This window comes from Choristoneura fumiferana, chromosome 12 (assembly GCF_025370935.1).
Source record: "Choristoneura fumiferana chromosome 12, NRCan_CFum_1, whole genome shotgun sequence".
In the NCBI taxonomy this organism is placed as follows: domain Eukaryota; kingdom Metazoa; phylum Arthropoda; class Insecta; order Lepidoptera; family Tortricidae; genus Choristoneura; species Choristoneura fumiferana.
Genome location: NC_133483.1, coordinates 21738972 through 21811060, shown reverse-complemented (window position 1 = coordinate 21811060; position 72089 = coordinate 21738972). Strand labels below are relative to the sequence as shown.

Genomic DNA, 72089 nt, shown 5'->3' with positions numbered 1-72089 from the left:
TAGGTATGTGTCATACAAGATTTTTTTGCATCTCGTGTATCTGAATGCCTCGCTGCACTCAGGATTTTAACCTAGAATCACTTGCTACGGTAGGACATAGGATTGTATTTATCCCGGGAAATTTCACAGTTCCCGCGGGATAGCGATAAACGAATTCTACGCGGACGGAGTCGCGGGTAACAGGCTAGCAGAGAATAATTTTTGTATTTCAATCATTTCAACAGCGGAGCTTAAAAAAAATCAAAGCTACTTAATGTTTAAGTGCCATCTCTTGTCATTTTACGATACTAGACTGTTACTAGGTACAGCTAAACGGTGTCATCTGTCGGTGTTTGAGGAAACTACTCTTACACCAAAACATCGCCGCTTCAGCTCCAGTGGAAACGAGATGGTTTTATTTCACGATCATAGATGTCGCTGACGTCGCAATTGATAAAGAATTTCTGTGGCCAAGGAAGTAAGATAATAGTGGGCACCAAGTAGGCACTATGATTTTTTTACTATGTTACTAACTATAAAAAAAAAACCCAAACCAATTTAATAATAAAAATATTTTTTTATGGTTGCGTCAAAAGTGATTACGAAAATTTCATTTTTTGCATGGCGAAAAAAATCTGCTTGTCTGTCCAACTGTCTGTATCACTCATGTCGATCAAGCCACTGAATCGATTTAAATGAATTTTAGGACGGAAATAGTAAGACCCTGAAGGGACATAATTAATGTAATTATGATAATGATATCTAAATAATATGTGTAACCTTATTATAGCATCCCAGCCTTTATAACGTCCCGCTGTTGGGCACAAGTCTCTCAGAATGAAAGAGCTTGTACTGTAGATCTCATGCGGGCCAGCGCAGTGCTAACTTGACAGACACCATTGAATTGCTTCGCAGATTTGTGCAGGTTCACTCACGATGTTTTCCGTTACCGTAACACTATGATAGTGGTGAATTTGAAATGTAACATTTGATGATACATTACAATTCAATAATTATAATTCCTCAAAATTGTACTTTCACGCGGAGGAGCAGACGGAATTCCGAAAGCAGCTAATCCTACTAGTATTATAATTGCAAGTTTGTGAGTGAGTGAGTATGTTTGTTACTTCTTCACGCTAAAACACCTTGACGGATTTGGATGAAATTTATCAAAAAGTTAGTTTATATTCTGGATTAAAACAAAGGATACTTTTTATCCCAATATTCCCAAGGGATAGGGATAAAATCTCGAAATAACAACCGCTGGGCTTAGACTCATGAAATTTGGTATTAGGTAGCTGTATCTCTGGACTAACACATAGGCTACTTTTATCTCGATATTCCCACGGGAATATATATATATTAAAGCTTTCGCAAGTTGCAAAGTTTTACTTGGTACTTGATAATAATTCGTATATAACAACTAGCCAAGTCAGACCTTAGGCTTCAATATAATATTATTATCCTAAGTTATAAGAAGAAATGATGTCTTAAGTTGTTATAAAATATTTTATATTTTAAATAAATTGTAGGACTGCATAATGAATTTGGCACCCATTTAGATTTTACTTCTTTTGCCGTTAAAGTCAAGAATCAAGACATATATCATAATATTTAATTTGGCATATTTTCTCATTTATATTTTGATGGGATTTATAGTTCCTAGTAATGATGAATGAGGCCGAAGTTTGTGAGTTTCGTACGTTTATGTCACTTTTTAAACGCTAACGGTTCGTGATTCAAACTTCTTTTGCCGACTGTACTTTTTGTTGACTGTACTTGTATTATCATTCAAATGATATAGGTATCTAAAATTTGAAGAGAAATCCGACCACCAGAAATATATTGAAATTTACTTGCAAGATTTAAAGCTGAAAATAGTATACGAAGTTATAAATATTTAATTTTTAAATGTAAATTGTATGGGTTTAAAAAAAAATCCTAAATAAAGAAATTTATTAGCATTATTATTATTATAAAAGATTTTAATGAAAAAATTGCTTCTTGAGTCTTGTCAGACAGCCAATTTTTGATAAAATATTAAAAATTCTCTGCAAAAAATTCGTTATGAAATCCGCAAAAATAAACAGATACGGATACTTAGCACATCACTGTTATAAATATCGTTATGAAAACGAATTTAAGTACTATTTTACAAATATTCCCCTTCGGCGTTGTTTACTTTTGAAAGAGTAATTGGGTTTTGGTGTAATTTCTTATTCATTGGGAATCTTGAAGCTCCCGTACAGAATGCTTAACAATGGGAATAAAGGTTAAAAGATGGTTTTACTCAATAGATAATTCAAGAACAAGAGGAAATTTGGAGTTTGTTTTGGAGTAATTAGAGATTATAATGTTAGTTGTATTGGGCATAGCATAGAACGGGCGTGGGCTGGATTAGGTGTCCTTATTCCTCTGTTCTATACATACATTATGGTGGGTTAGTAATTTCAATATATTTTGATTATTTATGAAACGAAAAGTACAAATTACTACAGCTCTTGAGCCAAAGGAAGATTCAAGGATATAGAAGATCGGAGTGTACAGAACGATTTTATTTTCCAGGCAACAATATCAAAGATAAAATTAGCCCTCATAAATGGCCGATCGCCGATAGAAGATGGCACTGTAAGAAAAGTAAGAAGACCTGATAGAAAAGTAGTCTCCGTCGTAGAAAAGTAGACAGCACTTCTGACTTACTGAGGTATAAGAATGTGCTAAAGAGGCACATAAAAAGCTGCAACATCGTGCCGTCTCAGTGGGAGAATGAGGTCGCTAATCGTCAGGAGTGGAGAGCTTAGGTGAAGGCCAAAGTCAACGAATTGAACTGAGACGGCTCTGTGATACGAAATGCGATAATCTGAAAACCCGATCAACTGCAGCAATCTCTTATAATTATGTCAATGGTGTGCTCACATGCCAGCATTGTGGAAGAACCTTCTCTAAGAAGATTGGTTACGTGACCCACTTGCGACCGCATGATCGACACTGACGGAGTTCAAGCTGTTGCCATGAATGACCAAAATCGGAATCATCATCATCAGTGCCATGCGGAAGTGATTGAGTAAAAAATTGGATTTTCTCAAAAATATCCGTAAAAGTTGACTTTATTATTTACAAAAATACATACATACATACATAAAATCACGCCTCTTTCCCAACGGGGTAGGCAGAAGCTACATCCTTCCACTTGCTACGATTCTGGCATACAACTCTCGCTTCCTCTACGTTCATCAATCTTTTCATGCATGCAGGTCGGTTTAGAGTACTCCTGACCCGACCTTTCTTCAGAACGTCCCCGATTTGATCGTGGTATGTTCGTCTAGGCCTTCCTCTCCAACGTTACCATTCACGCTCGTCTTATAGATCTGCTTAGTCAATCTGTTTTCATTCATTCTCTCAACATGCCAAACCATCCAAGCATCCCTTCTCAATCCGTGTGACTATACCTTCATTTACACCACAGCGTTCTCTTATCGCACTATTTCTAATTCTGTCACTCAGTTTCACACCTAACATACTACTTAACGCTCTCATTTCTACCGTAAAAAAAATACTTTTGAATAATTAAAAAGCTCAATAACCTAACCATAAAAATTACATTTTTAATACAAGCTTTTTTGCTCACTGTACTTTTTGTTGACTGTAATTGCATTGTCACTCAAACTACATTTGCATACCAAATTTTAAGTCGATGCTATTAACCGTTGAAGAGTTCCGCCCTACGGAGACAATCCTGGCTGGACTACCAGGATGTCAGTACTAGATTATTGTATTGTCACGTGGTTTACATAAAAGTATACCAAATTTCAAGTTAATCCGACTGCTGAAAGTTGGTCGAATTTAACATGCAAGATTTGACTACAGACAGACAGACAGACAGACAGACAACGGGACAGGTGAAACTAAATAAAAGCTTGTAATGCAGGATTGCTACACTCGACAACTTCGATAATTTAAGACCTTTACAACAATAGCATACAAATTCCGTTATTGTAGAGTTTACAAACATTAATGGCCTTTCGATTCACGTGTTTGTCAATAATTGTTTCAAAATAAGAACCATCTCGATCAAATCAGTGCTATCAAACAAAAAACCTTCAATATCGGCACATCCGATTTAAAGTCAGGCAGCTCATTAGAGCCACCTGGCACCCAACCCGCACACCAACTCCGTAGCGTCACCGGATTGCCTCGCTCGTGAAGTTCCCACACGCGGGCGGCGAGTGGACCACTCCAGTGGGGGCACACTTAAAACGTCACCTTTTCACGTACACGCCAGCGCCTCTGGCGACAAAATGATAGCACTAAATTGACAAATGTGTCAAACGTGGACTTGAAAAATTCAGTCTGACCGCCATCGTTCCGCTGTATGTTGGCTGTCTGGCTTTCGCGGATGATTTTTAAGTTTATCTGATTTTTTGCTGTTTTCTTAAAGTTGTAGGTATTACATTGCTCCGCTTGGGTGACCAAGTGAAGTGACCACCATAAACTAGTTTGCTTTCCGGCCTCGCGATGTAATGCAACTTGCGCAATTTTCTTACAGGCTTGTTGTGTGTTATGTCAGATTAAGTTCTTCAGCTAGCTACCAGATAGCGCTTGTTACCATACATGAAAATTTGACCATAGAGTTGCCACTCTTTTTCTATATTGGTACTAATACTCTTTGGACCACTCGGTGATAGCTCGCTGCCCGCACGCTTGCGATGCGGCGCTCTCCACCCACCCGTTATAGTATTACCAGGCGCGGCGCACTCCGCGGTATAGGTGCGATTCTGTAAGTATCAAAATACTCCACGCCGACGTGGCGTAACCCAAGCAAGGGGTAATGCATTGATTTATTCATAATCCAATCAAGAGTTTGTATTTTAATGCTGTTAATTTTCCGACAAACACGTTTAATTTAGACTGGGAAATAAGAATTTGAATCTGTTTAATTAAAAGTTAAGCGGGCCAAGGAGCGCTGAATGCTTTTCTCAAAAGAGGATTAAAGTTAAGGATAATCTTGTTATTGTTGGTAACAAATAAATAAATAAAAACGGCCAAGAGCGTGTCGGACACGCCCAAGATAGGGTTCCGTAGCCATTACGAAAAAAAAAAAAATAATATTATGTGCGTTTTAACACAATTAAAAACCTAACTACTCGTAGGTACAATCCTAAAATCTATTACCAGAAAAAGAGCTTATCGTCACGGCACACACATCCTTTTGTTGGGAAGCGCAGTTTTTCGGCAATAACTCAAAAACGGTATGTCCGATCATGTTGAAATCAATTTTCGTTGAAAGTATTTATTAAGCGTTACCTTTCCATATTTTATGGACTAACGGTTTACAAGATAGAGGGGGGGGGGCACAATTTTTGCAACTTTGGGAGCGATTATTTACAGAAATCTTCACTTAATCAAAAAAGTTTTTGAGAAACCTTACTATCTTTTCAAAAAAGCTGTCGAACTATGTATCACACGTTGTTCCGAGTTACAATTTTTTTTTTCAATTTCTGTTACATGTATGGAGTGCCCCGCGACGCGACTCGGCGGTTGCTATACGTGGGCTTCGTGGATACATCATAAGGATTAAAGCTAGTTTAATTTAAAGTACCTAAATAAATTATGTAGTTAAAAAAACTTATTAGTGTGAACACTCACTTAACAGACATAAAAAAACGTAGAAGTTATATCAGTAAGCGCTCCAATATTATTTATTTTATGAAAGAAATACGCCAAGAGCGTGTCGAACACGCCCAAAATAAGGTTCCGTAGCGATTATGAAAAAATTAAGTAATATTTTTGTAAGGATTTCGTATTTTATGCGGAATCTTCCAAGTTTAGGTATATTTTATACCTTAGGCTGCTATTCAAGAGTAAAACTACTAATAATTCTCAAGCACGGCTACGTTATAGTTTTACTTGAAAGTTTGATATCATTACGACCATCCTGAATTTTCAAATTTTTCCACCCACTGGTTAAGATTTTAGAGGGGGGGGGACGCTTGATATTAATTAAAATTTGCACTTTAAAGTTGAATATTTCGCAAAAACATCAATGAATCGAAAGATCGTCTTAGCAAATGCCTAATGGTTTTAAAAGACCTATCCAACAATATCCCACATTATAGGGTTAGGTGAGAAAAAAAAACACCCCACTTTACGTCTATGGGAGGTACCCTAAAAAAATTTTATTTTATTTTTTACTGTACCATTTTTTCGGCATAGTTTACATGTATTATTATATATATCCGTGCACAATTACAGCTTTCTTTCATTGATAGCCCCTGAGCAAAGCCGCGGACGGACGGACAGACAGACAGATAGACATGACGAAACTATAAGGGTTCCGTTTTTGCCATTTTGGCTCCGGAACCCTAAAAAGCTGTTTCAAAACACGTCATTAAGAATGATAATATTTACTCAATTTTCGCGCATCGGGCTCGGAGGACCAGCTGTTACGCAAACTCATTTTCAGATTCACTTTCAGATCTGTTTACCATTAAAATAATACGTACCTATTTTTTTTTTTTCTTGATATTTCCATTAATTTCGACATGGAGTAAATATGGCTTCGATATACTATAGAAACTACCTTGGTGATTAAACTTTTGGCCAATCAAAAAAAAAAAGTCAAATGTAAACTCCACAAACCTGAGTGATACATAGAGACAGAAAAAACTTTTTTTTTTCTAGTTTTTTTGATAAATAATTTGTAAATTAAAAACACTTGTTTTATGCATTAAAAAACGTCACATATTGAGGATCTTTACAATGTTTTATCCGCATAATTAATTATTTTAATGCTTGATTATCTTCTAAATAGTAAACTTTAAGCCACTATCGCCATCGTAACGGAAATCAGAAATAACACGGTGTATAAGTGGTAATTTTTGAGTTTTTCTATAGAAATTAGGTTCATAGACATCATTATATTATTAGGGTCGTCTACATTATTTACGTGACGTACATAAGTTACGACAAATATGGTGAATGTTTACCTACACTAAGGTAAGTTTGAGTGTTATATCCTAAGTCATAACTACCTCCTAACTTATGGCCCTTCAAATGATGGAGTCATGAATGACTTTATCTACACCCATATAGTAAATCCTCCATTATGCGTTCAAAAACCATAAATAATGACCAGCATTACGATATTGGATTCTATTATGAACACGGTTGTATCATAATGATCATTACGATACAGATATCTGACATTGACATTATCTGAGATTTCATACATCATTACAGATGATTACAGCACCGGGCACAGGCCTCCTCTCGGAATGAGAGGGCTTAGGCCGTAGTTCCCACGCGGGTCCAGTATACAGCGGGTAGCGGGCAGTGGGACGTATATAGGCTGGGATGATGATGATGATGATGACAGCACCGGAGCGCGCTGCGCCGCGCGCACGAGCAGCAGCAGGTCGTCACGGGCGCAGCTCGTGGGGCAGACATACCTACCTAGTTAGAGTTAATGCAGGTTCTCAATGGTTCTTGACCACATGATAGAGGATTTAATATATGGATGTAGATAAAAATATTGTATGCAATTGTACGTAATTAGGCCTAGTGACCCTATTGTTTCACTCGTGCTTACGATACAGTTGCATAAATAGCTATAGTTTAACTAACATCGACCAACTTCATAGAGGTTAGGTGTAAGTACTTTCATGCAGCCGATCATTGTATAGTCGCGGAATGAAAGGGTTGACCACCTTAAGGTCTGTTTTGACTTGCTAAGTATAAGTAACTGCTTTATCGGCTGAGTATAACATATTCCGTCGTAATGTCATTCAAAAAGGTAACATGTGGTTGCATTTATTTGAAAACCGGCCAACCCCTTCATTCTGCCACTGTACTTTAAACTAAGTCATTAATGAGCCCGCTCTGCTCGCGAAGGAAACCAGGCCTTAGTCTTCGGGTTGCCTAATTAAAATGTGTTATTTAAAGTGAGCTAAAATTTACTGGAATTTGTTTACATAGTTATTGGAGAAGTAATTTAAAATGTAAGCAATGTTTTCTTTAAAAAAAAAGAGTTCTAAATGCATGCTGCAGTCCTGTATTGTCGTGTATAGTCCTGTATTCAAAAATTGGATCATCTTACTAATCGCAAGGTAGCAAAATGTGACAAAAGTTTTTCATTAGGCACTTGTCCCACCGCCGACGATGAGCGAGAAGCGAGTAGAGCGAGTAACTAGAAACGAGTGGGCGAGCAGCGAGAAGCGAGTGTAGTTTTGTCGCTCGGCTGTAAGCGAGTGTTCGCGTGCGACGGGCGATTACTCGCTCCACTCGACTCGCTCGTGCGGGGCGGCCGCCAAGCTGACATCGCTGAGCGAGTATCTATAGCTCAGCGAGTTTTATAGCTCTTGTCGCTGCGACAAAAGATGTAAGAGCGAGTTCTCGCCGACAGTGTGAACAGCCAGCGATCAACTATTAATATATGTGTCTCTTTTACTCACACAGGATTCTTGAGCGAGAAAATAGTCGATAGCCAATCGTTTTCTCGCTGGCGGTGAGACAAGTGCCTTACACACTCGTAGTTCGTCGCTCTGAAGCGATAAGGCCGCCTATTGCTTATCTTAGAAAATCTCTATGTATATACTAAGGTATATACCTGTGTTTTCTGTACGCCTTACTGTGTTGGTGTGCAACAAAGAGTTATTGTATTGTATTGTAGTTTTAGGTCATAAACTGAAATCGTCTTAGCTATTTTCTTTACTATACCGCAAGTTAACAACTTGTTTTCTATGCTAAAATTTGTAAATAAAATTAGTATAAATTATAAATAAATAAATTATATTAAATTCCTCGTCCACAAATTCTGGTCGCTAAAACTCGTCACATTTTGTTTTACCCTTGAACATTAATTCACAAATTTGTAACCTCCGTTGTTTTGGTTCGTTGAAACATCCTTTGAGATGACAAAAGCGGCTTTTGTTTTTGGCTTTGTTTTCGTTTTCCTGGTGAAATCGCGGAGAGCCGTGAAAAGTAGGTCAAATATGAACCATATAACTTCTATTATGCTGATTATTGAGCCTCCCAAACAAAGGCCGAATATGCCGCCGAGATTCGCTGTAAGCAAAAAATCAAACAACACATTTAATAAAATTCTATAAGTCTTCTTTACACTTCGTCAAGTAGCAATACAAACATCAAGGTAGAAAAACAAATAATCATTGGAATGGAAATCCTGCGCGCATTTTTAAAAATCAAATGACAAAATAAATTAACACAAACATTTGTATTCTTGTCTTCATGAGCCTCAGAAATAAGTGTTTGCATCCACACATATTAATAACCCTTTGTTTCATATGTTTAGGTATCAATAATTATTGTTTCGAAGTAAGAATCATCGCTATCAAACAAAAAAACCTTCAAAATCGGCACAGCTGCTCAAGAGCCTACGCTTGCTGAGACAGTTTGCATGGAGCGGGTAAATAAATAAATAAATAATAATAAACAGCACCTATTGAACACCCATTGAAAAATAGTATGAGCAGCCGCGACGGATTTTACCTACACCGCTCCCATAAGTCGCGTATCCAATACAGGCAGCCTCGGGTCAAGCTGCCTCAACCAGTACCACTACCATGAGTTTACAGTGACCGTACTCGATAGCGACGGCGTAAATTATTTGTATGGAGAATTGTACAGCGCTTCTACAAATAATTTACGCCGTCGCTATCGAGTAGGTACGGTCACTGTAAACTCATGGTAGTGGTACACTGAGGCGTGCCGTGACACGAGGCAAATTCGTCGCCACGAGCCGAGCCATATTTTGTCGGTTTTTTTGCCGTGCTCAAGGGAGCCTCAGTTCAAACCGTGCATTTGATGGAGACGGTTTAAACTGGCTCGCACGTTGCGGATCAGGATGAGGCCTATCGCCTCAGCTTAATCCGCCCATGCCTCAGAGCGAGCAGCCTCAAACTGAGGCTGTTTGCTTCAAGTCGAAGCAGCTCGGCCTGAGGCTGCTCTAATGGATACGCGGCTATAGGCGTACGCCCGTGAAGTGCACCCGCGGCGCCAGCTAGCATAGGCCCCAAGAGCTACGATATCACATATATGAAAAGCAAAAAAAAATGCACGAAAAGATTGATGAATGTAGAGGAAGCGGGAGTTGTAAGCCAGAATCGTAGCAAGTGGAACGATGTAGTCTCTGCCTACCCCGTTGGGAAAGAGGCGTGATTTTATGTATGTATGTCTGTATGAAAAGCAAAGCAAATGTGACATGTATTTAGAATTGCTGAACTCGTGTCAACCCAGCGTAAGGCAGTTGTTTCACCGCTGGCGAGGAAGCGATGAGCTAACGACTATTTTTCCGCTCAAGAAACGAACAAAAGATATAGATCCTGTGTGATTAAAAGAGACATATATTAATAGTTGATTGCTGGCTGTTTACACTGCCGGCGAGAACTCTTTCTTCACTCTTTTGTCGCAGCGACAAGAGCTATAAAACTCACTGAGCTATAAAACTAGATCAGCGATACACGCTCAGCTATATCAGCTTGGCGGCCGCCTCGCTCGAGCGAGTGGTGCGAGTAATCGCCCGTCACACTCGATCACTCGCTTACAGCCGAGCGACAAAACTACACTCGTTTCTCGCTGCTCGCCCACTCGTTTCTAGTTACTAGCTCCAATCGCTTCTTGCTCATCGGCGATGAGACAAGTGCCTAAAGATACACAAAACGATAAAGACTTCACCAAGTTCGGATGCGTGTTGCAAGGACAGACAGAATTAATAACATACGATGGTGCGCAAGGAAAATACACTAACAACAAAAATACACCAGGGTTTTATTAAAAAAATAAATTTTTAATACAATATTTTTTACTGACTGTACTTTTTGATTAAATTGTAATCCAACTTACATATACTTACCTATACCAAACAACACAATCTGACCACTAAAAGTGGGTCAAAATGAACTAGCACGATTTGACTCAAACAAAAACAAAATGAAAGTTAAATAAAAAACAAAATACGTACACAAACTATACTCGAGTCCAGAATTAGGCGAACCAACTTGAAAGTTCATTACACACAAATTTTGCCACAGTTACACCAGTGCTGCTGTAATATCGATATTAAAAAAAACTTAATATCGATGTTAGAAAAAAACTCAATATCGATGTTAGAAAAAAACTCAATACGAAATACGAGAATAAAAGAAATCTTTTATTTGAAAGATTTCGAAAAAAACGTTGAACATCGAGAAGGACGCCATCCGCCATTTTGTTTTGTTGCCATTTCATATATGTCATTTGACTTAACTACCATCTGTTGCTTGTAACTATGTCCGTTATTGTGAAATGTTCGTTATTGTGAAATGTACGTTATTACTTGTTGTTATCCTTTGTGTCGTTTTTAGGCCTAAAGCTATGAAAATAAAGGCCAAAAGTGCCAAACATTTTAATTCCACGTCTACACAAGGTAATATCGACAAATTTGTATCGACATATTCCTATGCCTATTTTTTTGCTATGTCTGTTAACATTTTCAGTTGTCAATCTAGTTCGCCTAATTTTGGACTCGAATATATACAGCACATTTACCTAACATCTGGTCCCAGGTGTAAAGAACCTCCCTTCTGTATTTGATGCAGGTGCTGCTGCTGTAATGAATAGTAACTCTCGTGTTCCCATTCAGGCGGCTGGAAAAAATAGTTACGGAACTCAAACAGAGAGGGCGTTAGTGTCACACTGATAGTACGGGGTGCATTGAGGGTAGCCCGGGAACCCTCGGGCAGTTATTTTTATGAAAAATAACAATGTTTGTACTGGCTCTTGAGTGTTTAAAATGTATTTAAATATGTATTAGTTTATTGATCCGTTGCCTAGTACCCGTAACTCGATCTTTGCTTATTTTAGACCTATTTAGGTCATTTGGTGGCATGTCAAGTGCGCCGTAGTATTTATTATTATTATTATTTATTCGATTTGTAGCTTTCAAATATGGCGGATGTAGACGATATCTAATTTTGGTATTTCTGCTTCTTTGGCTAGTTGAAGTATAATTTTGATAGTGTTTTATGCGGCGATTAACCTTAACAGTGAACAGTTATCACAAAATTCTATATTGCTCTAGTGTCTGATATTTTTTAATGCGCAAGTGGTCTCCGCGTATTTTCTGGAATTTTGCTATCAAGTTGCAAAAACCACAATCACCGTACAACGTGAATAAGAAGAATATATTTATCTTTAATTTAACTGACATTGGCCAAAGCCTTATGGCCGCCATTAAGAGGAATAAATAAATAAATTATTTATTAATGTGACAGAGGGATGATTTTGTTTGTATTTCTTATTGTAAGTATTATTTGATTGGATTTTAAATTCTAAATTTATTTCGAGATGATGGTTAAGGTTTTTCTTGATCAAAGGAAGCAGTTACTTAAAACAGTATAATTGGATTGCGTCATCTTAAAAGAACTCTCCGGCTCACGGTAAAGAGGAAATTAAATACGAGATAGCTACAGTTTATTAAGATTTGCAATTTTTCGGGTCGGTTTGAACCCAATCAAGGAGTGTTTCATCATTATTCCAGCCTATATACGTCCCAATGCTGGACACAGGTCTCGTAGAAAAAGCGCTGGGGCTGTGTCGTTCCCACGCGGGCCCAATTCAAATCGGGAGCTTGACGTACACCATGGAATTGTAGTCAAAATACCACGCACAGGACTTATCACGCTAACACACACGAGTAATATTTACCTCGACGTTTCGGCAACATTACATGTGATGGGGTGAGAAATAAAAATAACTATGAGTGAAAATCACGAAAGTTTAAGACATCATACCATGGAATTGCTTCGCAGATTTACCTGACTAAAGGCTGACCAGGAATATAAAAAAACCTGGCGCGAGGGCAGCACTTCTACGTTTTGTATTGTAACATTCTTAACACTTACTATACGGTACCTACCAGTCATATTGACAACGGTGTCGGTGATGTTATAAAGGAATATTTTCTAATACTTCAGACTTTTTCTATGTCAAATACATTACATTGTGAATTATTTTTCTTCCAATTTAAGGTTATGGATAATTTTCGTCATTTTAACGCATAAAAACAAAGTGTTATTTTAATTTTAAAATATGGCTATTCTGTCCTAATTAATAGGACAATTTCGCCAGTGTCAAGGTAAACTCTCTTTGAGAGGGACGTTGTACGGTGGTTGTAGTTTTTGCAACTTGATAGTAAAATTCCAGAAACCACGCGGAGACAACTTGCGCATTAAAAAATGTCACACGAGAGTAATATAGAATTTTGGGATCACTGTTCACAGTTAAGGTTAATCGCCGTATAAAACACTATCAAAATTATACTTCAACTAGCCAAAGAAACAGAAATAGCAAAATTAGATATTGTCTACATCCGCCATGTTCGAATGCTATGCTGATTATAAAATTGTTCTAACACGTGTTATTGTTGAGTTGTGCTGTTATATATCATTTCCTTTCTTTTCTTCTTTCTTTACTTAACCTAACTTAACTGCTTAAAAAAACTTTACCTCTCTGTCTGTCTCGCTGCTCTGATAAAGTCCACTTCAGTTTCATATTCCACATAGTCACATTTTTGATAACATTGGTAGGTATGTATGAGAGTGTTCATATCTGCATGGGTTTTTTCTGCAATCCAATAACAAGGTTTTGTTTAAAAAAATATACTATACAAACACGTATGTACTCGTATGTTATATGTATAGTAGTCGAGCGAGATTCGAGCCTACATCTTGTGGCTATATGCGATTCGTAATGATGGTTTTCCGATAAGTAAATATCGCTAGATCGCGTTAGTATCGCAATATAAGTAATAGGCAGTATTTCGACTTCATACAAGCGCCCGAATCGACGCACGCACACAGCCAAGCGTCATTTACATGGCCGCTAACCAATATTCGCAAGACGAAACTACGCAGTGCCACGCCGCGCGACGCGCAGTCCGGTCGCTGGTCGAGTGCTGTGCCGCGCCGCCCGCTCTATTCGCCCCCTTTTCGATTCCGTAACGTGGCTATAGCGCTCGGTACTAACTCTTCTTATAATTAGTAAATAAATAATACTAAAATTAACATTAATATTAATTAATTATTATTAAATTAATTCTTTTTTAAAATTTCGGTTCTTTTACCTTTTCATTGTACTTGTAGTGTCTACTCTTGTGTCTGATATCCTGTCAATCGTTCAAAGGTTAACTGGAAGAGATCCCTTCAAGGGATAAGTTCACCTTTGTACATCTTATTATCCTGTGTAATGTTATTTTCATGTGTTTTTATGTACCATAAAGAGTTTTACAATACAATAAAATACAATTAACATATGTTTTATCCCTCCCTTAAAAATACACAAATACACTAACCCCCTTATTCGTAAAACTTAACAAGCCTATGTAACTAACAAATGCTTTGTCCCTTTCTAACAAATACAAATGTCGAAGTGACCGATAAAGACGAACGAATTTTAGCGGCATTTTAACTAAAATAGGTTTGATTGTCGTTTATGAATAAGGGGGTTAAATCTACACACGTCTGTTTTACTTTATGTAGACGCCAACCCTAGCGCTCCGCCCAGCTGTAGATATAAATTTCAAGAATACGGCTGAGTCAAACTACTGCCTATTGCTTGTATTGTGTTAATATCGTGAGGTTCGTTTGACGTTTGCGTCATGTTTGTGATTGATGAAATAACTAAATGAGCCAATGAGGGCTATCGCGAATGAATTCGCCGCTAGAGGCGCTAGTGTAGCGTGAGGTCTCCGAAATGTCATATCTCATAGTTTTTGGGTGAGCTACGCGGGTTTATTTATAATTAGAATAATTTTGTGAATATTTTGCAATATCTGAAATTAATTATGGCAAATATGCGTTCCGGGGCAATGAATGTCTGTGTTTTGAGACAGTTTTGTCTTTCGGAAACCTTTGTCCTCTGTTTTTTCCGAACAAAACGGGGACTATGCAACACTGTGGTATGCTCGATATTTTTATGGTACGGTTTTAAGGTGTATTAAATATGATTTTAATCTAAAATTTGTTTTTACGCCCGAAATAACAGACTTTGAAAGCCATACTTAAAAACCTCACGCAACAGTGCGCCATCTAGTGAGACAAAAAACGATAGCCCTCATTGCAAGCAAGACTGAAAAGTCAAACGAACCTAACGATACTAACGCCATCTAGCGGATTTCGCCTGTCGAAGAACACTCATTTTGATCTCTTGCATGCACCAATAGCACAGAATATCTATAGTAAGTATCATAAATCAGGAGCCACGTGCAGTATTTTGTATTTTGCAGGTGGTAGGACCTAGTGCAAGGTCCGCCCGGATTGCTACCACCATCTTGCTCGCTAATCCTGCCGTGAAACAGCAGTGCTTTCACTGTTGTGTTTCGGCGTGGAGAGTAAGATAGCCGGTGAAATTACTGGCACTTGAGGTATCCCATCTTAGGCCTCTAGTTTGGCAACGTTTCTGCAATACCCCTGGTGTAGCAGATGTTTATGGGCGGTGGTGATCTCTTACCATCAGGAGAACCACTTGCTCGTTTACCATACAGTCGAATAAAAAAAAAAAAAGTATTGCTAGCACACTTGGCGCGTATATCCACGCGCGCGTTGCGGTCTCAAATCCTGTCTGTCACCTTAACTTTTTCGTAGGTTCTTATAAAATCTTAGATTTCACTGAGACTGATCTCACTAATAAAAAACATTGTGACATACCTAAAATTTCGTAAATACACAAATATCTTTCCCATGTGCAGTCTTGATAGTCCGCAAGAGAGAGTTCATCCGCTGAAAATTAAATAAAATAAGTTTATGTGAATTGTTTTTACTTGGATGGATATATTTTTTATAAGTTGAATTGGCAACATTCAGGTCTCATTGACCGAAGAGCAAATAATCGTTAATTATAATGCACTAGTCATTTGCAAATAAGGCTACTAGAAACACAGGGAAGCTTAAAGTTCCATCTTACAGACTAGCTAAAACCAGAAAGTCGTTTCTGGGAAGTTGCATACGTTTTTATAATAAAATTCCAAAAAATATTACAAACTAGCTTTTACCCGCGGCTTCGCACGCGTAAACTATTCGGTCTGGTAGTTGCAATTGAAATTGTGGGGATTTTCCCCTGGAAATTTCCAAAATTTATATCGTGGTCTTCATTGAGGTTGTGTTGTGAATAACTGTATACCCAGAGCTGAAATTTCAAAATGTTTCCCTATCCAAATTCAAATCATTTATTCAGTACCTAAATAGGCTTCGCACGCACCATTGAATCGCTTCGCAGGTTTGTGCACCATGTATAAATATCATTTAATAATATTGTAAATCTGTTTTAAAAAAAATATCTCGTTGAGTTTCTTGCCGGATTCTTCGCAACAGATGCTTTCCCGAACCGGTGGTAGATTTTTTTTTGACATTCATAAGTGCTTGTTTTTAGCCTAAATTGAATAAAGATATTCTGACTTTGACTTTGCACCCATAAGAATACAAAAAATAAAGGCATGTTCCAAAGCATGTTCCTCAAGCATTACCTGAACGATCCCACGGTGGAAGATAGAGGGGGTACATTTTGAAACGACAATGTACTTATGTTATGTCTAATTTAAAAACACCGACATTATTTGCGAGAGGCATGGCCTTAGGCATACACTTTGAAATGGCCCTCTTTCATGCCATTTCTCAAACCAATTAGACCGCCTTACACTTCAAAGGAATCTCTCCCAGATAACGGAATAACAAGACTTGTCAATTCATTACTGTTGCCGTTGTAATAGTGTAAATCCAGTAAGTAATGTTCAAACTACTCCAAATCTGGCATCAAACCACATAGACAACTACTACTAAGAAGTCATAATACATTAATGATTGGGATATCCATTGGAACCATGACCTAACCAACAAAAAGTTGGAACACCGTCGGGTGTCACTTCAAAGTTCAATATCTCAAAAACGTCTAATTCTCAAAAGCCGAAATTACATAGTTCCGTAGATGGAGTCGCGGGCAATAGCAAGTATAATAATATTGATATTCTTCTCTCTTCTTCTTCTTCAGCGAGTTTTCGCCCACCGTTGGGCATACGCCTCTCCAGCCTTTCTCCACCCGGATCGACTGTCCGTCTCTCTCTTCCAGACCGGTCCTGCTGTCTCCACAATGTCATCGGACCATCGATCAGGCGGTCTGCCCACATTTCTTTTGCCTAGCCGGGGTCTCCACTCCAGAACGCGCTTGCTCCACCGTTCGTCGTGTCGTCGGCACACTTGGCCGGCCCAGGCCCATTTCAGCTTCGCTACTCTATGTCCCGTATCGACCACTTTCGTGCGTTTTCTGATAAGCTCGTTCCGGACTCGATCGCGTAGCGTTATGCCGAGCATGACTCGCTTTATGTTACGCTGCGTCACTATTGATAATGAAATGACAATATTGATATTATTCCTCAGCAATCCGTGCTGCGTGCCCCTACACCACCACTGGACAGGAGTCTAGACACAAATTTCTCCCATGCAGCACACGTTTCAGCCTGCTTTTTTCTTAGTCACTTAAGCAGCGACACTGGGTGATTTCCAGCGCTGGTCTCTTTTTCTGTGCATCCATGCTTCACTTTGTATTTTCGTTGGATTTCACGGGATGACCGTAAAAGTAACAAATTTGGAATTGAAATAAAAAATAGAAAAAGACTCCTAAAGCCAATCTTGACATCGTGAGAGTTGCGGGCAACCGATGCAAGTGGCGACTCGTCATTAGTTCAGCAATGGACGTTTTCCGGCTGAAAATTAAACTGTAAAAATGGCGATTATTATTACCTGTATACTCAAAAGGCAGACATTTGCAGTAATCAGCCACTATACGCAGCATGTGCGTAGATATACATTTTTGATAATAGGCAGCACTGATTCCTCGGTCCTTAAAAAAACAATGTCCAGTTTTACTCTTAACATTGGCAAGTACTATGACTACGCCACAGGTGGCGCATTGTGCGTTTTCCTGTACAGTGTTTTGACGGCCACCCCAGTGGTTAGAGAACCTGACTACAAAGCTTAAGGTCCCGGGTTCAATCACCCGGGGATCCCCGATCCGGTCGGGTAGATGTTTGTATTTGTAACTATGGAAAAACCGGCCAAAAGTGTGTCGGACACGCCCAAAATAGGGTATCGTATTTTATACGGAATTTTCCAAGTTTAGGTATATTTTATACCTTAGGCTGCTATTTAAGAGTAAAACTACTAATAATTCTCGAGCAAACTTACCCGTTATAGTTTTCCTGGAAAGTTTGATATACACTATCATCCTGAATTATTTCAAATTTTCCCACCCACCAGCTTAGATTTTAGAGGGGAGGGAGACGCTCGATTTTAATGAAAATGTTCACTTTAAAAAGTTGAATATTTCGCAAAAAAAATCAATGAATCGAAAAATCGTCTTAGCAAACCCCTAATGGTTTTGAAAGACCTATCCAACGATACCCCACACTATAGGGCTGGATGATAAAAAAATCACCCCCACTTTAATTTAAATCTAAACCGGTTTCCACATTTAAAAAAATTCAGGATGATAGTGTATATCAAACTTTCCAGGAAAACTATAACGGTTAAGTTTGCTTGAGAATTATTAGTAGTTTAAGAGTAAATAGCAGCCTAAGGTATAAAATATACCTAAACTATGGAAGATTCCGTATAAACCCTTAACGAAATCCTTAGATAAATATTACTTAATTTTTTCGTAATGGCTACAGAAAACCCTATTTCGGGCGTGTCCGACACGCTCTTGGCCGGTTTTTTTATGAAAAGTTTAAAAAAATATATCTACAAACTTTTATCTTACCGAAGGCAATACACATTTTCTGCTTTTCAAAGAAAGCGCCTTTACATCCTGCGAGGAGTCGATAGCCCAAATAGCCAGGTCGACGTCAAAGTAGCTACTTGATGACAGCGATATGGAACTGTCAATCAATGTCAAAGAATTTGCGGCGTCAAAGATGTATAACTGGAAAAGAAATAATATTTATTAAAATATTTTTTTTTGTCTAAGATACAGGCTACTTTAGGCATTTAAGTTATTTATGAATTAGCATGATATTGTATTATGTTTAGGTTTAGGTACTCAGGTTCTAGTTAGATATACACATTTTTATTTACATTGAGTCAAAAGTGTACCTAGTATATTGGTTTATTGTTTACAAAAACCTAGACGTAATTTCAGCGCTTACTAACTTCTTTATGTGTAAACAAAAATGTTCATAAACATGCTGCTAGTTCATCTTTTCATTTTACTGGTTGCTCTAAGCTACAGATCACGGGGAAGGTGAAACTAAATTAAAGCTTGTAAAAATTGATTTATTTTCAATGTATGACAACCAGATAAATTATTTATTTATTTATTTATTTATTAAAATTACATTTGTACCCTTACAGCTAAAGCCAAACCGGCACAAACTTTAAACACTTAAGATAATATCTAGGTGAGTTACGCTATAGAGCTCGCAGGCATCTGATCTTCCGCCACTCTCTTGCACTCGAAATAAAAAAAATAAAAAAAATAGATAGATAAATAGTCTCAAAGAAAGACAGCGCCGTTCGGTTCGCAAGACTTGAAGCGCAAAATTCAAACTTGCCATCCCGCTGGCGCTAATATTAATAGTGAGAGGGATGGAAGATACGAACTTCGATTTTAAAATTTCGTAGTAGCCCCCCTGTGTTGGGACCATTTCGTGACATGCACATACATATTTTTTTAACCCCCGACGCAAATCTGTGGCACTGTAGTTCTTAAACGGGTGGTCTTAGAATGCGGTTTTTTATTTGAAATCAGGTTTTCAAGCGATAGTTCTTAGACACGTTTCATCAAAATCGGTTTAGCCGTTTCTGAGATATTGAATTTTGAAGTGACAAAGTCGGGGGTTTTACAAGTTTTTGTTGGTTAGGTTATCTTAATTACAATGTAGTCACAAATAAAATAATGTTTCCTTTGTTTCTTCTATATGTCGGCGGCCGATCGTAAAATCCGCCAGATCACAAAATTCCTAGGCATATCATGAAATGCCGCCATTTCATGAATTGGCTAAGGGACATCCGCCATATCGTTCAAAACTCACCGTTTAACGATTTTCCTAGTGACGTTTAGGCAGATCATGAAATTCCTAGGCATATCATGAAACGCCGCCATGTCATGATTTGGCCAATTTAGGCAGATCATGAAATTCCTAGGCTTATCATGAAACGCCGCCATATCGGTTCTGGCACTTCGCCGGCCGCTGCCGCGGCACGCTCGCTTTGCTCGCTCGGCTCGTGCGTCGTAATCACAATTAACACTAACCACTCCTCGCTTCGCTCGTCGTACCTATTTTTTTTCTTCTTTTCGGCATATCACGATGGAATGAAGCTGAAGAATGGAGCTGATGTTAAAAAAGCTTCTTTTGCACTTCTATTTTGAATTCAATCACTATTTTCGGTTCAAAGATCATTTTCACGCGGTAAACAAACACGGCCGGTCAGCTGGTCACGGCCGCCATTGCATACGCAGCGCCACCAGTGGCCAAAAAAGAAACTATTTTACGATGTGCCCGGTAAAGAGCTAGGAATATCGACGAATGCGTTGCTCTAATCGATCTGCCGTATTATTTCTCAGGAACATCGTGATATGCCTGGCCAACATTTAGGCATATATCATGAAATGGCGGCGTTTCATGATATGCCTAGGAATTTTGTGATTTGGCGGATTTTACGATCGGCCGCCGACATATATACCGCCTGTTCTAATTCAATTTTCTGTGATGTTAGCCGTGACCCGACACTTCCACTTTTCTCATTACGTCCCGTAAATTAGGAGACAGCCCGTAATTAAGATGAGGACAATAATGAGTCTCTTCCAGACTTTTTTAATAAGCCCTGTTTTTCTAAGCATTTCGACGAGAAGAAATAAACAAAATGTGTATTATGTAATAAGTTTTCGGTAAAATTACATTTTTAATAGAAGCTTTTTTCGCTGACCTACCTGTAGTACCTGGGCGACGGAGCTTTGCTCGGGCTAAAACTCGTTAATAGGCGTTTTCCCAGAGATAAGACCAATCTAGATCGATTTATCATCCCCGAAAACCCCTATATACCAAATGTCATCGAAATCGTTGAAACCATTTCCGAGATTCTAATTATCTCTATATTTTTATATATATACAAGAATACGGTATTTGACAACTCCTGATTTTGCCATATCTTAATATTATTATGAAAATAATACAGATAGTGTATAGCGAAGAGAAAATTTAAAACGGTTGAAAATTGGATTTATAGTGATTTTTTGAAAAATCTACATTCCTGTCTCTTTCTCAAACGCTTTTCTCTATGCAGCCAGTATGGCGGTGCTGGCGTGTGAAGTCACATGCCAGTATGTCTTTCTCTGTCTAATCTTGAATTTCAAACCATTATAACTTTGTTATTTGTAAAGGTAGCTTAAAAATTGTTTTTCTATATGATAACAGGCATTGTGTAGTTTTAATTTATAAAACATATACAAAATAGTCAAATACCGTATTGCTCGTTTAAAGGTATTAGATATATACGTGGATAGATAGGGCCGGTCATATTGTCTGCCGCATGCACCCACAAAGATGGTCAGCCACAGTCACATGGTGGGTACCGCATGGCGGCCACCGACGGCAAGGCGGAGATACCTATAACCTAGCTCTGGATAGAGAGAGATGTGGAGGCCAAGACGGGAGGACTTTGCCCAGCAGTGATATATTCCACCGCATTAGCACGCTGAAGTGGCAATGGGCCGGCCATAGAACCCGAAGAACCGATAACCGTTGGGGTAGACGAGTTCTTGGGTGGAGACCACGGATCGGCAAACGTAGCGTAGGGCGTCCTCAGACTCGGTGGAGCGATGATCTTCGCAGGGCGGCTGGCAAGAGCTGGATGAGAGTGGCCGAGGATCGTGCCCATGTCCAGCAGTGGACGAACATAGGCTGATGATGATGATGTGATATATTCATTTTCAAATTAGCATACCTGGTGTTAATTGCTCAAAAAAAAAAATAATAAACCAGAAAAAGAGACCAGCACTGGGAATCAAACCCAGGTCCTCAGCAATCCGTGCTGCGTGCTATAACCCCTACACCACTGCTGGACAGGAATCTGGACACGAATTTTTCCTATGCATACATATCTCAGGTTCTCTACTATGCTACTTAAGCAGCAGCACTAGCGACATCTATGTTTCGTCGAGAGACGTTACATTCTTTCGGAACTAACCGCTCACCCAGACAAGAGATGTGTAGCGACATCTCTTGTCTGGGTGAGCGGTTCGATTCCCAGTGCTGGTCTCTTTTTCTGGTTTTTCTGTGCATCCATGTCTCAGTTTGTATTTTCGATATGGTTTCACGGATACCCGTAAAAGTAACAAATTTGGAGTTGAAATAAAAAATACAAAAAGACTCCAAAAAAACAATCATAACACGGTTTTTTTATTATTTGAAGGCAGGTTTTCTAGCGATGGTTCTTAGACATGTTTTTTATCAAAATCGGTTCAGCTGTTTTTGAGATATTGAATTTTGAAGTGACAATGTCGGAGGTTTTCCAATTTTTTGTTGGTTAGGTTATAAATTTATAAAACCATGTCAGTGTCCTCTATTTCATAAAAGCTCTCAGGTTTTCGCTACTAAAGCTTAGAATACTCGTATTGTTAAACAAAGTTCACGAGCCTTTTTATATCACCAAGCAACATAGTTCATCCACCCTAAAGTTCCTTGTTCGTTTGTTTGTCAATCATTTTAATTACAAGGGACACCCAATCTACTGTCCTTTGAACCGATATCATCTCGATACTGCTTCAGAAATAGCGATCAGAATTATTGAAATTTATGGAAAAAATTGCCAGTGTTAAATACAAAATCAAAACGTTTATTCTGTTACTAAGCTGCAAAAGGCTTCTAACATATCTCTATTTAGGGTTTGTATTTAGGGTTTGTTTAAGGAAAAATAAGTGGGGAGAGTGAATAGATCTTGTGCGGGTTACTTGGACTCGTTTACTGATCTCTCGAACTACCACTGAACAGAACTCCCTCATTACTCACTACATTACGAACGTACATGCTAACTTATATACTAGAATATCTCTAAGGTACTGAGATGGTGGCGTGGTTTATCTGGATCGATCGCGCGTGAGATAGATATCACTGCATTTCAAATTAATCGACACGATCCAAATAAGTCATGTGCCAGCCATAGCACAGTTTATATTTAGGGGTTGGGGTGTAGGGGAGTGTTCTGGTTGTATTAACCTCCATAATCTCTTCTTTAGTGGCTCCAAGAAGTTGTAGTCACAGCGGCCACACCCCGGTAAACCACGACAGTGAGCTAAACCCAAAGAAGGGGACTACATCTGCGAACATCTGTGGTAGATTTTTTTTGACATTCATAAGTGCTTGTTATAGCCTAAATTGAATAAAGATATTTTGACTTTGACTTTGACTTTAACACCAACAGAGTAGTTAATGGATGATGCTCCGTAAATATATAAGTCTATATTGATATGACCCGTTTTTGGCGATATAGCAGGGTAATGCGAGAAACCTTAAGAGCGTCTTTCAGAATCCATATAGTGGCCTGCTTCTCGCCGCATTTCAACCTCTGCTGATCGTACCGGTTTGCCGGTCCATTGGGTTACAGAGGTAGGGACGAGTGAAGTGGACTTGTGCCTGCGCAACCGCTTGTTCACTATAAATGTGCCGGCCTCCTATTGGGCCTTTTCTTTACATATAATTTAATATTAAGTTTTAAGTATGTGGGTTTTAGTTCATTTTCAAGTTTTAGGCGCGGAGGCTGGCACTGCCAAGAGCGTGGTCAGCGGTATCGGCAATTTTTGAAAAAAATATTAGTTTTTCTTTTACAAATAGACAATTTTACTTTTAACATTGTTTGTCGCTCGGGCGGTACTAGAATTACGAACATCAACTCATTAAAGCCCTCAGTCTTCGACTTCGGGCTTGTAATAGACTCTTGTTCGTAATTCCTTATTTACCGCCCTTAAGACACAATGTACTATTAATAAATTATGTCATTAAATGAAAATAATAAAACAGTAAAATATTCAGCAGATTCCAAATTAAAAGAGCCTCTTGGGATCATGAAGTGCATTATATAAGAAAAATTATCATTAATCCACTTTCCAAACGTAACGTAAGTTAACTAGGTATAAAAACAATAAAATCTAGTTAATGTACTTACCAAAAGCGACCCCTCCGTAGTATTGGTTCCATTAACAAACATTTGCTGACCGTTTAAAGTTATATCCAGACCTTCCGTAGCTACTTTTCCCGGAATAAACGTCGTATTTCTTGGTGCATTTTTACTGAAAAAAAAAAACTATTTATCCAAAGTGACTTTTATTAAATGATGATAATGCTAAAGGAAATAAATAAAAATCAATAAACCCGATACACTTTTACGTCAACCCATGAACTAACGCTATTATTTTCCTCCTACAGAAATAAAATTATTTAAATGAATTAGTTACTACACATTTGGTCCTCCGAGCCGGATCAATCCGTTTCTGCGGAGACGATCCTGGCCGGACCAGAATCTCATTAGCAAATTATTGTCTTGTCACCAAACCATGCCAAATTACGATTAAAAGAAAGAAAGAAAGAAAGAAAATACATTTATTTAACGCCATAAAACAAACATAGAACCAACAGATAAAGACATACATGACGCTAAATAGGTCCCCACTCAGCATAATATAATAAAATATGTCAAGATTGGTTTTTTGGAGTCTTTTTGTATTTTTTATTTCAACTCCAAATTTTGTTACTTTTACGTACTATTACTTATTCTGTGCTTTTACGGTCGTCCCGTAAAAATAATAAATAATAAGTCTTCAACGTAATCGAATAAACTTATCCAAAAGAAATAGCTTGGGAACTTTGAAACCAGAAATACCTAACATGCTTACATTCATACGAACGTTGCATGCTAAGGGGATCCCATGCATCAAAGACCTTCGATCTGAATTCCTTAGTTTTGTAATGATTTTTTTGCTTATTACATTAACAACAACGGCTTTAAGCGATATATTATCCCATATTTACTGCAAAGTTTATTGTTTTCGAGATATTTGGCATTACAGTTGAACAATTTTAGGCTAAAAAACTGGTTTTCTGGCCATAACTTTTGTGTTAATTAGTTTCAAATGAAAACTCTCGACCAGTATTTAAATTAGAGACGTCAAAGACGAACCCAAATAATGTAGATTTCGTATTATGTTGGATCTTTCACGTGAATAGAAATACGAAAGAAGTGTTTTATCAGACAATGTTTAAAAAAATCATACAAAATTAAGTATTCATTTTTTGGAGAGCCGATAACCGTTTGACTTATAATTCTATCTGTAGTGCAAAAGTAGGAGGTACGATTAAAAACTTGTCAAAATAAAATCGATGAAAACCTCCCCTTAATTAATACTTATGTATTTTTTAAAGAATACGCGAAAAGAAATTACTAGATAATGAGATGAATGATTAAATAATTACCAACGGCCTCGCTTTTCCTTGAAATTTGGGTCAGTTAAAAACAAAAGGTAAACGTTTAATCGAAGGGTATCAGAGGTGGATATCGTCGCAAATTTAACATCATCGTAAATTTAAGATTGTTTTTTCTGGAATCTTTTTGTATTTTTTTATTTCAATTCCAAATATTTTGTTACTTTTACGGTCATCCCGTAAACCCATATCAAAAATACAAACTGAAATATAGGTGCATAGAAAAACCAGAAAAATAAGACCAGCGCTGGGAATCGAACCCAGGCCCTCGGCATTCCGTGCCACGTGCTATACCACTACACCACCACTGGACACGTACAGACACGAATTTCTCCTATGCACCACATATCTCAACTTGTGTGTTTTTCTTATTTAGTCACTTTAGCAGCGACACTAGCGACATCTATGCTGTAGCCCTCATCGAGAAACTTTCAGCACCCCATTGGAACTGACCGCTCACCCGGACAAGAGATGTCGTTATTAAGCAATCAAATTAAGATGGCTTTTTTGGAATCTTTTTGTATTTTTTTATTTCAATTCCAAATTTCGTGTCTCTATCACTGAAAGCAAAGAAGCTGTGGTGGCCTAGTGGTTTGACCTATCGCCTCTCAAGCAGAGGGTCGTGGGTTCAAACCCCGGCTCGCACCTCTGAATTTTTCGAAATTCATGTGCAGAGTTACATTTGAACCACGAGCTTTGCGGTGAAGGAAAACATCGTGAGGAAACCTGCACAAACCTGCGAAGCAATTCAATGGTGTGTGTGAAGTTCCCAATCCGCACTGGGCCTGCGTGGGAACTATGGCCCAAGCCCTCTCGTTCTGAGAGGAGGCCTGTGCCCAGCAAGTGGCACGTATATAGGCTGGGATGATGATGATGATGATCACTGACCAGTGGTGGTGTAGTGGTGGCACGGAATGCCGAGGACCTGGGTTCGATTCGCAGCGCTGGTCTTATTTTTCTGGTTATTCTTTGCATCTATATTTCAATTAGCATTTTCGATATCGTAAATTTATGCAGGATCACGTTCGACCTGAATTTTACCGCTCGGTTTCGATTAGTAGATTAGAGTCCGATGGTTGTTCAGTTATTATTGGCATTCTAGTGGTGGAACTGACCACTTTTTAGAGAAAATTCTAATTAAGAAAAAAGAAAATGTAACGTCTAAATGCAATAGCTTTGTAATTAGGGATTGCAGTCCAGCAGCATTTTCAGTGCAGCTGGATTTTTTCAAAATTGGCCCGAATTTATCTGGATCCAGCGCGGATCCAGCAAAATATCATCAAAATGATTTTAAGGATTTTTTTTGTTTATTTATTCATTTTTTTTATTTGACTGGATGGCAAACGAGCAAGTGGGTCTCCTGATGGTAAGAGATCACTACCGCCCATAAACATCTAAACATTTACGAGTAAGCTTTTAACTACTACAAGGTACTATAATAACTATGTAAATTTTGATTTGATTCTTTGAGATCAAAACAATTGACTTAAAATTGCAATTTCAATTCCAGAGAAGAAGTAACGTTAAGTCTATACTAATCATGTATCTGTGACCGTACCTAATCTCCGGAAAATCCAATTATGTGTTATTCGAGAGAGATAGTTCAAGGTAACAGCGAACGCAATCACATCCTAAGCTTCTTAGAGCTTTGATATACACTAGCTGTCGCCAACGACTTTGTCTATGACGAAATTGGCTTATTGCTATCCGGAAAAAAATAGATTTTCAATAAAACTGCTTTTATTTACTAACACACAATGTGTGTTAGGAAGTAAAAACTACTTGTTGCATTGTAAAATAATAAAATACCATGTATCAGGGGAAAGTCCAGTAGCCGTGGGTTGGCGGCGTTAGAATGTTGTCCCTCCCTTTCCTGATCCCTTTTCATAATGATGAATTAGAGGTCTATGGGGAGGCCTACGTCCAACAGTGGACGTCCTACAGCTGATATAGTGATGATGATGATGACAAAGGCAAAGTTTTTCCTTGAAGAGATCTCTACCAGACATAACCCAGTAAGGGTCTGGCCACATCATGGCTTGGAATCTAACATAACCACAAAACACAGATAGTTCAGAATTCAATCTCCTGTATGTACTTCGCTTTTCATACCTACGCTCGGCGGTCGCTTTAAGGTTTCCCTCAATTTCCTTAAAATCCAATCATCAGAGCCTGATTTGGTGCTTATGGGACCTAATTTAAGGCATTCCTAGACGAAAGCAAAAAAATAAAAAAAATCTATTCGGTTCATAAATAACGGGAGTTCTGAGGTAACAAACATAAAAAAATACAACCGAATTGATAACCTCCTTCTTTTTTTGAAGTCAGTTCAAAACAGACTTTTAGCTGTTGTACACCGGCGGTGAGACTTGTGAATTTCTACAAAGGTACTTATACTCTTTGCTTGTGAATTAGAAGCCTTTTATGACACCCACGGGAAAAGTCATGTCAATATGCAGTGCAGACATGCAGACATCATTATACTTGACATGAAAAAGTTTCGAACCCGTGCTTCTTTCAGTTTATTTTTTAAAGTTTTCTTAAACAGAGTATAGTTCGCAATATTAGCAGAGCTTACCTGAAATATGCCATGTCAAACTGACAGCAATGTCCCACAGGCGAAAACACCTCTCTAAACATGTCACTGCAGCTGTACTCCTTCGACCGCCACGAACACGAAACCATGGTCTCTTCACAAGGTTTTTTGAACTAAAAAAAAAAACTTTTTAAGCCCACTTGTCCTGAAATCGACGATTGATTTGTCAACAAGTCCAAGCGATCCAATCGCCGCAAAGGCTGACATCATGCTGAGTTGGGAACTTGGGACCATTTTGTGACAATTACCCCCCTGTTACACCATCGCCGTCTCTGTTTGTTTTGTTTGAATAGACGGATACGGCATCACATTTATCCGTCGAATAAAATTAATCAATGGGTGGCGAAACAGCCCCTTAGTCTCTGCTTTTTTTCGTCATTTAAAAACCTAGAATATCACGAATTAATCTTATTCTATCTTTCTTTCTTTTTAGAAGAAGGAATACAATACAACCTAGGGCGCTTCAATAATAAAGTGAATAGGATGTTATTATTGAACCAGGGCACAGTTTATATATAAGCTAAAGCAGTAGGGAAGCTACGAACAAATCGATCGAAACGAACACACACACAGACGCGCGCTCTATACGGCCTCTAAAGGGGTCTCGCGGTACTGCAGTCGCGTTTAGCTTCCCTACTGCTTTAGCTTATATATATATTATATACTGTGAACAGGGTGATACACCTGGTTTCATCTGCACCTTACGATCATCAGGTGAGATAGGGGTCAATCACAATTATGTAAAAAAAAGGTCTTTTCAATAGACTGTTATGGTTTCATCCGAAAGGTGAAAAATGGAATAAATATTGTGACACTGTCCGTTTGTCTATCACAGTGCTGTATCGCAAAAAGCATAATAGACAGGTTGTGTGTGTGTTTTTAATTATTTTTTTACAGTGCCCAGTCTAAAAGTTACGAATGCATGCAGTATTCTGTACATTTTGTTAATTATTTTCTTCTAAAAACAGCAAAGCAAATGCAGACTTAGAAATCAAGCAGAATTACTGACTTAGTAAAACAAAACGAATAGTTTGTAAAATAATTCAGCTGTTTAATAATAGAAAAAACTTGCATAAAATAAAAAAGAAGGTTTTCAGTATATTAATCAACAACTTGTATAGAGTTCCATTTGTCATCCTTCAGGTACAAAAATCTAATAAAATTGTGTTCAAAATTACATTGCGAATACAAGCTTTTTTTGCTGATTGTTGGTACTAGTTGTTGACTATACTTGCATTGTCATTCAAGTTAAATATGTTTTCCAAATGAACTTGCAAGATTTAACTCAACACCAAACTAACAGGGCAAGGTTAATAAAAACTTGTAAAAACAACGTCAAACCATATCATGTAACACATCCAGTGTAAAGCCAAGGTCTGCCAGCAGCGAGTGCATTTTTTTGACGTATCCAGGCGGAATATACTCTCTCTTCTTTATATCTGTGATGCTTTCAAAAAACTCGTAGATTTGTGCATCCTCAAAGCCTCGGCTGCTTCTGAAAACTCTTTATTGTGTAAAATGTTGTGATAAAAATCTTAAAAAAATATGTACTTAGGTTCATAAATCATAATAATTTACCCTGTTAGGGCACAGCATTAGGTACTGAAATAGTAACTAGGTATTTTTTTTTATTAAACCTTTCATAATAAAATTAATAACAACAAATTAACAACCACAATATAACCTTATTTAATCATACCCATGAACAATTTACACAAAAATAAAACAAAATATCCACCAAAATAAATTGAAAAATTATTGCATTAGATTTCTTCAAACTACATTAAATTGGATTGTTTTATTCTGGAGTCTTAAGACTCATAATTTAATTAACTATAATTTGATTGCTTAGTAGCGACATCTCTTGTCTGGGTGAGCGGTTAGTTCCGAAAGAATGTGACGTCTGTTGACGAAACATAGATGTCGCTAGTGCTGCTGCTTAATTAGCATAGTAGAAATAATCAACCTGAGATATGTAAGCATAGGAAAAATTCGTGTCTAGATTCCTGTCCAGCATTGGTGTGGGGGTTATAGCACGCAGCACGGATTGCTGAGGACCTGGGTTCGATTCTCTTTTTCTGGTTTTTCTGTGCTTCCATGTCTCAGTTTGTATTTTCGATACATTAAATTACATTAAGTAATACATTCTCTCTCATCTTTGGTCTACACTTGTCCCATTTGATTGTCATTGCCGGTGGCACTGCAAATGATGATCCTATAAGATTCCACTTTTCATTTTCAGGTATGTTCATATTCATATTAATTTATTTGGCCAAGTAACGTCAGTCACATTTAGCAAGTCATTACAACTAATTACATGCATTGCAAACTCTTAATCTAAGTCATTAAACAATGTCAGTAAATCAGATTTGGACTATGGAACTCTAAAATTATGGAACTCTAAAAATGAAAACTCTAAAGATTATGGAACTCTAAAAATATAAAATTTTCTCAAAAATATTAATATTACTTGTTTATTACCAATAGCTTCAAGATACTTATTAATTTACTAGTTATTCGAAGTAGCTCCGGAAAAAATATTTTTCAACAATTAAAAAAAATAGCTCAGTTTTGGCTTCAACAGCTAAAACTATATCTGCATTTTGACAAACGAAATGTAAAAAGCTATTTTAACCCCCACTCAAAAAGGGGTGTTAGGTATAAGTTTGAGACCAATATCTTTTTACTGTCTGTCTGTGACTTCATAGCTCTTAAACGGATGGATTGATTTCGATGCGGTTTTTTCCTACTGCAAGCTTAAACTTTTAATTAATAACCAAAGCAGTTAGGGAAAGAGTTTTAGCTCTCTAAAATAGAACTTAATATTATTCTTGCGATCTTTTGCCACAGAACAATATTTGAAGTCTACTAACAAATCCATTCAAAGTTTGACCTCACTCCACGAGTGCTTTGTTATTCGCCGCAAAAAAATTTGTGCACCCACCTTGTTATCTATGATTTAATAAAGTTTACCGAAGTTATCCAAACTGGTTTGAAAGAGAAAAAAATGTTACGTTTTTAATATGGATAAGCCCATAAAGTACTCAACCAATTAAAAAGAATCTTTCATTTTTAATTAATGTGCGAAATTTCATTTCAAATTTATCGCGAGCTTTACTGTGAAGGAAAAACTGCAAAGTAATTCAAATGTGTATGAAGTTTCCGATCCGCAATGGGCCTGCGTGGGAACTACGCCCCAAAGCCTCTCATTCTGAAAAGAGGTCCTGCAGTAAACGTACACAGGCTAAGATGTGAGATGTGATTTTTAATTTATAGAAAACTTTGATATCATAATATAATACAGGTTAACGTATAAATTTAATACATAATAAAACTTACTTTATATCCCGAAAAAAAATGCAAAGTTACTACGAAACGCAGGTGCAGTTGCAGGAAACGGCTAGTTTAATAGAAAGTTGGTTACTTCACCTTCAAAGCCTGTGTAATTTCCGCGAGTCGATGGGCAAAGTTGGTAGGAAGTGCGGTAAACTTACAAGACGTGAGAGATGTTGCCAGCGTTAGGGCCGTACACTAACTGCGTCTCACAAACCATTACCGCGGGAAAAGGGATGCGCTGTGTCGAGTAATGCGTGGATTCCACCTGGAAAAATAACTATGAGCATTAATTGAACCGGGCACGATGCAGGGGGGGAGGGGTAGATAAAAGATATATTTTTATTTTATTAATGTGGTATTACTGGAATGTTTTTGAAATGATATATTGCAGGTATTCCAATTCTTCATTGACACAATGGGAAAGACAGTTTAAAAGTTTCCAAGATCAAACCATATTTTTCTATGGCTCGATAGCCTGGTACGGCCGAGCACTTAAGAAGTGGAATACTGCGTATTCTATCCACCAAACGAAAGACAATAAACAAATTATTTATTGAATCAAGCGTTACTTGGTGGAGGTCCATATCAACGAATTTTAATAAACAATCACTTTGCTTACTTTTACTTTAACCTACTTTTTTGGCTTTCGCGTGTGATATAAGTTTATAATTCAAGAACAAAAGATGTTTTACTTAATTGATAACTTACAACAGTGACAGGAGGATCCACGCTAAATTTATCGCATATGAAGGCACAAAGCACTGAGCAGATGGCTATCCCCGCAATCAAGACACAGGCCCAAGATACTGCGTGCCGTGTAGCGTGCAATGTTCGCAGAACTTGATCATCTTATTCTTTAGTAAGCGAAGAACAAGAATCAAGGATGCCAACTTAATTGATCTTATAACAGTGATGATAGGATCTACGTTAAATTTATCCCACATGAAGTGACACAGCACGGAGAAGAGGGCTACTCCAGCAATCATAACCGCGCCGTTGCAGATATTGCGCGCTGTGTAACGTGCATTGTTTGCGGAACTTGCTCATTGTATTAATTAGTATGTGAAGAACAAGAAACAAGCATTCTGACTTTATAGGCTGTATATTGTTAAGCTTATGGATTTTAAACTTTTATATTTTTAGTTTAAATTCTAGTCACAGGCTCGCGACGTCGAAGTTCCCAAGACGATCCCATAGAGCTTATGGGAACGGAAGCAATACCATGCCCTCGGTACCGCTCTGCTTTCAGAGCATGACATGAGTGCGTGTGAGCTAACTTTGGGGGCGGCAGACGTGAACTTGCCTTCGAAATCCAAAAGCTTAATGGTTACTTGACCTGAAATGTATATTTCAGAACCAAATTATTATTATTATTATTTTAAAATTTATGACGGTGGAAGCATTCTACACTTCCACTGAACGTAGATATAGTTTAGATATAGTTAGTGTTTAGTATTGTAACTAAGGGACCCATACATCCCTGTATTTCTTTATTATTATTTTTTGTATTTTTTTTTCTTTTATTGTATAATATAGTTTTTAAGTATATTATTTGTAATTATATTTTTATGAAAAAATGACTTTCTGCCAAGTTTCTTGCGGCGCATTCTTCTTGGCAATGATAGTCTTTCCGAAAGCGCTAGTAGTTTAAAAAAATGACGTGTAAAAGTGCCCATTGCGGCCTATTTACTGAATAAATCATTTGAATTTTTTTGAATTTTGAATTTTGAATTGATTACTTACAACAGTGATGATAGGATCCACGCTAAATTTATACTATATCAAGTGACACAGCACAGAGCAGAGGGCTACTCCCGCAATCTTGATTCATGACACAAGCCCAAGCCGCGCGCGTTGTGTGCCCGCATTGCAGATACTGCGCGCCGTGTAGCGTGCAGTGTTGGCAGAGAAGCTAATCTCTTGTTGATTAGTATGCGAAAAACAATAAACAAGGATGCAGAATTGATTGATAACTTACAACAGTGATAGTTGGATCCACGCTAAATTTATCCCATATGATGTTACACAGCACAGAACAGAGGGCTACTCCCGCAATCATAACACAGGCCCAAGCCGCGCGCGTTGTGCGCCCGCGCCGTTGCAGATACTGCGCGCCATGTAGCGTGCAGTGTTCGCAGAACTTGACTGTCTTGTTGATTAATACGCGTTTGAGGTTCGGTTGCATTTTTGACCTGAATGAAAAAATGTTAAGATTGTATAGATGTAATGAATAATTTGTTCCCAACGTAAAAATTCGGAACACTAGACTACTTTTGAATGCTACCGACGTGTCTACGAATTATTGTATTAATAAGTGACATGTTTGCATTAAATACATAGGGTGCTTTCTTCTTGAAATATATCAAACTGAGATGTTATTACCCCCAAAATGAAATTATAATATAGAGAATGTAGAGTTAAAAAAATCGAAATAAAATCATAACTTAGGTGTTAACCGCTCTATTCTGATTATTAATCTCTCGATGCGATCTTTCCTAACGCTGTCTTGATGAGAACTGAAGCTGACTGAAGTAACATGATAAATAGAAAAATCGGACCACTCTGTAAAAAGTTATGCCTGGTCATAGATTACAATCGTGACTGGACAATCAATCACCCCCTGTTTTCCTATCCTTGAGGTAAGAATTTATATGGGACCATACGCTTTGCAATAAAAAAAGAATTATCAAAATTGGGAGCTCTGACACCACAGGCACACATGCATAGCGGTCAAACTTGTTACACCCCTCTTTCTACCTGACTGCACAATGGAGGTTTTATTACGTCGTATACGAATTCAAAAATAGCTCGAAGAATTGCGAAACTGAAGTGGCAATGGGCGGGGCACATTGCTCGCAGGACTGATGGCCGATGGGGTCAAAAGGTTCTCGAATGGCGTCCGCGGACCGGGAGACGAGTTGTCGGTAGGCCTCCAACAAGATGGAGCGACGACCTGGTTAAGATCGCGGGATCGCGAATGATGCGGAAAGCACAAGACCGGTTTGAATGGAGAGCCTTGGTGGAGGCCTATGTCCAGCAGTGGACGTCTTTCGGCTGACATGATGATGATGATGATAGAATTCAAAACAGAATTTATGTTAATGAAATTTTTTTTAAAGTAGCACTTGTATTACAGTACTCGTAAAACGCTTGTTATTTTAATATACTCCTAGCTTAAAATTGAAAACAAAATTAGCCATCCGTTTTACTACACCGAAATAAAAAAGAATGCATTTTTGTTTCGTATACAAGCATAAGTAAAGTTTTTAAAGAAATGTTTTGCTGCAGGCGAAAAAATTTTGGTTAGTAAATAATTGATGAGAATGGCTTCAAAATTGTGTTTGAATTGAACTTTACAGTAGACTTCAGACTTTTTACTTTGTTACTTACTTTTACAACTATATAAAAAGTAATTAAAAATATTACTTTCGATACCCTTTCAAAGTTTTACTAACGTTAATTTTAGTGGTTAAACCTTTATTGGAATAAATGATGATTATTACCTATTATTATCACACAATGCCTGTATAATATAAAACAAAATAAAGGTAACTAAAACTACATACAAACTAAAATTAATTTTTTGGAGTCGGTTTTACTTTTTTGTTAAAAAAATTGATTCATAGGTACAATGTTACGTATCGGACAAGAAATTTCGAATAGTTATGATAATGATAGAAGTTCTGTCAATAGTTAGGTATATTATAGTAGGTACATGATTATACTATCGTAAAGGTGGGAGTAACTTTGCTTGTGAATGCATAACGGCAAATAAGGACCCATTATATGTATGGATCTAAACAATTCGTTCATACTGTTTGGATTTTTCAGGAATTCTATCCTACTTTTATAATAAATGCGAATATTTGTTAAGTGTGTGTGTGTGTGTGTGTGTATGTTTGTTACTCCTTCACGCTTAAACGGTTGGACGGTTTTGGATGAAATTCGGTATGTAGATTGCTGGAAACCTGAAATAACACATAGGTTATTTCTTATCCCGATTTTCCCACGGAATTGGGATAAAATCTCGAAATAACAACAACTGGAGTTTGAGTCATGAAATTTGGCATGATTGTTTTGCATGCAATGTCAATGAAAACCACGATCTGATTTTAGGGAATTTCCATGGGAATTTTGCAAAATCTCGGAATTTCAATTCAACTGCTGTATCCTAGTTGTATCTCACGAATTAAGGTGCGACCAAGCCGCTGCTTAAAAAACGGAATCGCAGTGACGCACCGTATACGCACCGTTTTGAAAGAAAAGAAAAGAAAAGAAAGAAAGAAAGAAAATACATTTATTTAACGCCATAAAAACAAACAGAGGAACAAATACAAGACATACATGACGCTAAATTGTTCCCCACTCAGCATAATGCCACGGCAAGCCGTGGCGCTGGTTTTTAGTGAGGACCTTATCTAAAAACTAACTAAAAAAAAATAACATACGGTGCGTCACTGCGATTCCGTGCCTTTACCGTTTTTTAAGCAGTTTTTGGTTGCACCTTTACGCGTGTTCAACAAGAAAAAATATACTTACATCAAAACCAAACCAATTACTTTCTTTCTCTGCAACTTAATGAAAACGTGTACTTACTGTTCGTCGCAAGTGTCCCAAACTTTAATATTATACCAAGTTTGGCAATTAAGCGTCCCTTCACGTCAAGGTAAGGTTTATTAGTTTTGTTTTCTTTCATTAAAACCTAAAAGCATAATTAAATATCGATAAAAATATAATTAAAGGCTTAAAAGTGTCTAAAGTTATGGTCAAGTTAGTCGTTTGTGTCTTTAAAAAATACTACCGCCTAAGTGCAAGTACAAAGTTCCACACAAATGGAGTTTCTAGAGTTTTGTATAGGTAGCCGAATAAGAAGTGTCTGTCAGGTTCTATCACCAGGCTGAATTTAAGAACTATAAAATCCATACTAATATTATAAACTTTCAAAACTCCCTAATGTTTTTTTTTGTATGTATGTAATTTTTGTGTTTTTATGTCTTCTTGTTTTGCATAGTTTGAATTTTACAGCGCATTGGTGTTTTAACTGTAATGTTGTAATTTTATGTTGACTACTAATAAATAAATAGATAAATGAAAAAATGTGTGTGTGTTTGTGAAAATGTTTGTCCATCTTTCACGTCGCAACGGATCGACGTGATTTTTGGCGTAGAAATAGTTTATAGGCCAGAGAGTGACATATCGACGGGAAGAAGTAAATCCTCCTATCTTACATTTTTGGGCAAATTGACTTTTTAATGTAGTTAGATGTAAAATTTTATTTTTACGTATCCTGTTAAGATCTCCTATCTACATGGTCAAGTTTTAGGCGATTTTTTGTCAAATAGAAATAGCTCTTAAAATACAGCTTTTATATTTTGTAAACATTTTTATGAAAAACCTCCTTTCTGCTGGAAGAAATTACTCCTATCTGTTTCGCGCGTGTTTTTGCTGACAATATCTCCTATCTGCATAACGAAACGTGTTTACTCGACCGCTGCGCTCGCGCGACTGACGGTGTGTTGAGTTGACAACCGCGTAACGTCTTGACGGCTGATCGCGCGATGTCTAGGAGGTTCTAGTCCGTCTATACAGATGGTGTTAGCTTCGCTCAGTTTGCACAACCAACTAATATCACAGCAACAAGTGCAAGTTTTAACGTGCATCTCGTGAAATATATTGTAAAAAAAATAGAAAATAATGTTTAGTTTGTGTTGGATTGTTAATGATTAAGGTAAGTTTTACAATATAGATTACAAGGTAGTAAGTTTACAAGGTAGATTTTTTTGTTTTAAAAAAATACCTCCTATCTCCGTATATAACGTAGATAAGAGATGTTGGCATTGTTAATACTTTGAAGTTAGAAGATCTTACTAACGGCGAACCTGGACGACAGGCATTCATTTTACGTGTGCAATAGATACCTATGATGGTTTATCTTATACCTAATTACAATGTTCAGGCACTGCGTAATATTGGACGAGAAGATATTAAAAAAAATCCCGAACGCTGCCCATCCGAGTTGGATTCTTCGGGCGACCTCTTTGTCGAAGTTGGACCTACCCAATTGGTCAACTTATACAAGGTAACATAGTGGTCAACAACTTCGAGTGCATCGTTCCCAACGATAACCGGCACGGGTGTAACATGGACATTTGACATGATTTTTAGTCTTGACCATATTCATCTTAAGACCCACCTGAGGTCACTGAGCATAGTATTTAGCTCCTCCAGCGACTTTGCCATTATGACTATATCATCGGCAAAACGAAGATGGGTGATGTACTCGCCGTTGATATTGATGCCGAACCTGTTCCAGTCCAAGAGCTTGAAAACGTCCTCCAACGCATTTGTGAACAGCTTCGGAGAAATAACGTCTCCCTGTCTCACACCTCGCTGTAGTTGGATTGGTTGTGTCTACTCTCGTTCTGCAACCGGATCGACATAGTGGCGCTGCTGTACAAACTCTTTAACACCTCGATATATCTATAGTCAATATGGCATCGCTGAAGGGACTGCAATACAGCCCAGGTCTCGATTGAATCGAAGGCTTTTTCATAGTCCACAAACGCTAAACATAGTGGCCGATTATTCTCCTCGGTCTTCTATATAATCTGGCGGAGCGTGTGAATGTGGTCTATGGTGCTAAAGCCTTTACAGAATCCAGCTTATTCGGGAGGCTGGAAATCATCAAACCTTCGCTCGAGACGATTCGTAATGACCCTCGAAAATAACTTGTATACATGACTCACTCTATGGTTCTATAGTTCTTCAATAAGGTATTGTCGCTTTTTTGAAGAAGAGCACCACCACACTCCTGTGCCATGCTTCCGGCGTGGTACCCTTGAGTATGACGGAATTAAATAACCTCTGGGACTACAAAGTACCGGTTTACCACCCGCTCTCAGAAGTTCTGTCGTGATTCCGTCATCCCCGGAGCCTTGTTGTTTTTAATTTTGTTTGAGAGCCACTCTAATCTCGTACTGGCTGATGGGATGTCTTCAGTGTAATGACGGATTAGTTTAGCTCTGGTATCTTGAGCTGCACCTACAACGGGCTTCTGTGTCGAGGCATATAACTGTTCGTAAAACCTTTCGAGCTCTCTCAACAACTCCGGTTTCGATGAGATGATACTGCCATCGTCGATCTTCAACTTAGTCATTTGGCTTTTCCCAATAGACGAATTCTTTGCGAACACTAGAGCCCTGGTTCCGCTCAATTGATTTAAGGCACGCATATTTGTTATTTGTTAATTTACCTACTAATAACTATAACTCTGGGTTTACTTAATTTTTGCTAGGAAAACCATCGGAAGCAGTAAAAAGAAGATTTTTTTATGATGATGACACAGGACCCAAGTATCCTAAACGTTAGTCTATCGTCTACAACTAACAGAATAATAAAATCGTAATTTTGTTTAAAGTTTATATCTTCAATAAAGATATTATTACGGTGTTGGCGTCTTATTGATATATTTTTATGTACAAAACGATATTTAATTATATGTTGTATGCTCTGTAATTTTCAGCTCAGATATTCACTTTCTAATTCTTGCCCTATTCCAATGAAATATCTTCTAACTTGAACTCAATTTGGGATTCGTAATAAGCAATACCTCCTATCTTACAAAATCATGCTTAATTTATGTTATAAAGTACTTATTGATATTATTCTAAATAAAAGATAAGGTTTTTGATGCTGTAGAACATTGTTTACACAGAGAAATTATACTAATATTAGGAATTTGAAGGAATCTTTACTAGTGGAAAAATCGTCTAACTTCAAAATACTCGACACAACACAAGGAACAATACCTTCTAACTTGCACTTACTTTTAATCCTGTAGCACTACTAAATAATAATTAGTTTAAAAAAAACAACTACTTAGATAACAAACAAACCCTCAGAACATTAGATCAAGGTAAATTATAAACAAAAAAGATATTCAGTTTTTCCTTCTCCTGTTAAAGTTAGGCCTGTGTGAGATAGGAGAATTTACTTCTTCCCCGTCGATATGCTACTTTTAATCCCGGAAAAATGCACAGTTCCGGAGGGAACAGCGCGCTATAACCGAATCCCACGCGGGCGAATCTGCGGGAAAAAGCTAGTAAATAAAATAAATAGACAGCTAGGATATTTAAACCTTACGTATCGTATCAATTTGTAATTTAAATTGCCGTAATCTGAAATCTACAGCGTACTTCCGGTTATCCTAGAACGTTGATATAAAGATAGCTCTTATGAGTATAATAATTATCCTCATCATCGTCTCAGCCTATATACGTCCCACTGCTGGTCACACACACTTAAATTTTTTGTGTGTGTCTGTCTAAGTCAGTACCAAACCATTCCACGTGACCCAACAATGTGTTAAGATTGGATATTCCACACACACACTATGAAGGATTTCATTGTTATCTCCAGCTCCCCACTTATACGTCCCACTGCTGGACACAGGCCTCCTCTCAGAATGAGAGAATTTGGGCCGTAGTTCCCCAGTTTGTACAGGTTTCCTCTCGATGTTATCTTTTTACCGTAAAACTCGTAAAAAATTTCAAATATAATTTCGCATATGAATTTCGAAAAAGTCAGAGGCGCAAGCCGGGGTTTGAACCCACGATCCAGGTTGATTGATTGATTGTGAGAAATGGTCACTTCTTTTTCTTTGTTCAATACATGTAGACACAGGCTTAGTGTGCACGCATGTCACAAAGTAATTAACGTATTAAAACTCACTTTGTCTTTAAGTGCTTTTGAATTTTGATACTTTTTACTCGTCTACAAAGAATTGAGTGTACGCTAAAAATACCTGTGTTAGAACCATGTTCGAGTCCATAAAGATTCAACACTTCTTCGGATCACAAAAAAAAATTGATAAAGAAAATGACGATACTTTATTGGATAAAATTACGACTATTCACGGAACGAACTATTTTCATACGAAATCTGATAAGAATCGAGTACTTTGGGGTCTTGCTATGATCATGAACGTTATTTTAACAACAATTTTTATAATAGTTATAAAGCAGAAGTTCAGGAACGATCAAATATACACAGAGGTAACATAGTAGATCCCAATCCGCACTGGAAGTTCCCAATCCGCACTGAAAGTTCCCAATCCGCACTGGAAGTTCCCAATCCGCACTGGAAGTTCCCAATCCGCACTGGAAGTTCCCAATACGCACTGAAAGTTCCCAATCCGCACTGGAAGTTCCCAATCCGCACTGGAAGTTCCCAATACGCACTGAAAGTTCCCAATCCGCACTGGAAGTTCCCAATACGCACTGAAAGTTCCCAATCCGCACTGAAAGTTCCCAATCCGCACTGGGCCCGCGTGGGAACTACGGCCCAAGCCCTCTTGTTCTGAGAGGAGGTCTGTGCCCTGCAGTGGGACGTATATAGGCTGGGATGATGAACATAGTAGATAACATTAATGCAGCTAAAAGTTGTTGTAATTTATTTATTTCATTGTAAAATCATAAACATTGTTAATAAATAATAGATGTTACATTACATTTGTATAGGTGAGCCCATGTCGCCCTGGAAGGGCATACAATATTATCATCATCATCATCTCAGCCGTAGGACGTCCACTGTTTGACATAGACCTTCAGTTGCTTCGGTTGGCAGCGGCCTTCATCCACCTTGAACCGGTGGCTTTAACCAGCTCATCCGTCAATACGTTGATGGACGTCCTTCGCGGCACACAGACACAATATCATCATCCCAGCCTATATACGTCCCACTGCAGGGCACAGGCCTCCGCTCAGGCAGGGCTCGGGCAGTAGTTCCCACGCGGGTCCAGTGCGGATTGGGAACTTCACACACACCATTGAATTGCTTCTCAGGTTTGTGCAGGTTCCTCACGATGTTTTCCTTCACCGCATAGTTCGTGGTAAATTTCAAATGTAATGCCGCACATGAATTTCGAAAGACTTAGAGGTGCGAGCCGGGGTTTGAACCCACGATCCTCTGCTTGAGAGGCCATAGGTCAAACCACTCGGCCACCACGGCTTTCCAATATGCCTAAAAAGAATTTAAAATTGCATAGTTTGACAATAATAAATCTAGTGACCCTGTGTACGTTTGTTTTGTGTGAACTAAGAACATTATGTAGTGTCTAAGAAGCATGAAATAAATTATTTTTTTGTGATGAAGTTACAAACAGCAAATTCATTTGTTCAAAGTCATCCCAATTAATTACGCTGCTGTTTACTTGCTGATAACAAATAAAACTTTTCGCTGAATAAATAAATAAATGCTCCAGGTTAACAATTGAACAGATTCAAAGCCATTGTCACAACAACAAAGGACTTGATTGCTTTGGCATCAGAATCGGGTCACGGATAAATTTTTGTATTTTACTAGCAACCCGACCTGGTTACGCACGGGTACAATTTTGGAAATAAAAAGATAAAATGAACAAAATAAAAAGTCTATGCTTGGATATCCGGTCGTTAAAAGCAGTGAGACGCCTATATGCGCTGGGATGATGATAAAAGTTAAAACCACACTAACATACGTACGTGCAGATACGCGGTATTTACGCATATTCATCACCATCAACTCAGCCATAGGACGTCCACTGTTGGACATAGGCCTCCCCCATAGACCTCCAGTTGCTTCGGCTCGCTTTAACCAGGTCATCCGTCCATCTCGTTGGTGGACGTCCTACGCTGCGCTTGCCGATCCGCGGTATCCACTAGAGAACTTTTCAGCCCCAACGGCCATCTATTCTCCGTGCTGTATGGCCTGCCCATTGCCACTTCAACGAGCGAATACGCTTTGGCTATGTCGGTGACCCTTGTTCTCCTACGTATCTTCTCATTTTTAATTCGATCCCGTAGAGAAACCCCAAGCATATGATAGCTCTCTCCGTAGCTCGCTGACCAACTCTCAGCCTATTTATAAAACCTATAGTGAAGCACCACGTCTCGGATCCGGTTACATATTTGAAAATCGAAAATTAAAATACCTACGGATAAAATGTCGATGTTCAAAATATCGAAAATTAAAATAACGAAATTTTTTATTGTCGAATGGTTAAATAACCTACGTCCAATATATCGAAAATATATTTGGACATTGAAAATATATTATAAGTGAAAATTGGCAATAAATAACACTCAAAAAGCAAAGAGGTTTGCCCAACATCTAGAAAAAATATTTACTATAAAATAATATTTATTATTATATAATATTTTCGTGGCATTGTTATTTACACATTTATGCAAGTGAGACAAAAGCTTGTAAGAAGAAAGTATGCTTTACTCTATAACCTTTAGGTTACTTCGCCAACAAACTGTCATGCAGTTTGGCGAAAATTGTGTTCATGTATACACTGTGTAATTGTAAAAATTAAATAAATATAAAATATAAATATAACTTGTGACGTCAATTTCATCCTGGTCACGGCTCACCGTCCTCATCGCTTATATTAAATCTGTTCTGAACAGCTGGCATAATTTACGTAACCTTTTCAGATAAACGCCAACTGTCAAGTGAGCCAAGTACCTTTCCCCGCCGTGAGCATATGCAATTTTAATATGGTGTCACTGAAAGAAACTGACAATATCGCGAAGATTCTGTGAGTATTCTGTGACTGCTAGCCTTAAGAAACGGGCATGAAACAAATACTAATGAAGAACTAAAAGAATTTCCTTGCTCACCCGCGACCTTACGATAGCTAAGCTTATGCAAAATATGCGTGTTCATGCAGTTCCTCCACCTCTACACTGTAAGAACACACACAAATCAAACAAACCTATCTATCACCACCACCACACTACACTGACGCGTTTCGAACTCAACCAGAGCTCATCTTCAGAGTGACACAACCGTACACCATGCTACCAGTTGTCAGGGGCTAAAATATATATATACGTTTAGGGCCATACATGTCCAAATGTCAGAAAGTCCATTATGCATGAAAGAGTTAATATTACAATATTTCATTATTATTTAAAATGCTTCATCAAGTCATTATTTTGGAAAATAAATGCAGGTTGGAAACGTAGTTCTTGGCGCACCTTATTATCATAAGGCCATTTTTTCACTTGTAAGTTTAAAATAAATTCCTTTTATATTTTAGAAGAAACCACAATCGCACTGAAAAAGAGATAAACAAGTTTTTCGAAGATCTCCCTAAGCTGAAAGACTACTCGACTGCAGACGCAGACAGTGCATTGCAATAATGGATATTCTTAAGAAGCATTACTACACAATGGACACTATAATGGAAGAGGTACTAGTTGGTGCTTAGCTTATGAATTTGTTTATTAAAGAAGTTTTTATTTTATTCCCAATTTTTAGTTAGTGTGAAAAATACGAACGTTTTTTCTCGGGTCTTGTTCCGAAATAGCATCTCCTCCTCTCCTCTCCTCTCCTCTCCTCTCCTCTCCTCTCCTCTCCTCTCCTCTCCTCTCCTCTCCTCTCCTCTCCTCTCCTCTCCTCTCCTCTCCTCTCCTCTCTCTCCTTCATCTCATTATCCTCTCCTTCCTCTCCCTCCTCGTCCTCTCCTTCTCCTCTCCTATTATCTCCCTTCCTCTCCTCTCCTTTTCTCCCCTCTTCCTTCTCCTCTCCTCTCCTCTCCTCTCCTCTCCTCTCCTCTCCTCTCCTCTCCTCTCCTCTCCTCTCCTCTCCTCTCCTCTCCTCTCCTCTCTCTCCTCCTCCCTCTCCTCCTCTCCCTTCCTCTCTCCTCTCCTTCTTCTCCTCTCCTCTCCTCCCCCTCCCTCCTCCCCCCCCTTTCCCCTCCCCTTCACCCTCCCCTCCTCCCTTTCCTCTCCCTCCCTCCTCTCATCTCCTTCCTTTCCTCTCCTCTCCTCTCCCCTCTCCTCTCCTCTCCTCTCCTCCCTCTCCTCTCTCTTCCCCTCCCCTCTCCTCTCCTTCCTCCCCTCCCCTCCCCTCCCCTCCCTCCTCTCCTCTCCTCTCCTCTCCTCTCATCTTCTCGTCTCTTCTCTTTTTTTCTTCGCCAAATAAACAACAACAACAAGTTAACATGAAAAAAAAACGTTTTATGTTTTAGGTGGTACAGAAATGTGAAAACCTGCTCCTTTACTGCACTTTCAACAGGAAAGTGAAGAACTGTGTCCATATATTCAATTTGATAAAAACCGTGGAGGGACACTGCTGCACTTTTAACTATGCCGCGTTAAATGACGTGGCTGAAAAGTAAGTACTTCGTCCAACAAAAAATTGCCCGCATTAGCGCGAATTACGTTACATAAAGCCGTGGTGGCCTAGTGGTTTGACCTATCGCCTCTCAAACAGAGGGTCGTGGGTTCAAACCCCGGCTCGCACCTCTGAGTTTTTCGAAATTCATGTGCGGATTAACATTTGAAATTTACGACGAGCTTTGCGGTGAAGGAAAACATCGTGAGGAAACCTGCACAAACCTGCGAAGCAATTCAATGGTGCGTGTGAAGTTCCCAATCCGCACTGGGCCCGCGTGGGAACTATGGCCCAAGCCCTCTTGTACTGAGAGGAGGCCTGTGCCCAGCAGTGGGACGTATATAGGCTGGGGTGATGGTGATGACGTTACATTGCGAGGTCGCAAAACAAACGAGTTACAGTGGTAAATTTGAACGCCGTAATGCAATGTTACATACACAATGTTTCCTACATGTCTAAACCTGGCCTTGGTCACAAGCTTGGACGAAGTAATTTATTGAATCAGGCGTTACTTTGCGGAGGTCCATATCAATAAACTAAAAGGATTTCTTTGCTCACCCGCGACCTTATGATAGCTAAGTTTATCCAAGTCATCTAGTAACATGTACGGTTGTGTTGCTCTGAAGATGAGCTCTTGTTTTTTCGAAACGCGCCAGTGTAGTGTGGTGTTGGTGATAGATGGGTTTGTGTGATTTGTGTGTGTTCTTATAGTGTGGAGGTGGGGGAACTGTATGAACACGCAAAACTTGCATAAACTTAGTTATCATAAGGTCGCGGGTGAGCAAAGAAATTCTTTTAGTTTATTGATATGGACCTCCGCAAAGTAACGCTTGAGTAAATAAATTACTTCGTCCAAGCTTGTGACCAAGGCCAGGTTTAGACATGTAGGAAACATTGTGTATGTTTCATTACATTACTGCGCTTTAATTTACCACTGTAACTCTTTTTTTTTGCGACCTCGCAATGTAACGTAATTTGCACTAATGCGGGCAAATTTTTGTGAAAGTTCTGTGCTCCTAGGTCAAGGATAATTTTAATATCTGGCGATCTGGTTTTAGTACTGTTACTTGGTGGAAGTTTTATTACCGTCTATTGTAACCGAAATAAAAGCGATTTTCTTTGACCAATTATTTAACTTTGTTTAGTAAATTAATTAAGAAGTGTTATTATGTTGAGATTTACTTTTAGTAATCTAACGATATCAAAGTTAAGTATTAAATTACATATTTATGGTCCTTGATAATAGTATAGTTAATAAGTATTACCTATTATTATTTAGCTTTCATATGACACTAATATCATCAGTGGCCTCCCAAATGACAATTTGCCCATTATCCATTGCAGAGCTTAACTAGCTAGTCGCTAGTCTCAACTTTCGTAAATATAAAGAACTTCTTCCTTATTCGCATCATCGCTATCCGCCGGAAGGCGACCACTATTTGAACAAAGGCCTTCTTAGAACGTCATAATGAACGGCAACTTCGTTTCTTCGTCTTTTCGACGTTCGAACATCGTATTATTCTCATGCTCGTAAAGTTCGTGTTCAGGCTGGATCTAGGCGCCATAAAATCACGTTTTATGCTCTAGTGCATAAAGTAAAATCTTCGTCTAAGACCAAGGTAACCAGGTGTCAACAGCCACAAACAGAAAAGTTTCAACATATTTTTTTACCATTTTTAATTTACATAAAAATGAAAAACAATTAAAATAAAAAATAAAACTAAAAATATGTAATTATATGCATTAGCAATAAAAGGTACCTACATAGTAAGTGAACAATTGCTTCCCCTGTTGCTATTTCATTTCCTCGCCATCAAAGTGAAAAGCAGAGTGTAAAACTCGAGTATTAAACCCATTTTGCCCTCGACTTGTCAATCCACCCTTGCCGTACCGGCTCGGGTGGCTATATGAACGCCTCGGGTAAAATGGCTCGTTTCATGCTCTCGTTGTACAATCCTCTATTAATAGGAGAGTAAAAGGGACGGCATAAATGAACTCTGAATTTCAGAGTAGGAGTTGGGGTTTAAGTTAACTGTTTCTTTACAGTCCTCTGTTGCCACATGACGAAACACTGGAGTACTATGACGACGAAGAAACAGACGACGAGGTGTTGGGGCCGATCATAGCCACGTCAGAATCTGGCAGGTATCTGCTTATTATTTATTGTATTGTTAATTGTAATTTTCATATCTTTAATGTACAATAAAGATTTACAATACAATATATTTTTACTAGCCGTTACTTGCAACTCCGTCCGCGTAGAATTCGGTTTTCACTATCCCGCGGGAACTATGCAATTTTCCAGCACAAAAACTATACTATTCCCTTGCCCAGGATGCAAACTATCTGTGTACCGAATTTCATCTAAATCGGTTCGGTGGTTTAGACGTGATGAAGTAACAAACAAACGAATAAACAAACAAACAAACAGACATACAAACTTTCGCATTTATAATATTATACTAGCCTTAACCCGCGGCTTCGCCCGCATTAGAAATAGCTTTTGCCGTCTTAACTGAACTGTTATATAAATATTATGCCCATGCATATTATGAAATATACAACGACAAAATTAACGGTTTATTTACACGAACACGACTCTTGTTACCATGGCAACGCAATATATAAAATGTCTTGTAGTTTGGTCTGAAAACGGTTCCGGTAACAATCTGAAAGGATAAAAGTTCGCTCGCACAATATGCCATCTACTGATTGCAAACGAAGTTTACATGTCACGTCATCTCGAGAGCTGAGGCTCGTCACCGTTCTTTGACAGTGCCCTCTATTTTTTATATATTCGTACATAAATATTATCCCACGGGAACGCACTACCGGGATATCAAGTATCCCATGTCTCAATGCAGATCTTTGTTTATCTGTACGCCAAGTTTCATTTGAATCCGTTCAGGCGTTATTCAGTAACAAACGTCCAAACCTCCAAACATCTTCACAAAGTTTTACATGTATAATATGAGTAGGATAGTGATATTGTATATCCCCCCTCCCTTGGTGTGGTGTTGCAGATGGTTAAGGCCGGTGGTGATGTCTTACCATCAGGAGACCCACTTGCTCGTTTGCCATCCAGTGGAATAAAAAAAATCAGGAGTTACTTTGCGGAGGTCCTTATCAATGAACTAAAATAATTATTATTTTAGGTCGCGGGTGAGCAAGGAAATTCTTTTAGTTTGTTGTATTAGTATATTTTGACTGCGTTGGCTAAGAAGTTTAAGTTCTTGAGAAAAAAAGTCTTGACAGACGGACAGACGATACGGAACCCTTAAAACGAAATTTAGAACCTCTTCCTTCTTAAGTCAGTCAAAAACTGGGTCACTGATCACCATTGGTTTGGTATAATATTTCTGTAGATATCTCAATTTATCCAATCCAGTCAAACTGATCAAAACTTTAGTTGAAGCTGCTATCCAACTAAAGTAATTAGTCATAGCGCCATAAACTTTGCCTATCAGCAAAGTAGGTTATGAAGATATCAAGAAAACGCAAAGCTGTCAAATAAGCAATACAACCGTAACAGGGTATTTTCACAAAAAAGTGTAGGTGCCTACCCTTCCTTTTTTAATTTTGGACAAATATGGTTTTTCCTACTCAGAATCAAAAGCACAATCGATTCCGATGGTTTGAAAAAATGTCCCAGTCAAAAATTACAGTTTTGTGACGTTTTTTTAATACTAACTTTTTTTTAATACGCTGAACTAACAAATTGAATAACTAATTTTATTCTACGGATAAATGTGATGCAGTCTCCGTCTATTCGAACAAAACAAACAGAGACGGCATCACATATTTATCCATCAAATGAATTTAATCAATGGATGTCGAAACAAGGGGTAACACTAAAATGAAGACTAGTTGCTTAAAACTAAAAATGACCCCTATGGCATTGGGCCCAAAATTTGCATTGGATAATGTTTCTTCGTTGAATAGGGTATGGAGATTCTTTCGAAGAGATAGCTGCCGGCCCTTTGGTCTCCGTTGTCGTTTTAAACTTTTTTTTTATTATTCAAATGGATGGCAAACGAGCAAGTGGTCTCCTGATGGTAAGAGATCACCACCAACATCTGCAACACCAGGGGTATTGCAGATGCGTTGCCAACCTAGAGGCCTAAGATGGGATACCTCAAGTGCCAGTAATTTGACCGGCTGTCTTACTCTCCACGCCGAAACACAACAGTGCAAGCACTTCTGCTTCACGGCAGGATTAGCGAGCAAGATGGTGGTAGCAATCCGGGCGGACCTTGCACAAGGTCCTACCACCTGCAAAATACTTGTTGCCCGCATTTTTGCCTGCGGATTCGTATATTGCGCGCACAACAATGTGATCATAATAAGGGTTCCGTTTATCCTTTTAATTTATGGAACCCTAGAAAGAACTAACACAACACGGTAAGATAAAAGCTTGCAAAATAAATGTATGTACTTATCTACCCGTATTAGCCATTCTTGAATAATCATTTCGCATTACATGTTTTCTGCTTTAAAAACTTGAATGAAGTTTAGTTTACTCCAACTTTCATAACAAGCTGTTTAAACAACTTGAAAAAGTCTCGAAATTTTTTAACGCGAAAACTGAAAATTTAATGCGATTGAATGAACTCACGTTCAAGAAAAACAAAAGTTTTTGAGTCGCATTATAATTTTTAGGCAAACTGGTCGCTGTTTTTTGTTGTAAGTTCTCAAAGGTTATGCACTTTTTTAACCACTGACGCAAATAGAGGGAAGGAGGGACAGATGTCATAAGCTTGGCGCCAATGCTGGTGCCATCGTAGCTCTAAAACGGATACGCCGATTTCGATGTGTTTTTTAGGGTTCGTACCTACCTCAAAAGGAAAAAAACGGAACCCTTTTATGATCACTTTGTTCTCTGTCCGTCCGTCGATCTGTCAAGATCCTTTACTCGGGAACTCATGGAGATGAGTTTAAATTAAAACCAAGTACTTAGGTCTACAGTCCCTTGAAGCTGTAAAAAATCAAATTTCTAAGTTAACATAAAAAAACCGGCCGTTTATGTCGAAAATAAACGTATATTTTGACAGTCACTCACTCAAGTGAACCAAACCTTGTAGAATATTTTTTCCATTGACCTTAGAACTAGAATTTCTTTTTATTATATACCTAATAGCAGACAATTAATGAGCACTGAAATTGAGAATTTGGACTAGATATTCATTAATACCTACGAATTCGTACGGAACCTTCAGTGCGCGAGTCCGACTCGCACTTGACCTGTTTTAACGTGAAAGTGGTTTATTTACGGTAGTTCTTATGATATATTAAAATCGGTTTAGTTGTTTTTGAGTTATTAAACTTTGAAATAACTATGTCGATTTGTATTTTCAACTTTTCCAAATTGATTCTTGATTTTGGTTGGTTGGTCTTGTAATTTTTGCTTAGTCAAGTATTTTCAACAAAAGTTCAAAGAGCTTCGAAATAGTAAGATTATCTACTGTTAAGACTAGAATAAATTGCTACAGTACTGTCGTCCGTTTTTAGGATAAGTATTACAATTTAAGGCTTTTCTAGGCCAGAATGAATAGGCTGTTACTGCTCCAGTGAGCTACGAGTAGGTATGGCCTCATTAATACATATACTTGCTATCAGGTCTATCGGTAGTCAATTTAAAATAAATAAATATATGCATAGCTAATCGCAAATCCCAAACTCGTGTACCTTTACTACATTTTACTAGTTGGTATTAGTTCAATGTCTCGTATACTTTATTCCAAATGGATTAGGATATATGCCAAGTCATTGAACGTAAAAATCTGAGCGTAGTTCTGTAACTTCTTCTTAGTTGGTTTAAAACCTTCTAAGTAGTAAATAAGTATTTTAAGTCCTTCGAAGTTGATATTCTCTTATTTTATTTTTTTATCAATAAAAAATACAGCATTACAGTTAGAAAACTAATCCACTGTAAAATTCAAATTATACACTAAACAATACAAAAATACATAAGAAAAACATACAAAAAAAATAAAAAAAACTAACACACCTTGACAGACGTCGTTTGTTGACGATCAATAGTAGTGAATCTTTATGATGACTTTCTAAGAAAAATAGTGTTATGGTATCGTCTTGTCTTCCACACCGCAGAACTGGAATCCGGAGTTCGTTTTTGGCGGTAGAAAGCTCTGCTATTGGGTGACACCATTTACCGGCACGGATAATACCGACATGGAAAAACAGACATAATATTTCTTGTACACGCCCATAGAAACTTGTCAGTAGCATCTATGGGCGAGTACACGAAAAAGAGGGTCGGTATTTCCATGTCGGTATTAACAGCGTCTTTCCTCCATCGCCCAATGTCGCATTCTCACTTTCTTTGGCCATATCACATGTCGAGAGGACATCTGTGGAACGGCTTGTGGTTCATGGGAAGGTTGAAGGCACGAGAGCACGCGGCAGGTCACCCATGCGTTGGACGGACCAAGTTAAAGCACTCAACGGTCGTTTGTTTTGCTTTAAATTGTTTTAATAATAACATTATATTACTCACATTTTAAAACCTAACAAGTTGAAATAATTTACTTTTGAAAATAGTCACTACTTATGTAAAACTTTCAAATAAAAAAATCTCACGCAAATTTGATAAAGAAAAGGAATTATACTCGTAGATACTATAACGAGTAATACTAAACATAATCGAATATAATAATATCGTCATTTACAATCACTGGTTTAGAGTAGAAGTCTACATTAAAAATTCTAGTTACCTAGTTATCATCATAATCTCTTTTTAAGTCTGCTTAAAACTGCGTAAGAAAATAACGTTATTAACTGAAGACAAGTACTTCTTAACAAAGTTTCAATTGCGAACTTTTAATCGTAGAGAAAACAAAACCACTTAAACAAAACTTGGCTCCATTTTGTTGGCTTCGTTGTCGCATTTAATTTATTATCTTCTGTTCTTTACTTAATTCTATACGTTGCGTTAAAACATAAATTGTGCTGCGCGATGTTGACCTTCATCGAAGAACTAGATAAAAGGGTCTTTATTCTAAACATTTGGAAATAAAAGTCGCCGTTATTTTCCCCGTCAAAACACGCGGTTTGACCATCACAGCCATGAAAAAATTGCTTTGCTCACCCGTGACCTTATGATAGCTACGTTTATGCAAGAAATGTGTGTTCACGCAGCTCCTTCACCTGAAACACACAAATCACACAAACCCATCTGTCACCACAACCACACTACACTAACGTGTTATGAACTCAACCAGAGCTCATCTTTAAAGCAACACAACCGTGTCACCATGCTACCATATGTCAGACCAACATAACCATATTCCATGTTAACTCGTATCCTATGTTTCTTACGTTTTGAATTCGATCTTGAAAACGTGGTCCTGGCCATTGCTTCAACTATAATTTAGTTCTTATTTTCAGGACTTCAGGCCTCACTGTTGTTTTTAATGTGGAACCCGAGGATTATCCCAGTTGGTCTACTGTGGCGAATTATGGAGCAACGGTATGTGACAATACACATGTTAAAATTCAGCTTTTAATACAAAAGTTTCGCTAGCAGTTTGGCTATTATAAACAGATAAGATAAGAAACATTGCAAATTATATAGGGATTCTCTGACCATGGGGCTTGAAAGCCCAGGTTTGATTCTACTCTAATTGAGCTATTTCTTTTTCTGCAATTTTAAAAAAATATGATCACTGTTAAAAATAAAATCACACATATTAAATATAATTTTCAATGAATGCGATACAATACAAAATTGACAGCACATTGATAATTGATTTGATAATGTTTGCTTATTTCTACTATGCTGCTTAAGTAGCAGGCATATCGTACAAATGGCTTTTGGACGCTATACAGTATTTTCGTCTATTTTTGTATAAAACTTGTGCGCATGCAAGTCGCTACGAGTAGTCGGGCCCTTATTGTAGTATCTAGTAATTATGTATTATTTATTAATATTTCAGATCCTCATAAGCGACCCAAATGACTTCCCAGAAACATCCGTTAAAGACAAATACGTGACTACAGGTAAACTCAATTTAATTATGCCACAAATATTTATTTCGCAATCTTGTTTTAGTGCCTCCTGTTAAAAAAAGAAGAGCAAGTCATTTTAATACACAAAAGCAGGTTCAGGTGCTTGCAGGTTAATTCAAAGAGATCCTTTTAAGGAATAATTTCACCTCTGTACATCTCTTTCTCTTGTTAACAACTGTTATTTTCATGTGTTTTGTGAACAATAAGAGTTAGGTATACAATACAATAAAAATAATACGCAATCATTTCATCGTTACCAAATTTGATGGTTGGCCGTCTAAAAATATGGAACCAACTGCCTGGGCCAGCATTCCCAGAGCGGTACAGCTTGGGGATATTTAAAAAATGTGCCTATCAGTTCCTTTTTACAATCTTTTATTTAGCTTGCAATATATGTATGCTATTTATGCATGTATGTAATTTCTGGTCTCCCTTTATCTTGCATAATATATCGTTTCTCCGAAATACACTTCACATAGGTAACCGGTATCACATAATTTTTTTAGCCATATGCTTTGTATAATTTATCAGTTCGAATAATAGTCATTTCTCAGAATATTAAACGGCAGAACACTGTTATCGCTGAATATACGTCTGCAGGATATTAAATAGCAGAACAATAGTATCGCCGATTTTAATATGGTATAATAGCATAGCGAAATACTAGTGTGGACAATACAATAGTATTTTCACGGAATTTCAAAAAGTGCTGACCAACATGGCATAATGACATGGTTAAAGGAACGAACAGCTACCATAAAAAAGGGTTAAGGTTAATTAAGGCCAGCAAAGTAAGCGTGCTGTGACAGCAGGCAAGCATAGCGCCAGCACCGAATAGCAGCTACAATAAGCAGGTTGGATTAGGTTAGAACTGTGTCCACAACAGCGCGCGAGCCGAGTGAGCGAAGCGAGCGTGCCGCGGCAGCGGCCGGCGAAGTGCCAGAATTTTACTGCTCCCTATAAGGGTTAGGCTAAATAATAACCATAATTTAATTGCAAGTATTGTTTAGTAACGACGAGTTGTCGGTAGGCCTCCAACAAGATGGAGCGACGATGGAGAGCCTTGGGGGAGGCCTATGTCCAGTAGTGGACGTCTTTCGGCTGTCATGATGATGATGAAGATGAATGTTTTGTTCAATTTTATTCTGCTATTTATCATTATGAAAATTCATATTTGCAAAGTATACTTTTGGCGGTGACTTAAAACAATTCAACTGCACTCGATTGAACTGTTTAAGCCGGTGTTGCCATACAATATTTTTTTTTAAATTTTATTTTAAGTTAGTTTTTAGATAAGATCCTCACTGAAAATCAGCGCCACGACTTGCCGTGGCATTATGCTGAGTGGGGACCTATTTAGCGTCATGTATGTCTTTATTTGTTCTATGTTTTTTCCTATGTTTGTTTTTTATGGCGTTAAATAAATGTATTTTCTTTCTTTCTTTTTTTTTCGAAACTAAATACTATGAGATATCTTTCTGGGTAATCACTATTCGGACATATAAATATTATTCTCATCGATTTTATGCCATGTTAATATTTTGCTTTCCAAAATTATAAAAAATGATAGTATGCGAAAAAATATATGCAAAAAGTAATTCGGTGATATGATGATTCTGCTCAAGGTTGTTGTGTGAAACGAAATTATGACATTCGATTTCCTGCAACATATTAGTGAACCGTAATGTCTGTATGTATGTAATGTATGTATGTATTTGCAAGTTAAATTTGACACAATTCCAGTTGATTGACTGGCATACTGAAATTTGGCATATTTTTTATGTAGGTGACACTACAATAATCTAGCAGTGATATCCTGGTCCGGCCATAGGGTCTATTTTTTTTGTTATTATCCCAATCAGTGGTGATTTATGCCCAGCTATCCAGATGCATCCTGCAGACCCAACCACCCAATACCAATTCCTAAAAGGGTCAGCAACGCACCTGTGATTCCCCTCGTGTTGCGGGTGTCCATGGGTGACGGCGATCGCTCTCCATCAGGTGACCCGTCTGCTCGTTTGCCCCCTCGTTTTATAAAAAAAAAAGATCCTGCCCAGTCCCACAAATTTACCCTTAACATGGCAATCAATTTCAGATTTTTTAATAATTGTCGCAAAATGTAGTCATCGGTAGAAATTCAGGCAATTCGTGTTTCCACGAATTGATAAGTTATGTACGTCCAAATCAAATTTATTAGGAGAAACACGAAGTTGAAAGATATGTTTTCAAATTAAAACGGCTTTTATTACTTTTTGCCAGCAAAAAATGTCCAGATTATGTCGTTCCGAGTTCCATTTTGGACAACAGCTTCCATGAGGCACCTTTGGAGATAAAAATGTTTTTTATTACTATTTGCTTCTCAGTCAGAATATTTACCGCTGGGCCCGCGTGGGAACTATGGCCCAAGCCCTCTTGTTCTGAGAGGAGGCCTGTGCCCAGCAGTGGGACGTTTATAGGCTGGGATGGATGGATGGAAAAATATTTACTGTAATAATATATTAATGTAGTAAGTAAGAGCCAGATTTGTTTTTCCTGAAAGATCTCATGAAACAACTAAAATAACGTTTTGTTAAAATTTTACTTTTTGTTTACTGAATGATTTTTTTGTTAAATACACTTGTTTTTCACCCAATTTACTTAATTGTAGCAAATTTCAATTCACACAGTTTACTTTAACCCTTGACTCCGGTCAATATAGACATTTCAATTTACATAAATTCCGACAAAGCTGAATTTTGATGGAAACCTTGGGTACACCATTTGGAATGAAGGTGTCAAAAGTCCCCATTGATCCCATGTCGCGCTAAAAAAGTTATTCGGGGTCAAAGGTAAAAATTGCAGGTTTTTTTTAAAAAACCGGTATGTTTTATCATAAAGTAGCCTAGGCAAAAATTAAAGATCTTAAAATCATCCATTGACCTGAAGGTCGCGAGTGAGCAAAGAAATTATTTTAGTTCATAAACAATTTCTTCGCAGACAAAGTACGAATAATAATTTTAAAACCTCTGTTTTATGGACAGGGACGTCAGTGGACATAAAGGTGGAGCCAAAGGTATACCAAAGCGAGTCGGACTTAAGGCACGTAGTGCCAAGCAGGAGAGCCTGCTGGTTCCATGACGAAGTAACCCTGGAACACACCGACCGGTACAGCTACGAGACTTGCATCACCGAGTGCACCATGAACAACTTCATCCAGTTTTGTGGGTGCACACCCTATAAATATCCAAGAGGTTTGTCCATTTTACAAGCTTTTATTTAACTTGCCCTGTTTGTTGGGGTCAAACCTTTGTACATCTTATTACCCTGTGTTCTGTTATTTTCATGTGTTTTTATGTACAATAAAGAGTTTTACAATACAATACAATACAATACAATACCCGAGCATTTCTATTTAAAGTTGCACCCTGAGTTTATCTCTCCGCTTTCAACAAAATTTGGGAGGTAGACTCAGTCCATGATTCCGAGCTGTAAAAACAGGGTCTCCAGATGTGCCGCCAAAATATTATATGGATGTGAGATAAACACAGGGTACAACTTTAAATAGAAATGCCCCCCATGTGACTTGCTGTAAAGCAAATTATGATAAATATGTATGAATATGCACAAACCTGCGAAGCAATTCAATGTTGCGTGTGAAGTTCCCAATCCGCACTGGGCCCGCGTGGGAACTATGGCCCAAGCCCTCTTGTTCTGAGAGGAAGCCTGTGCCCAGCAGTGGGACGTATATAGCCGAAATGGTATGAATATGCGTTTCGCTGTTTGTGGCTCGACTCTCCCAAAGCTGTTACTTTTTGCGGCACCGAAAAGAAAATCTTCCCCTGTTGAGACATCCGTAGTAAGAATTCGTATACATATTTATGTATCTAACAGTGTACACACGTTACGTGCCTGCAGCGTTTGCGTTAACGGTTCAATTATTATGCATTGGCAATGCAATACACGTGGCCTGTATCGGCACTGAACTGTTCTTAAAGGTGTTTATTTCCTCGTAAGGTCTGTTATGCGGCTACTTTACTCAAAATACGGTCGGTCAACTTGTTTTGAGCCACTTCCGTGAACGTCGTCTCCACATTTTAGTCTGTCCGCCTAATGCCACAATTTGATGGTAGTACGACTAGGGATATTTCCAAGCGTTTTCGCGGTTCACTGCGCGGTCGCGACGCTCGTCGCTTAATCCTCGCCTCGCAGAACACGCAATGAACGACGAAGACATCCACCGCGTCGCCAGTCGCACTTAGTTACGACAGCGTTGGTACATACAGTTCCCGGCAATATTTGCGAAGCAGAAAAAAATCCATTCTTCCATTGCGATAAACGCGTTATTAGATTTGTCTGCGAATTCTTACGAATTAGAATATATTGTGATGATTTAGGGTTCCGTAGCTGTAGTCGAAGAGGGAGAAATGGAACCTAACTAATAGGGTTCAACACTGTCCGTCCGTATGTCTATCTGCCACAGTGTATCTCCAGAATCGTAATAGATTGAAAACTGCAACTTATACATTACTTATTTGTACTCCCGCTCCGACAGCAAATAATAAAAGCCCAAATGCTCGTTTGCCAACGTCTAATAAAAAAAAATAAGTGCAGTTGGACTTGCGAACCAAGGGTTCTGCACAATTTATGTTTTTTTTTTTGTTGTATATTTATTTTAAGGAGTTAATAATGTCTTGTTCTCAATCCTCTGGGTTGTGGCAGAATGTCAGTATTTTGCTCCTATGAGCAATGTTGACCACTGAGCCATGGACTTTTGCAGTACTGGAGTGCACACAAACAATATCCTACTTAATATTATGTGTCGCGACTGTACGTTGCGAACGCTTAACAGCATGGCTACTGCGTCGCTACAAATAGCCGGTGTGGGCGAGGGCTCAAAGACATATTTAATTTCACGCTTCTTCAAGGAAAAATGTAATTCCCTATTCAAAAGACGCTTCGAGATTTAATAAAATATTAGACTTTCACCCACGTCTGCGCACGTGTAATCCATTAGATTCCCAATAAATAAAGTAACCTAAGAAAGAAAGAAAGAAAAGAAAGAACATTTCCGTACTTAATTTCAAGCCGATGCTAATTAACCGTTGAGGAGTTCCTTCATGCGGAGACGATCCGGGCTGAACCACTCTAAGATGACACTACCGGATTATTGTATTATTATGCGATTAACATAAGTATGCCAAATTTTAAGTCAATCCGGCATCACTAGAAGTAGGTCAAATTCAATTTGCAAGATTTGACCCGTACGTACCTACTACGTAGATACACACATACATTGCAAGTTAAATAAAAGCTTGTATAGTATATGGCTGGCTCTCCGCCTGGGTTCTGATCTCAATCTGAAATGGCGTACAAATGCTTTCGATTTCAGATACAACAGCTTGTAAAAATAACGTCGTGGTTTTCGTTGACGTTGCATTAAAAACAACTGTGGCAAATTTCAGACCTAGTCTAAGCCCTGCGGTTGAGATATCAGGAGTGTATCCTGACCCCGGAATGTAAATAAATAACTAAATAAACATCATTATGTGGATAATTGACACCAACTCACCTAGACCCAACCTAAGCAAAGCTACGTAAACCTATGCTAGCTATGGATACTAAGCAATGGATAAACATACTTGTATAGATATATAGCAACCATTCGTATTATCCATAAAAATATTTACCCCGATCGGAAATCCAACCCGGGACCCCAAGCTTTATGGTTAGGTTCTCTAATCACTTGGCTATCCGGTCTTCATGTGTTTTTTAAGATTTTTTTTTGTTTCTTTTCAGACGGCTCAAGAAGATTTTGTGAACTAGCAGACCTGCCTTGCATGCACAATTTGACAGGTATAACTATTTCATCTAATAACTCCTCTTAAATCGTGAAGTATCTGAGCAATTTCAGCAAATTCTATGGATTATTTTTATTTTATAAAAGCCAAGCTAAATGAGTGCTTATAATGCCTTTTTAAGACTATAATGGAATTTTTGCTAAATACTGCCTATTTATTGAGTTATTTTTATAAAATCATCATCATCATCATCATCAGCCTACAGCAGTCCACTGCTGGATATAGGCCTCTTCCATGGCGCGCCACAACACTATCTTCAGCCCCTCGCATCCATTCGCTGCCCGACCAACGGACGGACGGTTGCATGGACGGGAAAATGTAGTGTAGGACGTTCTGAGGCACGGTGGATGGACGACCTTAAGAGGGTCGCTAGCAGCGGATGGATGCAAGGGACTGAAGATACTTAGAGTGTTTGTAAAAAATGATCACTGTTAATTTCATTTTGTTCATACAGATTAAATGTAGTTTTCAATGTATGAGATACAATACTAAATAGACAGCGCATTGATTAATGATTATCTAAGAGATATCAAATAAATCTCAAAAATGACTCCGTACCAAGATACAGCGATAACACCGCCATGTCTGATACATTGATTAAACGATTAAACTTTGAGGATCAATAAATTATCTAAATTAAAGTAATTTGAAAATGTTACAAAACAAAAGTAGCTTAGTTACGAAGGTACAAGTTGAATTTAAAGCGCCATGTTCAAAGACACTCACAACGAACAACTTCGTAAGTACCTACTTGTTAACAAAATAAGGAGGCCCCTAATAAGAAAGGCTCTCGCACAGTAACAAGTAACTTTCAATCCATTCGTGCCCCTTGTGAATCGACACAAGCCTTTTGTATTGTACCGTAAAGCTTTACGTATTCCAGTGTATGGCAAAGGCGTGCCTTGCGATCCGCCATGCTATGTGGAATGCCGGGACAAGGGCTACTCCATAGCGGAGAACACCGTGCCTTTCCTCGCAGATGACTTCCCTGCCAACGTCACGTGAGTGTCAATCCTCCAAGCAAAGCGGAGCAGAATATCCAATAGAGCATCCAACACCGGTTTTAATTGTGTGGAAAAAATAAAAACCGATTTTCCCCAAAGAACTAAAACTGGTTTTTCCTTGGTATCCTATTGGAACGCACCATCTTCTACATCTAGGATAGGCACATCCTGGATAAACTTAAGCATTCACTTGTGACGAGCATTTTAGCGAAAAGCTTACAAAATAAACAGTAGCGTTTTATCAAGCATTCAAGGGAAATGACGGGGAATTTACTTAGAGCCTTTTGTTGAGCATCTGGTAAACAAAACAAAAATATTTGACGAGCATTTACTAGTGACAAATAAAAATTACCAAGTGCGGGTAATTCGAGATTCGAGTGATGGTATTATTTGTGATCAAGTGCGGGTAGTTCGAAGTAATCGCGCTGCTAGGCAGACTTGACACCCCACACTTCAGTCTACTCGTGACAACGGCAACTGTAATATAATATAAATATAATTCGTGTGTTTTAGCGTGATAAGTCCTGTTTGTGGTATTTTAACTATGAGCATTTACTAGAGCGATGCTTGAATGATCGTGCAAAAATGTTGGTAGCAATGTTCGACTCTATGCTTGGCTCTGTTCGCTGTTCACTTCGACGAATGAGGGTTTTCACAGAGGCGAAATATCACTAGATGGCGTCAATATCGTTAGGTCGATTTGACGTTTGCTTGCGATTGGCTCATTTAGTTTTTTATGCTATTGCATGAGGTATGAAATATGAAAAAAAAATTTTTTTTTCGAATATTATGTATTTATTTTATGCATAGATCCCAAAAATATGAAACAAAAAAAAATTGTATACGTATTTTTGAAAATCCTTATTTGGCTTCGTATGCATTTACATTGTTTGTTACAGAATCCATATATGGTTTCGAATGCAATTAGAAAAGAAAACCATTGTCCAAACTTCTAATTATCTATAAAAAAGGCCCATAAAAAGGGATGGATCCATAACTGAAAAAGATCAATAAAACTCTTAGGAGTATTGCATACGAATATCCCTAATTGCATAGGAAGCCATAATATATGGCTCTGAAGAAAAACATGTTCAAATTGGGTATGAAAGATATTATTCATCATCAGCCCGAAGACGTCCACTGCTGGACAAAGGCCTCCCCCTTAGAACGCCACAATGAACGACAACTTGCCACTTGCATCCACCGGTTTCCCGCTACTCTCACGATGTCGTCAGTCCACCTGGTGGGAGGCCTGCCAACGCTTCGTCTTCCGGTTCGTGGTCGCCACTCGAGGACTTTTCTCCCCCAACGGTTATCTGTTCTTCGAGCGATGTGGCCTGCCCATTGCCACTTCAATTTAAAAAGAAGATATTATTACTCAAACTATAATAACAATATACTTTATTACACTTATAACTAGCATACATATTATTTTTAAAACTTGTTTCTCACCTCAATTTCACTAAAATCACCTCGACATTAAAATGATTTTTGCCAAGCGCTGTTCGTAACACTATGACAGATTCAAGTAGGAATAAAGTTGCGAAGTACCCCAAATGTTTGAAAAAAAAATATCGTTCCATTTTACGTAGATATTAGGCTATATGCTGATTAATTTCTTTTTTAGACATTACATATGGTTTCGTATGCGGTAAAGGGTTAACCAATCACGAGCAAAAACAGGGAATGCTCGATGTTCTGTCTCAAGTGAACACTCAAGTTTATCATCAACTCAACATGAACGGAACTTAGTTTTACTGGCTTCACTCAATCATTCGCAAAACTCTGTGTACTTGTGTCCTAATAACAGTAAACCATCCCATCCTACACAGCAGTTAATAATTGATGTTTAATCTAGTCTTTGACTAATTGGAGCTTAAATGGAAAGCAATGGAACAAAGCAGTCGTGTGGACTACGTATTTGTAGGGATTACGTGACAATGTCCCCTTTGTTGAACAGGTAATGGAATACCTTGTCCATACTAGCATACGTAAACCTTTAGAGTTGGCAATCGAATTGAAAATGTATAAAAACTTGTTCACGAAAAAAATTAGCCACAGGTGCATAAATGTTTATAAGTGGTGTATTTCTCACAGGATCGAAATCAAACAAAGTTTATTCTAGATGAAAATATAAAAAAAGAATTGTTAGAGTTGTATATGGAGCCAATATTTTAGGAACTCGACATACTCGCATTTTTAAATAAAAAAGATAAAATACCGAGTGTGGCCTGTAACAGGAGCAAATAATGAAAACGTAGACCGTACTCGTCATAATGAACGACATTAGTTCAGCGACTTTTAAAGATATTTTTTTTTATATCTATTACACTTTAAAGTTTATTGGAAGGAGCAATGTAAAACAAAATGTTTGATGTTTGTAGGTTACAGGTGATGGTCAATTGGCAAATTGGATCTAGGATGGCGTATAACACTATTTAGGTAATTTGTAGGGGCGGCTGGGGTCAATTGGAACGTTTTTGATAAAATTGGATATTCTACCCTCATTTCCTACCAAAATGGTTTCTTGAATGGTGTCAGTTATAGTAAAGTTATCGAGCTATATGGTGAAAAGTTTAATTTGACTTCATGAGCTACTAATAAATGTAAAAGGGATAATCTAAAGATTCCATTATTTTAAAAAGTCGCTGAACTAATATTGTCCACTCTGGCGAATAGGATTTATGTTTTAATTATTTACTCTTATTACAGGCCACACCCGGTATACAAATATAACATATAATATATAAAACAAAAAAATAGTAGTGATTAGTAAATAATCTGTTCCCGTTCGTGAAAATTCAGAATACACGACAACTTAAAGCACGCTAAGATTGGTTTTTGGAATGTTTTTGTTTTTTTATTTCAATTCCAAACTTTTACTTTTACTGTCATCCCGTAAAACCTAAATTGACACACAGCGTCACTGCTTAAGTGGCTAAATAAGAAACACACAAGCTGAGATATGGAGGAAACAAGGAGAGTGGTGTAGCGGTATAGCACGCGGTACGGATTACCGAGGACCTGGGTTCGATTCCCAGTGATGGTCTTATTTTTCTGGTTTTTCTGTGCATCTATATTTCAGTTTGTATTTTCAATTTAAAGCACGCTGCTGATGTATCTATGAATTATTGTATTAATACGTGAGATTTTTTTGTTTCTAAACTGGTTAATATTATCACCTTAAATACCTTTTGCGAGGGACAGGAGTCCAATCTAGGTAGATACCTATATTACAGATTTCCAGGCCTTCATCTGGATTAGATAGATTTTGACGACAATTATATTTTCCAGTTGTGCATGCCTTTACTCTGCTCCAATTTATGAAATCGCAGCCATTGTCTATCTCAGCGTATATTTTTCTGATTCGACTAACTACCTCTCCACAACTAAAACCCGCGACCAACGGCCCAGTAAGCGTGTTCACTGTTCATTGCGCTGCCGAGACGCGGGTTGCACAATGGTTATCAGGCAATACACGCAATGAAACGCGTACGACACCGATAGTCGGTAATCAGTCGTTTTGGAAGCATTACCTGAACAGTATTTTTTTTACAGAAGCGGTCGCCCGTTAAACAGCATTGCTTCAATAAAAGTGTATTTTCGCAAATCAACTTGCAACTGCTACAAACTGACACTTTTAATGGACGTTAATTACTTCATCGGTAAGGTTTATTTTATGATGGTCAGAAGAACTGTTTACTTATCACACTCGGAATCACAATATCTTTCACCGCTTCTTTCTGCCACGGTAGAAAGAGATGGGGAATCATATCGCAAGTACTCGGGCGTTATTACAGTACAATAAAATTTTCATTGGTTTTCTGATGATTCAAAGGAGCTCTCAAGGAGCAATGAAGTATCTATCTATCTATCTTAATACCTTTAAACGAGCAACTCTTGTATAATATATATATATACAGAATCTCGGAAACGGCTTCAAAGATTTCGTTGAAATATGGTATGTGGGGGTTTTAAGGGATGACAAATCGATTTAGCTTGATCTTATCTCTGGAAAACGCTTTTGTCGAGTTTTAGCCCGAGCAAAGCTCGGTCGCCCAGGTACTTTATTTTAAGTTTGATCTGATCATTTCCATTCTTGAGACGAGAAAGAGACGAACTATAGCTATTTCACTCTACATAATGTGTGTGTCTCCTGCACATGAAGTAACGTTTAGCCTGGTGCACCTTAGGGACCATCGGGTACTCGGATATTAACTTACTTATTGTATTGTATTGTGTGGTGTTCGATAAAGTTTTGTAGGGTTCCGTACAAAGAAAACGGAACCCTTATAGGATCACTCGTGTTCTGTCTGTCCGTCCGTCTGTCACAGCCAATTTACTCCGAATCTACTCATTTTATTTATTCATTTATTCTAGATTACTTTTCAACACAAAAATGCATCTCTAATTCAATTTTATTAATTCCTTCTTCCTTTTATTTAATTTCACTTTTTTTATTTAATGTAATTGAATTGAATTTGAAAGTTATTTGCTAATTTCATTCGTAATATAAAATAATGTTCTGTGCCTCATCTAAAACTGTATTTGCATGCATTTAAGTATGTTTTTATCGCAAATAAATGATTGATGATGATGATGATGATACTGGACCAAACCAGGTCAAATTTGGTAGGATAGCGTAATCGTTTTTAACCCAAACATTTTTATAAATCAAATTTTGCAAACCTTACTGTGTCATAATATCAAATGAAAGGGCTCGTTATGAGGATCTCACATATGATTTTGTTATTGTAAAATAAATAGTTTTGATTTTATTCATAAAAGAAGACGAAAATTGACCACCCCCCCTTAACTACAAAACTACTGTAGGGTCTACTAGTTTAATAGACCTTACATTTACGAATGTTGAAGGTATGTTGAAGTTATGTTGTAACTGTTATAATGTTAGAAGAACGGATTGTTAAGTAAAAGATGTGACCGTCCTGGTAGAGTACCTTTATTGCAATAAAATAATATGAAAGAAATACATTTAATAGCGTAAGTTTACGTAAACAGTGTGACGTACACAGAGGGTGCGTCAGCCTAACATTAATGTCGAGTGTGCTCGTACAACTACAGAGCCTAAAATTTTGAAAAAAATACAAAATATAGTTCATTGCTTGTAGCTTACAGGAAAACCTATAAGAATTCTATCAAATGAAAATAAACTAAACTAAATATTCACTTACGGAAAATAGTTCAATAAAACACCACTAGATAGTGCTAGTAGTAGTTAACTCGCGTCTTTCTGTGAGTATTTCAAATGTGATATTTTGTATTAATTTAAAAAGCAACCGTAAAAGTATTTATTAAAAAAAATAGAGGAAAACATTTGACTATGGCATTGTACGGAACCCTCTCCACGCGAGTTCAACTCGCACTTTGCCGGTTTTTATTGTATTGCAACTCTGAACTCTTGGAGAGGATTTAAGTCACGCAATGAGATATTTAGAGGGTTATGCTACGAGTTTCTTTTGCGCAGTATAATTTGCCGAAGATAACAGAAAAAAAATGAAAAAAAACAATGAACGGCTGATCATGATGCCGAAAATACAAACTGAGACATGGATGCACAGAAAAACCAGAAAAAGAGACCAGCGCTGGGAATCGAACCCAGGTCCTCAGCAATCCGTGCTGCGTGCTATAACCCCTACACCACCGCTGGACAGGAATCTAGACACGAATTTTTCCTATGCATACATATCTCAGGTTGCTTATTTCTACTACGCTACTTATGCAGCAGCACTAGCGACATCTATGTTCCGCTCTCATCGAGAGACGTCACACTCTTTCGGAACCAACCGCTCACCCAGACAAGAGATGTCGCTACTAAGCAATCAAATTATGATATCATAATCCTGAGACCTGGGTTCGATTACCAGCGCTGGTCTCTTTTTCTGGTTTTTCTGTGCATCCATGTCTCAGTTTGTATTTTCGATATGGTTTCACGGGATACCCGTAAAAGTAACAAATTTGGAGTTGAAATAAAAAATACAAAAAGACTCCAAAAAACCAATCATGATCATGATGCATTTGTATTAAAAAGTTTTCAGTTTCCACTTAAAAATCTAGTTTCCTTTTGACTACAATTTTAGACACTTTTAGACAAATCAATTACCTTAGTGTAAACTAATTAGATGGCTTTCTAAATCGCCTCAGACTTTACGGAGGTAATAAAAATCTTTATTGCTGAGGATGATCGTGGGTGGGAAGAAAATAGAAGTGCCGAATGAACTCGATTGGCCCCAAGTAAATGACAGCTTCATAATAGGCGACACAGAAGGACTTGATAGCTTAAATTTTTGTTTGTTCAATAATAAATAGATTTATATCTTTGCTTGAGAAGGAAACAGGTGTAAATGTAGACTTACTATAAGTTTACTAACTTAGAAGTGACTTTGAGCGCTTTAATATTCTCAATGCCGTCAACATTCGAGTGGCATGAGTAGGGGTGAGGAGAGGTGACGCAGACGTTGTGTGGCTTCGTTCTTCATGACGCACGCCATGCAACTCATAATGCCAAGAACGCTTATTTTGTTGCTTTTTGAGCAGGAGTCATAATATAGTAAAAGACTAGATAGAGCGAGCTCTTTGCCACAAAACATTGCAAGGTTTTGATTATAGACAAAACATTATTTGCCCAATATTTTTAGATAATCATCATCATCATCCCAGCCTATATACGTACTCTCTAGCAAATTCAGCCCGTTTTTCACACTAAGCGAAGTATCCTTTATAAAGCTTGTAATAACCAACAAAAAATTGGAAAACCCCCGACTTTGTCACTTCAAAGTTCAATATCTCAAAAACCGCTGAACCGATTTTGATAAAACATGTCTAAGAACCATCGCTAGAAAACTGATATCAAATGAAAAAACCGCATTCAAATCGGTCCACCCGTTTAAGAGCTACGGTGCCACACACACAAGACACACAGACAAACAGCGGTAAACTTATAACACCCCTCTTTTCGCGTTGGGGGTTAAAAATGAATATTATCACGAAATTATTTATTAAAATGTTCCAAAAGCAATTTTTTCAGTCCATTTACATGATGTTTTAAGGGATGGGGTATAAAAAAAATGGACCACCGGATCTCCTGGCAACATTCAGAATCATAATATGCAAGCTTTTCTGAGTTTAAAACTATTCACAGAATGCGGTCCCCTAATTTTGCATACGCAACTTCCCTTGGCGTCTGCTCTAAGTAAATAAATAAATATCACAGGACAATTCACACCAATTGACCTAGTCCCAAATTAAGCTTAGCAAAGCTTGTGTTATAGGTACTAAGCAACGGATAAATATAATTATATAGATAGATACATACTTAAATACATATTAAACACCCAAGACCCGAGAACAAACATTGGTATTTTTCATACAAATATCTGCCCCGACACGGGAATCGCGCCCGGGACCTCGAGCTTCGTAGTCAGGTTCTCTAACCACTAGACCATCTGGTGGTCAGGTTACATATTTGAATATCGAAAATTAAATTATCGATTGTGTCACAATATCGAAAGTCGTTATACTTATGGTCAAAATGTCTAAGATTGAAATGTCGATTGATTAAAATATCGAATGAGTAAAAATATCGATAGCCAATATATCTAAGTTGCAAATGTCAACATATTTGAATGTCGAAAATTAAAATATCGTACATACAAATCTGCTTTATTTATTCGTCCTTTCTCTTAATAGCATTTATTTTACATAATCTAGTCATTTTTTGTCTAGTCGTTGTTGTGGTCACAGTTCTAACCTAACCGAACCAAATATTTTTGGTAATTCATGTTCAATAGGTTAGGTTAGGTTAGTATTGCGGCAAGGCTCCATCAACCCTGTCACGTGATAGTTCATACATAGGATATTCGATACTCTGTACTTCGATATTTTGGACTTCGATATTTATATCTTTCGATGTCACTTTTGTAGATAAATATATTTTCGATATATTGGACGTAGATTATCTAACCATTCGACAATATAAACTTTCGTTATTTTAGTTTTCGATATTTTGATACAGTCGATATTTTAATTTTCGATATTTTAAGCATCGACATTTTACCCGTAGATATTTTAACTATCGATATTCAAATATGTAACCGGTGGTCAACTCTAGTCTGCTCTATTATGTAATTGTTAAAACATGTTCAGCTGAGTTTATTAACTAGCGCTAATTGTTATTTTCTTTTTCAGCCACTTACGGGGGAGTGCTGTCTCTGAGTTTTGGAGCTTCATTACTGACAATAGTAGAATTACTATACTTATTTATTTCGTATTTAGTACAAAGATTTTCTAAATATTTTGATTGTTATCAATAAGCCGAACAGCGTTTATGTAATTGTGTTTGTTCTGGTAATACTTAGTGCGTACTTTACTTTCGCCACATTGTTTACTTGTACCACTCGTACTCTTATAAGCCTCTGCATGCACATACGCGAGTACGCACACATAAGCAAACACTCACGCACACACGCATACACGCACGCACTGAGTAACCAAAACAATACTTACCATTTTTAAAAGACTTCAAAGAAAAGGAGGAGGTTCAATGTTTTTGTCCAATTGCTGTTTGTATGATTTTTTTTCTCTTTAAATTTCTCTCTCAATTGTGGATCGATTTCCTAAATTATTATTTTTTATACGAAAGATTAAGCCGAGGCGCTCCGATTGTCACCAAGTAAAGATCTAATGATTGCTTCTCAGGGGAAACAAAAGAACAAATTTCAATTCTCGTCTCGCCTCGTATCGTCTCGCCTCGCCGGTGGAAAATCACCTTAATGATGTAATATAGTGCTAAATAAAATATAAATAAAATATCGTATTTTTTTTCATCTGTTTAATAATATAAAAACTTAAATGTAGATATTACAATTGGTACATACCTATTCGTACATTCATTTACAATTCGTTTTAAAGTAAATCGTATTCCTACCACCATTTTAACATTATATGCAGAAAATGTAATAAAAATAATCCAAACTATGAAGTTCATCTTATGTATACTCAAAAAGCTTTCATTTCATAAAGCTGTTTATAAAATCTGGTTCTACTAATAACTAAAGGGACAGTATCTCAGTAAAAGTTGTTTTAAATAATTCGTATTATTTCAACACGTGTTTGTATTTAATCTGTCATCTCCCAGGATAACAGAATCAAAGGAATTTGGGCACAAATTTGTGCCTCTGGGAGAGGACAGGTTAAGTAATATTAAAGGTTAAATTGTCTTTCTTTAGGTTTTACCTTTTAGTCTGGAATCTAGTAATTTCTTTTACATAAATCTCGTCTTTCCGTTTGCGAGTAAGTACAGTAAATGTTATGTACTTGGATCGAGTGTTAAGTGAAAACGCTTCCAGTGGTAGAGAGTTTTCTTATGTTTCTCAGTAGGGGCGGTTTCAGAAAAAGTTGTTGAAATGATTTGTTTTTAGATTTGGATGGAATTTCATGAATTAAATTCGGGTTTTGTTCCGCGTAACTTGATTTTAGAGCAGCTATAGAATCCTAGTCTGTCTTTTTTTCTCGCTCATTTTACTTTGCGAAATATGACGCATAGCTCAGATAGATGGACATTGCGTAACCTAAATCTGGGGGGCTACTAAGAAATTCGAAAATCGATATTCGTATCGTACCGTCCGTCCCTCTCATTCTCTTGTTAAATAATATTAGCCAAAGCGGGTCAGCAAGATACGAAGTTCGAATTTTGCATTTCGTAGTGTAGGCCTGTCCTAACGATCCGACCAAGATTTCACGTAAAAAGTGGTGCAGCGACAGTTTCCTCTGTTCATTGCGCGTTTTGTAAGGTAATCACGATACGGTGACCGTCTCGGCCACCCAATGAACAGGGAAAGCGCTCACAGCATCGCCGATCTGTCGTTTTCGTGGTCAAAGTGTAAAGTTTTAATGGTAAAAAGTTAAATCATTACTCATAACTTTATACAGTACGTAGTTACATTTACGCGTTTAAATTAATGATTTGACATAGATTTCATACACTTAGTTCGATATTCTTTACACACATCAAAAGTACACAAAGTTTAGTAAAATCGTTTAATAGTTATATACAGAACACACTTTTAAATAAATGTTTTGTATCCTAACTAGTTATTAGCAGCGATTTCGACTACGCGGAATTTGAAATAATTATGTATAAAAAATTAACACACTCAGAGATGTTAAAAAGTTATAAACTGTTGAGTTTAATGTAGCACGTCTGATTACGGAAGAATTATCAAAAACTAGGTTAAGTCGGTTGGGGCCATATTTTTTTTTGTTTTTTGTTTTATTTCAATATGAAATTCTTTTTATTCTTTTCTTAAAACAGAAACATTAGTGCATAACTGAATGTAAACGAATACAAAACATACAGATAATAATTTGTATGTACTTACGTTTTGAATTCAATTAAAAATAAACTTCACATCGGGAAAAACAAGATAACTTAACACAGTAACGTTAATTTGACTCATCATTTGATTAAACATGTGCAAATTTTGATTAAAGTTTTGAAACTTGTCAAAATGTTAAAGTCGAAAACATCCCTTTTACATTTCAAGATATCACTTTCACAATTCCCATATTCCACAGTTTCAACTGATCCCTGTTGTGTATTATTTGAGTACAAATGGCCATTATACATATAATAATACTATTTCATGTATAGCCCTTAGCTTATTCTTATTCTTTTCAAATAAGCGTGTTTCTTTTCTTTTAAAAAGTATTTCATATTTTTCATTTTTGTGACGCCAATACCTACCAAGTCTATGAAAAAAAACGTCAAAAACCGAAAATTTTGTTTGGGCTTTTTTTTAACTATCGGAATCGATGTGCTTTTTATTCGGAGTAGGAAAAACCATATTTTTTATAAAATTGAAAAAAATAGAAAAGGTACACTTACTTATTTGCAAATATATTTTGTGAACAATATAATCTTGCCTTTCTTACCGATATTTCTAAACTCAAACTTTAAAATTAAACATGCCAAACTATCCACATTTTGAAAGAACCTGTCATTACAAAATTCCTGTTTCAGAACTCATAGGAGAAATAGAAATAGATTAGAATAAGGAAAGGAAAAAGGAAAGGGAGGAAGGCACGATAAAAAATGGTCCCAAGTCAACAATCTTCCAATCTTGCGAACGGCTCTGATCTTCCTTTGGGATCATAGGACTATTCCATTTCTTTATCCTCCCTTCCTTCCCTTCCCTTCTTCCTTTCCTTCTTTTTAGTACATTGTGTCTTAAAGGCGGTAAATAAGGAATTACCAACGAGAGTCCATTAAAAGCCCGAAGTCGAAGACTGAGGGCTTTATGGAGTCGATGTTCGTAATTCTAGTACCGCCCGTGCGACATACGAGAACAATGTTTTTCATCACATTTGCGAGCAAAATTTTATATTTCTAAAAGAAAAAATATAATTGTTCCAAATATTGGCGATACTTGGCAGCGGTTGAATGTTTGAGCGGTTGGTGTTCGAGGGTTTTACTCGGGGGGTTGCAACCAAGGTAGCCTGCATGTAACGACACTGTTTATGAGCAAGTGTGATGAAAAATCTATTTCAGGTGCATTTTTATTTTCCCATGTTGTCACGAATATAATGTTTTCTTCCTGTTCCAAAACTCCTATGCACCTATCTCTAAGTGTCTCTAGTCTCCTCCTCTATACACTAATTGTATAGCCGTAGAGCAGCGTCCAACTGTCAGCGCTTGAGTTCCTGCCTCGCGTGACGCTGCAGCATCTCAGCGGACAGAGCGTGCGCAGGTACAGTGCGCCGTGACGACCGAGTCACGTGGCTCAGCTGCGTTGTGCGGATGTCCAAACCGCGCATGTGCGGGTGGCCGTTGTGGCGAATGGCGTTCATCTGCGGACAAATACGAAGAAAAAAATTAGAAATTATATAAATAAAGGATTGATTATTTCACTACCTACTTTATATTTTTGTGTTGACTTGTCTGTTCGAATATATTGGATTAATTTTATGATTTAAATTCGGGTTTTGTTCCGCGTACCTCAATTTTTGGTAAGCTGGATATTTTGGCACAGTTGCGTGCGCCATGATCACGAGACGACAAAACCCAAAAAAAGCGGTACGGTAATTAGACAGGTGTACGCACAATAAACTGAGAATAGCCGAGGTAATCCTAAAAAAAATGCAATACCAATGGTCTGGGCTGGAAAGATATCGTTCAGGTGGTCACGGATAATGTCAAGTAAATTGAAAGAGCCTGGTGGAAACGACCTTCCCACCACCTTAGACGTACTAAGAGGCTACTACGAAACTCGCAAATCGAAGTTCGTATCGCACCGTCCCTTTCACTCGCGTATTAAATGACATAAGCGTCAGCGGGACGGCAACATACAAAGTTCGAGTTTTGCACTTCGTGGTATAGGGCCTAGACACAGGCTTCCTTTCAGAATGAGAGTGCTGCTGGGATACTACGAAACTCGAAACTCGAACTTCGTATCGTACCGTCCCTCTCGCTCTCGTATTAAATAGTATAAGTGTCAGAGGGACCGCACGACACCCAAACCCAAACCCAGCCCAGATAGGAAACTTCACACACCGTTGAATTACTATAGTTCTTGCTGGTGCTCTCACGATGTTATTACTTGGCGTAGATCTCGTGA

The 72089-nt window shown here is 37.8% G+C and overlaps 2 protein-coding genes across 5 annotated transcripts in view; one reads left to right on the top strand and one right to left on the bottom strand.

The window, feature by feature from the left end:
• The first annotated feature begins 43614 nt into the window (after positions 1-43614).
• Positions 43615-67787, top strand: LOC141433733 (sodium channel protein Nach-like). The gene is made up of 10 exons (XM_074095826.1): positions 43615-43665; positions 44446-44591; positions 46638-46736; positions 51996-52077; positions 52544-52607; positions 55637-55846; positions 58392-58448; positions 59337-59454; positions 63016-63122; positions 67663-67787. Exons 1-10 carry the CDS (start codon positions 43615-43617, stop codon positions 67785-67787), a joined length of 1059 nt encoding a protein of 352 aa, XP_073951927.1.
• A 2136-nt stretch (positions 67788-69923) lies between these two features.
• The window catches only part of LOC141433597 (neuropeptide FF receptor 2-like), a 143585-nt gene continuing 141419 nt past the window's right edge, over positions 69924-72089 (bottom strand). For all 4 annotated transcript variants that reach the window (XM_074095705.1, XM_074095704.1, XM_074095706.1 and 1 more), the window contains exon 10: positions 69924-71322. In XM_074095705.1, the coding sequence (XP_073951806.1) occupies positions 71161-71322 (162 nt within the window). In that variant the 3' untranslated portion in view covers positions 69924-71160. The remainder of the gene's footprint in view (positions 71323-72089) is intronic.

What these genes read in the sequence shown, in the direction of transcription:
- LOC141433733 (XM_074095826.1), top strand. Translation starts at nt 43,615, where the DNA reads ATGGATATTCTTAAGAAGCATTACTACACAATGGACACTATAATGGAA. An exon ending in TGGACACTATAATGGAAGAG is followed by an intron (nt 43,666 to 44,445) that starts GTACTAGTTGGT and finishes TTTATGTTTTAG; the next exon opens with GTGGTACAGAAATGTGAAAA. An exon ending in AGACAAATACGTGACTACAG is followed by an intron (nt 52,608 to 55,636) that starts GTAAACTCAATT and finishes TTTTATGGACAG; the next exon opens with GGACGTCAGTGGACATAAAG.